Genomic DNA, 60,948 nt, shown 5'->3' with positions numbered 1-60,948 from the left:
GCGGGAAAAACACAAAATATTTCCATTGCATTTTTTTATTGTAGCACTTTTTGGCTGCAGCTCTCTAGGTGAGGCCATATATACATATATACAGTATAGGTATATATAGCACCATATATATATATATATATATATATATATATATATATATATACACAGTATAGCCATATATAGCAGGTTGTCAGGTTGATAGCGCTGTATTACGTATGGCTAGCATGTTATAGCGCAGGCGGAGCTGAGCACTTCGTTATACAGTATAGTCTTGTAGTATAATAATTACTATAACTTGTTATTTAATTACTTAAATCCCTGCTTGACCTTATGGGGCTTGGAGGACGGGCTCGCTCGCTAAGTGAATCGCAGATTACTCAGTATGGAAAGAACGCTGTCAATCATTGAGGAAAATACTCAGAGACTCGGAGTGAGCAGACTGAAGGAATGGAGACAGAAAAAAATGATGGCACGTGACACTTGTCACATCAGACTGTATCTGCTCAGCTCCTTCTGCTCTATTACACAATGCTTCACTTTACAGCCTGCTGCAAACGCTAGCCGTACACTAACCTTACTACACAATGACAAATGCAAGTCAATATTGTTATATTACATAGAATCCAAAAAGTATTCTCCAACGTTTCCAGGTTCTGATCAGTAAGAGACGTCCCGGGGTCTGGGGCTTATCCCGCTGCAGGTCACAGATAGGTCGTTGGTGAGCACTGATGGGAGTAGATCAGTTTAAAGGATTTGAGGCGTCATTCCTATGTAAATCTTAATCCGTGCCTTTGGTCAACATGCTGAACAGTGATTTGAAAGGTTTATGACACATCTCAATTATGGTAACCCAATGATATTACTTTGCTGCCAATGCCTGAGAGCCCTGGGACGTGGTGCGGAAAATGTAATGGCCATGGTAATAGCAGCTCCCTGCATAGAGTAGTACTGAGAGGTAGCATGGGGACCCGGCCTAACAGCATCTCCAAGACATACGCACATACATTGTAATGGTTGCATTACAAATTCTCAGGCTGGCAAATATTAAGCAACCGGGACACACAAAGGTAAGTGCTTCATGTTATATACATATCTGCTGTATATACATAAATGAGCACTCCGCTGCAATAATAAAGAGTAGTTTCCATGTAAGTTCCTATATATTGTGTAGGGGGATCAGAAGGTGCTTCTGTTTTAATAAACCGTAGGCCAGGCTTCCTAGAATCTCTGATTTCCATTGAGCTTGTAAGTAATATAGTCGATCAGCTGAAAGTTTGCAAGTGCTGGAATGTGAAGGGTTAGTCATACATATATATATATATATACTGTATATAATATATGAAGTATAACACGTAGCGAGAGGCCAGTGCTTGTATATATACTCACATGGTTCTGGGTACACAGAGGTTACAGACCCAACCAAATCCTTGTAAGATTTCACATACCGGTATTATTCTATCTATCTATCTATCTATCTATCTATCTATCTATCTATCTATCTATCTATCTATCTATCTATCTCCTATCTATCTATCTATCTATCTATCTATCTCTCTCCTATCTATCTATCTATCTATCTATCTATCTATCTATCTATCTCCTATCTATCTATCTATCTATCTATCTATCTATCTATCTATCTATCCATCTATTATCTATCTCCTATCTATCTATCTATCTATCTATCTATCTATCTATCTATCTATCTCCTATCTATCTATCTATCTATCTATCTATCTCCTATCTATCTATCTATCTATCTATCTCCTATCTATCTATCTATCTATCTATCTATCTATCTCCTATCTATCTATCTATCTATCTATCTATCTATCTATCTATCTCCTATCTATCTATCTATCTATCTATCTATCTATCTCCTATCTATCTATCTATCTATCTCCTATCTATCTATCTATCTATCTATCTATCTATCTATCTATCTATCTATCTATCTCCTACCTATCCCTATAGATAGATAGATAGATAGATAGATAGATAGATAGATAGGAGATAGATAAATAGATAGATAGATAGATAGATAGATAGATAGGAGATGGATAGATAGATAGATAGATAGATAGATAGATAGATAGGAGATAGATAGGAGATAGAGAGATAGATAGATAGATAGATAGATAGATAGGAGATGGATAGATAGATAGATAGATAGATAGATAGATAGGAGATAGAGAGATAGATAGATAGATAGATAGATAGATAGATAGATAGGAGATAGATAGATAGACAGATAGATGATAGATAGATAGATAGATAGATAGATAGATAGATAGATAGATAGGAGATAGATAGATAGGAGATAGATAGATAGATAGATAGATAGATAGGAGATAGATAGATAGATAGATGATAGATAGATAGATAGATAGATAGATAGATAGATAGATAGATAGATAGATATGTGTAGGTACCGGAGAGAGCACATCAGTGTATGAGCCGTCGATCAACTGTTTTGTCGATCACAAGAAAACTGATCCTCTATGTTTTTCCCCTACTGAACAAATCTTAGTTATCCGAGTGCCCAGGATGGTTTTGGATGTTTTGGCTATGATGGTGAGACAGATTTTGAGGTTCCCTCCAGCTGGATCCCAAGTCTCAAGATTCAAATACAGTTTTCCGATTAGCTTTGGACCTTTCCGTTCCGCCATGTTGTAGCCATTTGTACAATAGTGTAACTTTCCATTTCATCGTTCAAATATTCTACTTCCTATCCTCGTTGTCATGTAATATAGGGATTGTCTGTATATACTGAGACAATGGAGTCAATACCAACAAGGTCTTGTGATAATGAAGCACAAACATGGAGAGGAAGGGGATGGATTTTGGGCTAACTGCTCGATGATAGAAGTAGATGTGTCAGATTGTCCGTTCTGTTTCTTATACTCCAGTATTTAGCAGTATTACATTGCAGATCTAGAGCATGAAGCGTGGGAGGGGATAATAGATCCTATAATCTGGTTTAGAAGAATACGTCTTTAGATAAGTACCAGTATATATCATGTTGATACATCCTGATTTATAGACCTAGGAATTAGACGTATATCATTCATATATGAGCAGCCCATGTGGTGTATCCTAGAAGGAACATTACTAAATAACATGTGCAAAGTTTGATCAGGCTTTGATAGAGTTTTTCACGCCAAAATCGGAAGTGAAACCAGAATAGAGGAAGCGGAGTATCTGTCCTTCTCCATTCTCCCCAGTTCATGCCTTAAGATAACATTGGGGTCATATAGATACAGAACAGGCACATACAGTACAGTACAGGCCTGCAGATTTCTATAGGGGATGCATTTATGTCCCTGTGCGACCTATAACATGAAAGGATTCATTGTATTATGGTTCTGTGCACCAGGCCTTGAACTTTCTATAAAAGCCCTGTTCTAATAAATCCCTATAGTCTATGGTCTGTAAACTGAACAGATAAGTTTTTTGCAATCAGATGTAATAAATTTGTGTATAATAGCTTTATGAATGCCTCTGTTTCCTGAATGCAGATGGCTAAAGCTGTAGCTTGATGTACCTGCTGTACCTAACCATTCACATCTAGCATGCCATGACCCGGATGAACAATGAGCAGTTCTATGCCTCATACTCTTGTACTTTACTGACTGGCTTTATATAAAACCTGTATCTGAGTTCTAAGGGTAGAAATAGCAAAGCTTACACGAACAGCAAAGCTAGAATAAAATAAATCGGACAGTACAAGGACCCATCAAGCGTTCCCCATCCGGCGGAAATTCTGCGATTTCCAAAACCATTGCGTCAATTATGTCAATTATACCTACGGAAACGCTGTTGGGTACAATGGAAGCAGCAAGAGGAAAACTGCAGCTTAGCTTGCGGTTTTTCTTGCAGCATTTTTTTTGCATGGGACCTTACCCTTAAAGTGTGTTACGCTGAGGCCCCACGTTACAAAAACTCAGCATTTTCTGTTGCAGATTTTGCTGCAGTTTTTTCAGCCAAAGCCAGAATTAAAAAGAAGTGAAAAGTCTAAGAACTTCGTGACTTTGGCTTAAAAAACGCAACAAAAAACGCTGCATTTCTTATACTGATACCTGTGTAGCTTTCTGCATCCTATTTTGATGCCGCGTTTCCCCTTTAAATCGGAAAGCGTCTGCATTGGCTGCAATCTGATAATAGGTTTTGCTAAATGATATAAAATCTCTTGAAATTCCGGCGTCTGTAGTTTCGGTTCGGTACCGCGCCATGGGCTCTGAGAGCATTCCTCTGGCACAACATCATTGTGCTGAGTCTGGAGAACGTGACCGTGTTCTGCCTCAGAAAGTGAACCGCAGGGTCCCAGTAGTGTCTCTGCACGAACAAAGTAAGAGACAGGAATCTTCAGCAGCGTCCAGGAGATAGCGACATAACGTGAAATAATAAGAATGACTCTGTATAGCGCTCTTACAGCGGATCGGTCTGGGCGTGTTAAGATTAATGAAACATGAAGAACACAAATCATAAACTATTAGGATCAACCTGCTGGCGAGGTTACGTCTCTGTCTGTACCGCCAAACCCTTATAGAAATAAAACCTTTCCATGGTCGATCTATGACGGTGATTAGGATTTAGCGGTCGGTAACTTGGTATCCGATATCGAGCTGTCCGGAACCCTTCCTTACACTATAGACCAGTAAATAACCTCCTAAACGCCGGTTCCTTATTATTTTTTGTCGCTATTATCCAAAGTGACAGAGCACAACTAAGAAGAGAACACACAATGGGATTAGGCATGATTAGATCTGACGGTTCATGATAGCCTCAGCTTTAACAGCAAGGGGAACCAAAATAGACACTGCAAAGTATCCTGGGTAATATCTTCCCCGTCCTCCCTCCTGCACGCAAATAATTGCAAAACTTTGTCCTTGATTTTACTGTTTTTTCTCTGCTTACATCAATGTCCAATTGAATATTATTAATAGACAGCGGCGGCGGCAGCCTTGAAGTGCACTCACTCCTTCTTGTGTTGTGATGGCCTCTGACTCATATGACATCAGTGAAACAATACGTGTCATCGGAGCGCAGGAGAAAAACACGGCAGCCCAGTAACAGAAAGCGCAGGAGCTTCTATTTTTATATATTTAAAAAAAAAATACTATTTTTTATATTAGTCAATTCTGACAACAATTTTTCCTCTCGAATGTTCACCTATTAAATGATCATGGCAAATTTACCCACACATGGTCGGACTATTAAAGGGATCCTATCATTAAATATCATGTAGGAATGGCCTTAAGAAAGGCTATTCTTCTCCTACCTTTAGATGTCTTCTCCGCGCCGCCGTTCCGTAGAAATCCGGGATTTCTTCAGTATGCAAATGAGTTCTCTCGCAGCACTGGGGGCGGGTCCCAGCGCTCAAACAGCACTGGGGGCGTCCCCAATGCTGCGAGAGAACTCTCCATCTTCTTCAGGCATCTTCTTCCGGCACCGGCGGTCAAACTTCTAGGTCTCAGGCAGAGCCGACTGCACATGCCCGCGGCCATAAGAAAATGGCCGCTTATTTACTGTGCATGCGCAGTCGGCTCTGCGTAAACGCAGCGAAAAAACTCTATGGAGAAAAAATGCTACGTTTCACAGTCATTGCGGCCTACTACGCGGGGCCTGGGCCTAAACATGTGTTAAGCTCCTATTGACTGTGGTGCCTGTACACCGGATTTTGGTGACATTTTTCTGGCAGTATTTTTTGCTGGCTCCGTGTCTTCTAGGAAGTCTAATATTTTAGATCTAAATTCAATATTAGACATCACTGCCAAGGTTTATCAAAATTGTGTAAGTTCTGGAGAGCTCTAGCCCAGTTTTACTATGACTTAGACCATGTAAACTGATTCTAGGTTCACATTAGCTCTAGGATCTCCTTCATTCGGGGAGAACAGAAAACCAGTTTGTTGAAAAAGCGGTTACCCACGGACGCCATCAGATCCATTGATGACAATGGGATCCACTGCGCGTCCACTGGGAGTGGCAGAGAAAAAAATCCTCCATACAAAATTTGCTGATTTTTGTCGGTTTCTGCACCAGATTTGAACTCAGCCCTAGATAAGCAGTCTTAAAATTTGTCAGTTTTATCACAGTGGCTGATGCTGGATGAGAACTGTCTAGTTTAAGTTTCTACCACCTTTTTATTGGCTTACTCTGACTCACTTTTGGTCCATGTCCCCTTTTTCGGACTCCAAACCCGCATGTCTAGCAAGTCAAAAATTTCTTGCCCAATCTAGATGCACCACATTGCACCAAATATACTCTACATTTTCACTGTGTATATGGTCACCTGATCGTAGAGAAGGTTCTTCTAAGAATTGTTTCTCCTGATGCATTGAAACATTGACGACAGAAGTTCTGTACATAGAACAAAGGCCTAACTGAATTAGAGAGGACGCCCAGGGTAAGTAAGAGGATGGCGGGAATAGAGTATGAAGGCAGGACGTCAAGCATGTGATTGTACAATTTGCAAAGAAAGACGGCTTGTGGCGACTGATAGACAATGTACAAACCTATGAATGGACAGTACAGAGACCTCTCGAAGGCCTGTACTGGGGACACGAGGGTACCCTAAAACGGTTTTAACCTAGTCATAAGCAAGGCGTCCTTTACAATAAGAGACTATAGAACTCATTGCTACATGATGTCGTGTAAAAAGTTAAGACTGTTTCTTACCACATACCAATACTCTCCGGACCTTGGAGGATAACCATCTTGGACAAGGTAAGTAGAAGAGACGGCTTGCAACACTCTTGAGGTTCTAAAATCCAATCTTTAATTCGGTCCATTTAAAATACAGGAAAACGTGCGAAAAAAATAATTAAGTGCATGCGTTAAAAGAAAACCCTAACGCGTTTCGGGGTGGACGTCCCCCTTAGTCATAGAAGTTAGTCTTCTACTTACCTCGTCCAAGATGATGTCGTGTTATAACTTCTACAAGTTCAAGAGGGGCCGAGAGGCATATCTGAATGTAAAAATATCCAATATTTTAGGAAGGGACATTGATCCAGGGATTTGTTATGATTGCCTTATTCGGAGTTGGTGTCCACCTTTGGATCAATATGGTAGGTCTGGGGCAACACGGTAGGTCAGTGGTTAGCCTTGCAGCACTGGAGTCCTGGGTTTGAATCCCGCCAGGAACAACATCTGCAAGGAGGTTGTATGTTCTCCCTGTGTTTGCCTGGATTTCTTCCCATTATACAAAGACATACTGATAGGGAGAAAAAAAAAATATGGTCGTTCTATAGGGTGGACTCGATGGACTTATTTTTAAATCCAACCTCATCCGCTATGTTATTATGTTTACAGCTATGTTACTTATTATTTTTGGTATACGTTGTAGCAAAAAATGGAAGCAGAGTGCTACCTTGTATAAATCCCCTTCCTTAAGGCTATTCCTTACATTCTAATTCTAGAATCCCTTTAACAAATGAACAAAACCTTGATTTCTAATAAGAATTAAATCGCACGTTTACATTCTGCGCCGCTTTTTAAAGTTACTTAAAGTTCAGTTCATCCGAAAAAAAACGTATTACCCCTTAATGAGTTAATGTTTAAGATGTCTCCTTAATTTTGTTTGCCTTGGCGATTGGATGTCTGTAAGACGATCGGATGAAATAGAGCGAGCGCTTTGATTCCTGCGCCGGGTATTCAATATCATAAAGCCACAATGCACGAGAGCTCCAGTGACCCGCAGGCCTGAGGTTTCATGCTTGTGTACAATACACATTTACATTTTAATGGAATAATTCTGACTTTAATGAATAGAATTCCACTGTAGACCAAGAAGTCATTGATGGAGAGTGACAGAAATAGGTGAGACATGAAACAAGGGCCTACAGGCCTGTGCGAATTACAGCAGGTTACAGGCGCCGGGGCATCATAGGTAATATTTAATCTAGTTGCCCATATTAATAGGGCAGCAGAAACATATTGAGAGTTTGTAAATTGTATAAAAATGGAGATGTAAAAACGACTGCTCAGACAATCGCGTTAGTGAATCATTCGGGAGGAGAAATTGACGCCGTTCTGTTGGTGCTTGACGTACATTTATTTCACAGCAGACTCAGTAAATGGGATAATGGTGCCAATTTTTTTTATTTCTCAGCTGTACGACATATCCCTTAGAATATTTGTATTCACTATATTCCGGCAACTCCAATGCAATTGAATGTAACTACATTGAGGTCTTATTTTGCGGCGTGTTTACTTGTATCCCAGCTAGGCTGACGCATGCCGAGCTACTGTAACCCTTTAAAAGACACAAAATTCAATCGACTCGATGTCATTACCCCAGCAACAAATTATAATATTAATGTGTATCATGTTAAAGCAAAAAGTGCATGATATGAACTCAGACGGTAAAGTATCCTATAGACGAGACATCTTTATGGTCAGGGCTGCGCATATGCTATTCCTTGAATATAGATGGAAGATATTGTCTAGGTCAGATAGTTGCTGTGGTGAACGCAGGTGGTAATATATTTATTCATTCATTGTAAAGGATTAACAAACTTAGGTTCTGAGCCTGTGGGGGGCGCTCTTGCCATACTCTATCTGATCGCTTCTTTGCCAATAGAAAGATTCACATCCAAGGTCTACCGCTTTGATAAGAAAATGCACGTGATTAGTTAAGAAAAGTAACTTAGGCTAGGTTCATGTCTGCGTTGCAGTTTCCATTCAGGGGGTCCATAAAAAGCGATTACCTTAGGAAACCCTTGGGCCCCATAGACTATAATGGGGTCCGTGTGCTTGCTGCCAGATCTCCGCAGGGATCCTACGGATAGGAAAGTAGTTCACACTCTACTGTCCACAAGATTCGTGCAGGCAGCATGCAGCAAGCACACGGACCCCATTATAGTCTATGGGGTCCATGTGCTTTCCCTGCACGGCACTTGCAGTTGCATTCGGTATTCCGTTCGTGGGGTCCCCATGCAGACTCTCTGAATGGAATACCAATGCAGATGTGAACGAGGCCTAAAAGAAAAGTCAGATTTTGGTGGGACCAGTCTACGAGGCCTCCTGACTTTTCCACAACACGCGATATAGGGGGATGATATATATAGTTGGTTGAATTTCAGCACGTCTCATCCTTTGTTCTCATGGGCAAAGGAGATGTCTTGTAATGGTTTACGTCTCCTTTTCCAGTGATAACTGGCCAAGTCAAGTCTGCATGTGTATAGGGGTTGAGAGGAATACCTATCGCGATTGAAGGTTGTATGCTTTCTAATACTTGCTGTTCTTTGTTCACAGGCAGACACTGGATATGCAGTGATAACCATATTGTGACCCTTGTAAAGTGAAATTGGACGTATCTCTACATTGGCTAACACAGATACATGCTGTAGGGCAATGCTACAACGGCCCTGTTTTTTTCAGAGGTTTGTATTAAAATGTACCAGGTACCCAAAATGGACTAAAAGCGAATACCTTACATTTTCAACGTTTCCATCCAAAGTTCTTCTCTGTTGGACGATTTTGGTTATTGTCTGTTTCCCACAGCTGGTAAATTCTCTGCCGTACAAAGTGGGTGTTGTTGGACCTTGGACCTGTGACCCCTTGTTTTCCAAAGCCCTCCCACACGTTGCTGCCAAGTTAGCCATTGAACGCATCAATAAGGATGCTACCTTAGATTTGGGACTGTCTTTTAACTATGTGATACTTGATGAAGATTGCCAAACTTCAAAGGCTCTTTCGACTTTCCTTACGTACTCTGTGGTTGCGTCAGGGTTTATCGGCCCTTCCAATCCAGGATATTGCGACGCTGCTACTCTTCTAGGAAAAAACTGGAACAAAGCTGTGTTTTCTTGGGCCTGCATCAACTATGAGCTGGACAATGTGAAAAGTTTCCCCACCTTTGCCAGGACGCTACCTTCTCCCACCAGGGTTCTTTTTAATGTCATGAAATATTTTCAATGGGCTCATGTCGGGGTCATCTCATCCAATGAAGACATTTGGAAGGACACTGGCAGGAAAGTGGCAAATGCCCTTCGGAGTAATGGATTGCCAGTGGGAATAGTCGTGTCTATGGGAGTGGATGGTAAGAGTACTCGGGAAATTCTGGAGAAAGTCCGAAAAGTTGACAACTTACGCTGTAAGTCTGCTTTCTCTTCTAGCTTGGAAGTCATTGTATATGCAATGGATATATTTACTTAAAGGGTTTTTTCCAGAACTATCTTGCGGCCTTTCCTTTGGTCCTCAGGTCAGTGGGGTGCCAGATTCATGTGCAGGAATGAAAAAGAGCAGTGCTATTGGTGTAGGATAGGCAACAGCTGTCAATAAAGTCTACAGGGTCGAGATTCAAATTTTGAGGCTCTGACGCCCCCATTGCACCAGAACTTCATTAGCATATTTCTATAAAATGACTGTTTAAAGGGATCCTATCATTGGAAACCCAACTCGTAGGAATAGCCTTAAGAAAGGCTATTCTTCTCCTACCTTTAGATGTCTTCTCCGTGCTGCTGTTCAGTAGAAATCCTGATTTTCTTCGGTATGCAAATGAGTTCTCTCGCAGCACTGGAGGCGGTCTCTAGCGCTCAAACAGCACTGGGGGCGTCCCCAATGCTGCAAGAGAACTCTCCCGCGCCGCCTCCATCTTCGTTTGGAACGGCCTCTCCCTGCATCTTCTTCCATCCTGGGTTCCAATTTTTTAGGCCTCGGCAGAGCAGACCGCGCAGATGTGAATATATGGACATTTGTCATATTATATAAGACCTACACTGGCAAGTATTTTCTATTGACCATGTCATTCTCTTAATACACTGAAACACTAAAATATCTCGACCAGCAATCCATCCTAGATCAACGTAGTGCAGCATTTAGAGGGGCCGAGAAGTGCAGCCAGGACCCGGGCAGTGATACGACTCTCATCCCGCACGCGGCTCATGTACATCTTCTGGTCACAACAACTTTTTAAAATGGAAATGGGGCCGTTATCGGAATTAACAAAACAGGCTATTGGTGATAACATTATCCAGCGTAAATAAGGATTCATTATTCAGAGGTCTGCGTGGTGAAATCCTATTTGCCTGCGTTTCTTTTGATGAGTGGAGCGGCCTATGTGGATTATACACATTATATAATAAGGATGTGCATTGATCAAGTATACAGAGTATAAATATGTGATAACAATTATATACTTATTATATACTTGTACCCCAGCACGGTATTTACTAGACGTGATGGTACAAATTAATATACTGCTTATAACAGACACTTAAAGAGGTTTTATCGAACTTTCATACTGCTGATCTATCCACAAACATAAAAAACACTGTTACTTACCTCTCCTGGGCTCCGGCACGCTCCTCATGGATCTTCAATGATGGACCAGACATCACGTGAGCCAGGCTTACATGGTAACACATAATGATGCAGGTCCACGTGACGTCTGTGAACCCTTCTGGATTGCAGGAGAGGCAAGTAACAGTGATTTTTAATGTTCTCTCACCTCTCCTAGCCCTCCAATCATTATACTCAGGGGTCAGAAAAGACCCTCAAGTATAATAATAGCAGTGTTTCTGGGGTTCGCAGGACCGTGGCCTCACTTACCGATCCCCCTCCCCTGATCACAGCCGCTTCTGCAGAAGGGGAAGTGCCGGCGGGTGTGAGCATGAGTGAGGATCAGTAAGTAATAGGGCCCATTAATCCAACAGGTAACGGCCTATTGCAAAAAGGAACTAAACATCAAGGGCCCCCTAATGTCCCGGGCCATGTGACAACCATTACCGCTGCTACCCTGGCAGTTACACCTCTGGTCTCGAGGTACCAGAAGCTGCTAGTGGATGAGCGGTGCATGCAGTCCTATAAGTAATAGGGGGGATGCTGCAGGTCAGCAGACCACCACCACACCTTGCAGATCACCCATTTCACCAGTGCTTAGCACTCACTACTGCCCCCTATTGTGAGATAGCCACAAGAGAAAACAGTTGCTCCAGCCGACACAGAATAACTCATTTACATCTAGGTTAAAAGTGGAATAAAAAAAAGTTCTGTTCTAGTTGTCACCGACTGTGCCTATAACTTAGTAGAGATTTTAGTGATTTAAAGGGAGATTTTACTCCCTTTAAAGGGGTTGTCCATGAGCTTAATAAGTAATCCTAAGGCTGAGGCTCCACAATGCAGCTTTTTTTATTGCAATTTTTGCTGCGTTTTTTTTTTTTGCTAAATCCAAGAATGGCTACAAAAGGAATAAGAAATGTATAAGAAACTTTTATCTACTCAATCCACTCCTGACTTTGGCCCCAAACCCCCCCAGCAAAATCTGCAACAAAAAAAAGCTGCATTTCTGCATCGTAGGACCACAACCTTATCATTATCTTGTCATTTACTTTCCTGCTATATGGTATATTGCCACCTCAGCTGGCTCCTGTATAGTATATTGCCCCCCTTATGATCTTTGTGGTACAGTGCCCACTTTTACACAATGTCCATATATTGTTCAGTGTCCATATGTAGTGCATGGTGCTCCCTGGAGAGATGGGTGAGCGGATACCAGACGGAAATGCTCCAAACACTCACCTACGGATGTATACACAACCCATTCAAACTGATGGGTTTGAAAATGCACCAACTTTTGAAGATTTTGAGCCGGTTTCAAAAACTGATTTTGCCCACATGTGAACTCAGCCAATGACAGCTTTCTGGCATAGCGAGATAATATTGGGGCGTATATTTGGTGCAAGAGCCAAATGTGCACCACAAACCCAAATCCATTGCCTCTTCATCAATCTACTGGTCCCTGCACCAGTAGGACCATTTATTAAAACTGCCATGCCGCACGCCATTATTAATACATACGCCCCAATTTGTACAGATATACAGATTCTGTCCCACTAGATGTAAATCAGAACCTGCACATCAATTACAATGGGACAACTTTGCACTCTATGTTAATGAGAATAGATGTTTCTTGTGCTGTTCTCCCTGTGTAATGAGTCAACAAAATAACAGTTCCCAAAATCATTCATTCCATACTGTGGCGTTCTACATGTCATGTCAATGTAAGGGTTAATATTAGGCTATTTGTCTATGTATTGCAGTGATCATCATGTGCATGCATTCTGTACTTGTTGGAGGAAAAGCCCAACGACAACTTCTGGAGATTGCACACGACTTGAAGATGACAGATGGCACCTATGTTTTTATCCCCTATGATACTCTGTACTACAGTTTACCTTATCATAAAACACCATATGAGATACTGAAGCTAAGCTCCAAGCTCAGGGCTGCCTATGACGCCGTACTCACAATCACCGTGGAGTCCGAGCAGAGAAGCTTCTATCAAGCCTTCCAAGAAGCAATCGACAGTGGGGAGGTTATATCCAAAGCAAACCCCACAGAGGTATGTAGGATTGGGATGTATGTGGCCGAATGTAAGAACCTTTATTAATATCAGTATTGTTAAAGCGCTATCTTATACATTTATGGGCACCCTGTAAACAGCAGCGCTCTTAGTTTGCAACGGGCCCTTCTTATTTTGTAAACCGACTCCAACTGGACTGACAATCTGTCCAAAGAGTATGTATGAATCGGGAAGTCAGAATGTCAGGAAGATGGCAGCAAAGGAAGTGTCTGGTGAGCAAGGTAACAGCACTGCCGGCTGCAAGATGCCCATTGCTAACGGACGTACCACCAAAATAAGCTGTGGCAGTGTTTTCTCATCCACAACCCCCGTGCTGACTGGGCCACTTTTCTTTTTCCAGGCCATAACCTATTGTATGATTTGTATGTTAACAATTTTTTGTATAATTCTTAGCACCAATATGCAATTCACTTTTCTTGTATGTTTGTGGAATTACCGATAACTATATTTTTGGTGTCTTATTTAGGTGTCTCCCTTATTTGGCACCATATACAATGCAATCTATTTTACTGCCCATGCCATGAACAACAGCAGGCAGCACGACAGCTGGGTGTCCGGGTCCAGCCTAGTCAAGCACTCAAAGAACATGCAGTTTTATGGCTTTAACCAGTGGATTAGGACAGATCTGAATGGCAATGGATTTACAGACTATGTTATCCTGGACACGGACATAAAGACCTGCGAACTGTACCGCACCTATGTCGTGGATATGGAAACAGATATGGTGAGATACATGGGAAGGCCTATTCACTTTCCAAATGGCGTCTCTCCAAAGTCAGACTCTTATTGCTGGTTTGCTAATGGAAAAATCTGCACTGGAGGTGAGTACAAAGTTTAATGCGTATCTATACAGTGTTTGGTATAAAAAGCAGCCTCTGTGTCAGATCCAAGATAGAAGGTTCTGTTATAGAGGCTCGGCACAACCTGTGCTTACTTACAATCTGTGTGAATAGGAAGAACTAGACGTAGAAACATTCAGACACAATGTTTTAGACCATATATAACAAATCTGCAGGAATAGATTTTGTATGGCTTTATGGAACTGCATTATAATATTGTGGCCAAAAGTGCTGTCAACTAACAGTTTTGCAAAGTTTCATGATGCATAACCAAGGAGAGGACGTTGGAGATGTTCCAGTGTCTCCAAGCTCAGTCCGATCCTGCCGCTCCAGTGGTTTCTTCCGGCAGATGCTCCTGCACCCTTGAATGCTGAGGTCCTGTGTCCTATTCTTTGGCTGCGGAGGCTGATGATGATGCTTAGTGTTCATAGGGACACAGGACAAAAACATGATGAAAATATGAATATGTTTTATTTTTATTTTTTCCACCTTCCCCTGCCTAGTATATATTAAAACGGATACTCTAGACCAGTGGTCCCCAACCTTTTTTCCACCAGGGACCAGTTTCAGCAAGACAATTTTTCTATGGTCCGGTGGTGACGGGAAGGGGTGTGGATGGGGACGGGAAGGGGTGTAGTTGGGGTGGGAGGGGTGTGGTTGGGGTGGGGTTAAGCATGGGGGTGTAGATTACTGATGACGGACACTGCAGGTTATGAAGATGACTACTGATGACAGACACTGTTATGAAGATTAGAGATGAGCGAGTACTGTTTGGATCAGTCGATCCGAACAGCACGCTCACATAGAAATGAATGGACGTAGCCGGCATGCGGGGGGGTTAAGCGGCCGGCTGCCGTCAAAGCAGAAGTACCAGGTGCATCCATTCATTTCTATGGAGCGTGCTGTTCGGATCGACTGATCCTAACAGTACTCGCTCATCTCTAATGAAGATGGCTACTGATGACGGCTATCACTCCTAATGCTGCTATTAACCTCACTACAGCTACATTACACGCCACAGGGACAAGTGACGTGTAATGTAGTTGCCCAAAGTTTGGTAGGCGAGTGCGGGGTGGAGCCAAGACCCGCTGCATGTCCTGCATAGTACTAGAATCCCGGACACACAGCGGGTCCTGGCTCAACTCCGCACTTTGCTCACCTTATCCTGATGAGCAACAACCAAGCGGGTCCTGGCTCAACCTTGGGCACTCGCCGGCTCCACAGCAGCTGCTGACTCCTCGCCGCGGGTACGCGGACCGGTGCCACATGCCCCGCGTCCCAGTACTGGTCTGCAGACTGGCGGTTGGAGACCCCTGCCCTAGACAACCCCTTTAATTCCAACACTCATGTTCCTTATTTTGCCCAGCCTTAGGGGACAATCAGGCAGCTCCTGTACATAAAAATAAGTCAACTCAACTCACCTATATAGAAAACCATCTCCAATCGTTCCCACAAACACTCCTGCGCACAGATCCTAACCCCCTCGGCTTGGGGCAACGTTGTAAGGAAAGAAGCAAAAACCGGGTCCAACAATCAAGGAGGAATCCAATAAAAAATTAAAACTTAACTTTTAATATTGATACATGAAAAAACAAGGTTATGTGCAAACAACCAGGATCAGAAAGCAGTCTATGGGTTAGACTGACGCGTTTCGGGACCTTTCTGTTCCTTACTTATAGTCACTCGAGTCTTCCTTTGCCCGATCATAACCTAAGCTCATAGTCACTTCAATTTTTTTCTGGTGATTTTAAGTATTTTTGTAACAGACTTTATTAGAGAATGTTTATTTGTTAGTTGCTAATTGTTAGATATTGGATTACATTCTATCTTATCGTTTGTGCTTTGTATCCAATATAAGTAAATGAGTTCTTTCTAGTGATCTCTTTGTATCAGGGTATTAGGCAGTTAATATTTCGCACATCCTATTATTTTACCCTATTCTCACCTGAATCATGCAATCATTCTAGACTACGAGAGTGATGGATCAGGCAGAAGAATGCTATCATTGAACTGATTTCCTAAGAAGTGGATTGATTGAATGTGTATTCACTTACTAAGGTGCATTGTGTGCTTGTAAGTGGATGAGGTTAGCATGTAATGCTCAGTCATTTTCCCGTCAATCTTCTCAAAAAAAAATTCTGGTTTGTAATAGAACTGCATTGTAGCTGAAGAAAGTATCATGTTGTATACAGTGTATCCGGTCCCTGTAGAAGATCTACCAAGCTACATCTATGAAATACGATGCAATGTTTCTAGAATGGATTTTTTTCCCTATAGTAGGATAACTCAGTCTTTGTATTATTTATGATGTTGCTTTTTAAAATAACGGAAGTCTATCCGGTCCATAACGCCTGCCACATCAATAAGTGTACCATGTAAGAGCAGAAACATATTGTTGTGGCTACAAACCGTTGCAGCAATGCAAAGATAAGCATCTGGTTTATAGATGAGCTGATCAGCCTTCATGTTATGGATGGAATTGCTGTCTAAGCAATTCCCTGGTAAGCTGCAGGTAACAAAAGACTGCAAAAAATAAAAAATAAAATACCTATAATCCAACATCACCGCGGTTTGCAGGGTGTAAGGATTCCTCTAAGTTATTCAACAGAGCCCGCCACAATGAAGGATGGGCTTGAACTTTTGGAACCAAAGTTGCAACCCCAGAACAAGATGTCATAAAATACTTGCATTATGGGGCCACACGGTGGCTCAGTGGTTAGCACTGCAGCCTTGCAGCGCTGGAGTCCTGGTGTTCAAATCCCGCCAAGGGCAAAAAAACATCTGCAAGGAGTTTGTATGTTCTCCCCGTGTTTGCGTGGATTTCCATCCCATATTTCAAAAAGACATACTGATAGGAAAAAATGTACATTGTGAGCTCTAAGTGGGGCTCACAATCTACATTTAAATAAAAAATAAAAAATAAAAAAAATAAATAAAAATAAAATACTTGCATTTGCAGGCCAAGGAGCAAACAAGAAACCGTATAGCGGGCAGAAGGTAATACACAAATTGGGTTACAGGAATGGTCAATACCAGAAGACCAAGCCACGATTGAAGTGCAGAAGGTCACAATAAAAAGCCAAGTCGTATAGAGAGGGTTGATGCAGGGGAGCAAGCCAAAATCAGTAAACCAGAAGATCAGCAGCTAAATAGGGTAAGGTACTGGGAGTCAGTTCAGAGAACACAGGAGCCTTGGTCTGGACCCAATCACTGGCATCTGGGCAAGAAAAGTGTCAGGTTAATATACCTTGCCTCAGCCCTTGATCAGACTCTGAAGTTCAGCCCTGATTGCTTCTGCATCGCAAATCTCTGACTGGCTAAACAGAACTAGCTAAAGCTTGGCTGGTGGAATAGCAACCTTAAAACATCAGCCATGTGGCATATGCAGATGCCATGCACCATCTCCCCCAGCAGTGCTGCACCGAAGAGGATGATGACATAAGTGGACATGAAGGAGCGTGGATATTTAGAGTTCGGACACTACAAGTAGTCAGGGGCAGGCCAGCTTTGTCTATGGACAGCAATACCACAGGCAGTTTGGAAATTCCAATCATGGCTAAAGGGGCAGCCTTGGGAGATATAACCAGCGACTCAGTGGTCATATATGTCTCTCTAGTGCACTGCATGTGATTTTCCAAGGTGGAAAAGAGTTGCCCAAGAACTTTTTAAAATTTACTAAAAACAGGGAATGAATTAAAGGTAAAACACTTGCTAGCCTTTGTGTCCTTATGTGTAGCCCTTACACCAATGGCTTATTCGTCATCTAGAGTCGAGAATCAAAAACTATTCATCTTGTAGCGATGCTAAACTAAAATTCATGGGGGTCGCGTTCACCCCCAATTCAATACACATGGAAATATCTTTGGATATATTAATTTTCAAGTGGGCACCAAGTACAAAACAATAAAAAGCCTCTTTGTAAGGGGTTGTCCAGGATAACCATTTTTGTTATTAGGCCGGGGAAGGTTAAACAAATTTACAAAATATACTCACCGCTCCTCGAATATTCGAGTGTCTCCCAAACAATATATTGCAAAGCGCTATCCTTTAAAATAATTACAAGAACACTGGCATATTCTACAAGATTCCCCCCCCCCCCTAAGCCATCTGTAATTTTTTGTAGGGCGCCATCATTCTGGAATATTCTGACCCCTGGTAGAATACGACTACCTCAAAAAAAGAGAACATCGAGATCGGTGCATTAGAGTTTGTAGCCATTAGTGTTTAAACCAATGATTCCTTTGATGTAAATCAATTAATGAAAATGAAGAAACATTTAATTGAAGTCCTACTGGCGTAGAGATCAATATAACAAACAGACTGAAATCCTCATCTAGTTCTACCATCTATTCGATTGACTTGTAACAAACAAGAACTACGTCCTGTTACATAAGCTTTGCTCAAGCGTTGCAAACACATGGTCTACACTTAGGAGAATTTGTCAAGACTTGCAATTCCTACTGGGTTTTCCAGGGTCAGTCTGCAGAAAGCACCCCAAGAACTTTGGGATTTTATAGTTGGTCTCTTGGGCTTTACAAGATATGGAGATATATATAGGAGGTCAGTGAGGGTGGCCATCGACCAGTGCCAATGTGGTAGCCAGGGGAGTATTTCCAGGCGTAAAGGGGCTACACCGTCCCCCAAGTGGACCCAGAGTTTAGAGCACTTGCTATGGACACCAGTGTAAGATTCTGAATGTGACTGGGGACAGCCAGACCTCTCCAAGCTTTAGATCTGGAAATTATACTGTGTATACTAGGGGACATTATACTGTGTATACTAGAGGACATTATACTGTGTATACTAGGGGACATTATACTGTGTATACTAGAGGACATTATACTGTGTATACTAGGGGACATTATACTGTGTATACTAGGGGACATTATACTGTGTATACTAGGGGACATTATACTGTGTATACTAGAGGACATTATACTGTGTATACTAGGGGACATTATACTGTGTATACTAGAGGACATTATACTGTGTATACTAGGGGACATTATACTGTGTATACTAGAGGACATTATACTGTGTATACTAGGGGACATTATACTGTGTATACTAGGGGACATTATACTGTGTATACTAGGGGACATTATACTGTGTATACTAGGGGACATTATACTGTGTATACTAGGGGACAATATACTGTGTATACTAGGGGACATTATACTGTGTATACTAGGGGACATTATACTGTGTATACTAGGGGACATTATACTGTGTATACTAGGGGACATTATACTGTGTATACTAGGGGACATTATACTGTGTATACTAGGGGACATTATACTGTGTATACTAGGGGACATTATACTGTGTATACTAGGGGACATTATGCTGTGTATACTATGGGACATTATACTGTGTATACTATGGGACATTATACTGTATATACTAGAGGACATTATACTGTGTATACTATGGGACATTATACTGTGTATACTAGAGGACATTATACTGTGTATACTAGGGGACATTATACTGTGTATACTAGGGGACAATATACTGTGTATACTAGGGGACATTATACTGTGTATACTAGGGGACATTATACTGTGTATACTAGAGGACATTATACTGTGTATACTAGGGGACATTATACTGTGTATACTAGAGGACATTATACTGTGTATACTAGGGGACATTATACTGTGTATACTAGGGGACATTATGCTGTGTATACTATGGGACATTATACTGTGTATACTATGGGACATTATACTGTGTATACTAGGGGACATTATACTGTGTATACTAGGGGACATTATACTGTGTATACTAGGGGACATTATACTGTGTATACTAGGGGACATTATACTGTGTATACTAGGGGACATTATACTGTGTATACTAGGGGACATTATACTGTGTATACTAGAGGACATTATACTGTGTATACTAGGGGACATTATACTGTGTATACTAGAGGACATTATACTGTGTATACTAGGGGACATTATACTGTGTATACTAGGGGACATTATGCTGTGTATACTATGGGACATTATACTGTGTATACTATGGGACATTATACTGTGTATACTAGGGGACATTATACTGTGTATACTAGGGGACATTATACTGTGTATACTAGGGGACATTATACTGTGTATACTAGGGGACATTATACTGTGTATACTAGGGGACATTATGCTGTGTATACTAGGGGACATTATACTGTGTATACTAGGGGACATTATACTGTGTATACTAGGGGACATTATACTGTGTATACTAGGGGACATTATACTGTGTATACTAGAGGACATTATACTGTGTATACTAGGGGACATTATACTGTGTATACTATGGGACATTATACTGTGTATACTAGGGGACATTATACTGTGTATACTAGGGGACATTATACTGTGTATAATAGGGGACATTATACTGTGTATACTATGGGACATTATACTGTGTATACTAGGGGACATTATGCTGTGTATACTATGGGACATTATACTGTGTATACTATGGGACATTATACTGTATATACTAGAGGACATTATACTGTGTATACTATGGGACATTATACTGTGTATACTAGAGGACATTATACTGTGTATACTAGGGGACATTATACTGTGTATACTAGGGGACAATATACTGTGTATACTAGGGGACATTATACTGTGTATACTAGGGGACATTATACTGTGTATACTAGAGGACATTATACTGTGTATACTAGGGGACATTATACTGTGTATACTAGAGGACATTATACTGTGTATACTAGGGGACATTATACTGTGTATACTAGGGGACATTATACTGTGTATACTAGGGGACATTATACTAAGAAGAAGATGAGACTCCATGGACTGTTATACCCCAAATCACCCCCCCATCCCCCATACCCACCCAAATCCAACCCCCCCACCCCCCCTTCCCACTTTACTAGCTTTAGCAATGCCAAATATCTATTCGGGCGTGCCAATAAAGATTGTTTGATTTGATACTGTGTGTCCCCTAGTATACTGTGTATACTATGGGACATTATACTGTGTATACTAGGGGACATTATACTGTGTATACTAGGGGACATTATACTGTGTATACTAGGGGACATTATACTGTGTATACTATGGGACATTATACTGTGTATACTAGGGGACATTATACTGTGTATACTAGGGGACATTATACTGTGTATACTAGGGGACATTATACTGTGTATACTGTGGGACATTATAATGTGTATACTATGGGACATTATACTGTGTATACTAGGGGACAATATACTGTGTATACTATGGGACATTATACTGTGTATACTAGGGGACATTATACTGTGTATACTAGGGGACATTATACTGTGTATACTATGGGACATTATACTGTGTATACTAGGGGACATTATACTGTATATACTAGGGGACATTATACTGTGTATACTAGGGGACATTATACTGTGTATACTAGGGGACATTATACTGTGTATACTAGGGGACATTATACTGTGTATACTATGGGACATTATACTGTGTATACTAGGGGACATTATACTGTGTATACTAGGGGACATTATACTGTGTATACTAGGGGACATTATACTGTGTATACTATGGGACATTATACTGTGTATACTAGGGGACATTATACTGTGTATACTAGGGGACATTATACTGTGTATACTAGGGGACATTATACTGTGTATACTAGGGGACATTATACTGTGTATACTAGGGGACATTATACTGTGTATACTAGGGGACATTATACTGTGTATACTATGGGACATTATACTGTGTATACTGTGGGACATTATACTGTGTATACTAGGGGACATTATACTGTGTATACTAGGGGACATTATACTGTGTATACTAGGGGACATTATACTGTGTATACTAGGGGACATTATACTGTGTATACTATGGGACATTATACTGTGTATACTAGGGGACATTATACTGTGTATACTATGGGACATTATACTGTGTATACGATGGGACATTATACTGTGTATACTAGGGGACATTATACTGTGTATACTAGGGGACAATATACTGTGTATACTGTGGGACATTATACTGTGTATACTAGGGGACATTATACTGTGCATACTAGGGGACATTATACTGTGTATACTGTGGGACATTATACTGTGTATACTGTGGGACATTATACTGTGTATACTAGGGGACATTATACTGTGTATACGATGGGACATTATACTGTGTATACGATGGGACATTATACTGTGTATACTAGGGGACATTATACTGTGTATACTAGGGGACATTATACTGTGTATACTATGGGACATTATACTGTGTATACTAGGGGACATTATACTGTGTATACTAGGGGACATTATACTGTGTATACTAGGGGACAATATACTGTGTATACTGTGGGACATTATACTGTATATACTAGGGGACATTATACTGTGTATACTAGGGGACATTATACTGTGTATACTAGGGGACATTATACTGTGTATACTAGGGGACATTATACTGTGTATACTAGGGGACATTATACTGTGTATACTAGGGGACATTATACTGTGTATACGATGGGACATTATACTGTATATACGATGGGACATTATACTGTGTATACTAGGGGACATTATACTGTATATACTATGGGACATTATACTGTATATACTATGGGACATTATACTGTGTATACGATGGGACATTATACTGTGTATACTAGGGGACAATATACTGTGTATACTATGGGACATTATACTGTGTATACTAGGGGACATTATACTGTGTATACTATGGGACATTATACTGTGTATACTAGGGGACATTATACTGTGTATACTAGGGGACATTATACTGTGTATACTAGGGGACATTATACTGTGTATACTAGGGGACATTATAATGTATATACTAGGGGACATTATACTGTGTATACTAGGGGACATTATACTGTGTATACTAGGGGACATTATATTGTGTATACTAGGGGACATTATACTGTGTATACTAGGGGACATTATACTGTGTATACTATGGGACATTATACTGTGTATACTAGGGGACATTATACTGTGTATACTAGGGGACATTATACTGTGTATACTAGGGGACATTATACTGTGTATACTAGGGGACATTATACTGTGTATACTAAGGGACATTATACTGTGTATATGATGGGACATTATACTGTGTATACTAGGGGACATTATACTGTGTATACTATGGGACATTATACTGTATATACTAGGGGACATTATACTGTGTATACTAGGGGACATTATACTGTGTATACTAGGGGACATTATACTGTGTATACGATGGGACATTATACTGTGTATACTAGGGGACAATATACTGTGTATACTGTGGGACATTATACTGTGTATACTAGGGGACATTATACTGTGTATACTAGGGGACATTATACTGTGTATACGATGGGACATTATACTGTGTATACGATGGGACATTATACTGTGTATACTAGGGGACATTATACTGTATATACTATGGGACATTATACTGTGTATACTATGGGACATTATACTGTGTATACGATGGGACATTATACTGTGTATACTAGGGGACATTATACTGTGTATACTAGGGGACAATATACTGTGTATACTGTGGGACATTATACTGTATATACTAGGGGACATTATACTGTGTATACTAGGGGACATTATACTGTGTATACGATGGGACATTATACTGTGTATACTAGGGGACATTATACTGTGCATACTAGGGGACATTATACTGTATATACTATGGGACATTATACTGTGTATACTATGGGACATTATACTGTGTATACGATGGGACATTATACTGTGTATACTAGGGGACATTATACTGTGTATACGATGGGACATTATACTGTGTATACTAGGGGACATTATACTGTGTATACTATGGGACATTATACTGTGTATACTAGGGGACATTATACTGTGTATACTATGGGACATTATACTGTGTATACTAGGGGACATTATACTGTGTATACTAGGGGACATTATACTGTGTATACCATGGGACATTATACTGTGTATACTAGGGGACATTATACTGTGTATACTAGGGGACATTATAATGTGTATACTAGGGGACATTATACTGTGTATACTAGGGGACATTATATTGTGTATACTAGGGGACATTATACTGTGTATACTAGGGGACATTATATTGTGTATACTAGGGGACATTATACTGTGTATACTAGGGGACATTATACTGTGTATACTATGGGACATTATACTGTGTATACTAGGGGACATTATACTGTGTATACTAGGGGACATTATACTGTGTATACTAGGGGACATTATACTGTGTATACTAGGGGACATTATACTGTGTATATGATGGGACATTATACTGTGTATACTAGGGGACATTATACTGTGTATACTAGGGGACATTATACTGTGTATACTAGGGGACATTATACTGTGTATACTAGGGGACATTATACTGTGTATATGATGGGACATTATACTGTGTATACTAGGGGACATTATACTGTGTATACTATGGGACATTATACTGTATATACTAGGGGACATTATACTGTGTATACTAGGGGACATTATACTGTGTATACTAGGGGACATTATACTGTGTATACTAGAGGACATTATACTGTGTATACTAGGGGACATTATACTGTGTATACTAGGGGACATTATACTGTGTATACTAGGGGACATTATACTGTGTATACTAGGGGACATTATACTGTGTATACTAGGGGACAATATACTGTGTATACTAGGGGACATTATACTGTGTATACTAGGGGACATTATACTGTGTATACTAGGGGACATTATACTGTGTATACTAGGGGACATTATACTGTGTATACTAGGGGACATTATACTGTGTATACTAGGGGACATTATACTGTGTATACTAGGGGACATTATACTGTGTATACTAGGGGACATTATGCTGTGTATACTATGGGACATTATACTGTGTATACTATGGGACATTATACTGTATATACTAGAGGACATTATACTGTGTATACTATGGGACATTATACTGTGTATACTAGAGGACATTATACTGTGTATACTAGGGGACATTATACTGTGTATACTAGGGGACAATATACTGTGTATACTAGGGGACATTATACTGTGTATACTAGGGGACATTATACTGTGTATACTAGAGGACATTATACTGTGTATACTAGGGGACATTATACTGTGTATACTAGAGGACATTATACTGTGTATACTAGGGGACATTATACTGTGTATACTAGGGGACATTATGCTGTGTATACTATGGGACATTATACTGTGTATACTATGGGACATTATACTGTGTATACTAGGGGACATTATACTGTGTATACTAGGGGACATTATACTGTGTATACTAGGGGACATTATACTGTGTATACTAGGGGACATTATACTGTGTATACTAGGGGACATTATACTGTGTATACTAGGGGACATTATACTGTGTATACTAGAGGACATTATACTGTGTATACTAGGGGACATTATACTGTGTATACTAGAGGACATTATACTGTGTATACTAGGGGACATTATACTGTGTATACTAGGGGACATTATGCTGTGTATACTATGGGACATTATACTGTGTATACTATGGGACATTATACTGTGTATACTAGGGGACATTATACTGTGTATACTAGGGGACATTATACTGTGTATACTAGGGGACTTTATACTGTGTATACTAGGGGACATTATACTGTGTATACTAGGGGACATTATGCTGTGTATACTAGGGGACATTATACTGTGTATACTAGGGGACATTATACTGTGTATACTAGGGGACATTATACTGTGTATACTAGGGGACATTATACTGTGTATACTAGAGGACATTATACTGTGTATACTAGGGGACATTATACTGTGTATACTATGGGACATTATACTGTGTATACTAGGGGACATTATACTGTGTATACTAGGGGACATTATACTGTGTATAATAGGGGACATTATACTGTGTATACTATGGGACATTATACTGTGTATACTAGGGGACATTATGCTGTGTATACTATGGGACATTATACTGTGTATACTATGGGACATTATACTGTATATACTAGAGGACATTATACTGTGTATACTATGGGACATTATACTGTGTATACTAGAGGACATTATACTGTGTATACTAGGGGACATTATACTGTGTATACTAGGGGACAATATACTGTGTATACTAGGGGACATTATACTGTGTATACTAGGGGACATTATACTGTGTATACTAGAGGACATTATACTGTGTATACTAGGGGACATTATACTGTGTATACTAGAGGACATTATACTGTGTATACTAGGGGACATTATACTGTGTATACTAGGGGACATTATACTGTGTATACTAGGGGACATTATACTAAGAAGAAGATGAGACTCCATGGACTGTTATACCCCAAATCACCCCCCCATCCCCCATACCCACCCAAATCCAACCCCCCCACCCCCCCTTCCCACTTTACTAGCTTTAGCAATGCCAAATATCTATTCGGGCGTGCCAATAAAGATTGTTTGATTTGATACTGTGTGTCCCCTAGTATACTGTGTATACTATGGGACATTATACTGTGTATACTAGGGGACATTATACTGTGTATACTAGGGGACATTATACTGTGTATACTAGGGGACATTATACTGTGTATACTATGGGACATTATACTGTGTATACTAGGGGACATTATACTGTGTATACTAGGGGACATTATACTGTGTATACTAGGGGACATTATACTGTGTATACTGTGGGACATTATAATGTGTATACTATGGGACATTATACTGTGTATACTAGGGGACAATATACTGTGTATACTATGGGACATTATACTGTGTATACTAGGGGACATTATACTGTGTATACTAGGGGACATTATACTGTGTATACTATGGGACATTATACTGTGTATACTAGGGGACATTATACTGTATATACTAGGGGACATTATACTGTGTATACTAGGGGACATTATACTGTGTATACTAGGGGACATTATACTGTGTATACTAGGGGACATTATACTGTGTATACTATGGGACATTATACTGTGTATACTAGGGGACATTATACTGTGTATACTAGGGGACATTATACTGTGTATACTAGGGGACATTATACTGTGTATACTATGGGACATTATACTGTGTATACTAGGGGACATTATACTGTGTATACTAGGGGACATTATACTGTGTATACTAGGGGACATTATACTGTGTATACTAGGGGACATTATACTGTGTATACTAGGGGACATTATACTGTGTATACTAGGGGACATTATACTGTGTATACTATGGGACATTATACTGTGTATACTGTGGGACATTATACTGTGTATACTAGGGGACATTATACTGTGTATACTAGGGGACATTATACTGTGTATACTAGGGGACATTATACTGTGTATACTAGGGGACATTATACTGTGTATACTATGGGACATTATACTGTGTATACTAGGGGACATTATACTGTGTATACTATGGGACATTATACTGTGTATACGATGGGACATTATACTGTGTATACTAGGGGACATTATACTGTGTATACTAGGGGACAATATACTGTGTATACTGTGGGACATTATACTGTGTATACTAGGGGACATTATACTGTGCATACTAGGGGACATTATACTGTGTATACTGTGGGACATTATACTGTGTATACTGTGGGACATTATACTGTGTATACTAGGGGACATTATACTGTGTATACGATGGGACATTATACTGTGTATACGATGGGACATTATACTGTGTATACTAGGGGACATTATACTGTGTATACTAGGGGACATTATACTGTGTATACTATGGGACATTATACTGTGTATACTAGGGGACATTATACTGTGTATACTAGGGGACATTATACTGTGTATACTAGGGGACAATATACTGTGTATACTGTGGGACATTATACTGTATATACTAGGGGACATTATACTGTGTATACTAGGGGACATTATACTGTGTATACTAGGGGACATTATACTGTGTATACTAGGGGACATTATACTGTGTATACTAGGGGACATTATACTGTGTATACTAGGGGACATTATACTGTGTATACGATGGGACATTATACTGTATATACGATGGGACATTATACTGTGTATACTAGGGGACATTATACTGTATATACTATGGGACATTATACTGTATATACTATGGGACATTATACTGTGTATACGATGGGACATTATACTGTGTATACTAGGGGACAATATACTGTGTATACTATGGGACATTATACTGTGTATACTAGGGGACATTATACTGTGTATACTATGGGACATTATACTGTGTATACTAGGGGACATTATACTGTGTATACTAGGGGACATTATACTGTGTATACTAGGGGACATTATACTGTGTATACTAGGGGACATTATAATGTATATACTAGGGGACATTATACTGTGTATACTAGGGGACATTATACTGTGTATACTAGGGGACATTATATTGTGTATACTAGGGGACATTATACTGTGTATACTAGGGGACATTATACTGTGTATACTATGGGACATTATACTGTGTATACTAGGGGACATTATACTGTGTATACTAGGGGACATTATACTGTGTATACTAGGGGACATTATACTGTGTATACTAGGGGACATTATACTGTGTATACTAAGGGACATTATACTGTGTATATGATGGGACATTATACTGTGTATACTAGGGGACATTATACTGTGTATACTATGGGACATTATACTGTATATACTAGGGGACATTATACTGTGTATACTAGGGGACATTATACTGTGTATACTAGGGGACATTATACTGTGTATACGATGGGACATTATACTGTGTATACTAGGGGACAATATACTGTGTATACTGTGGGACATTATACTGTGTATACTAGGGGACATTATACTGTGTATACTAGGGGACATTATACTGTGTATACGATGGGACATTATACTGTGTATACGATGGGACATTATACTGTGTATACTAGGGGACATTATACTGTATATACTATGGGACATTATACTGTGTATACTATGGGACATTATACTGTGTATACGATGGGACATTATACTGTGTATACTAGGGGACATTATACTGTGTATACTAGGGGACAATATACTGTGTATACTGTGGGACATTATACTGTATATACTAGGGGACATTATACTGTGTATACTAGGGGACATTATACTGTGTATACGATGGGACATTATACTGTGTATACTAGGGGACATTATACTGTGCATACTAGGGGACATTATACTGTATATACTATGGGACATTATACTGTGTATACTATGGGACATTATACTGTGTATACGATGGGACATTATACTGTGTATACTAGGGGACATTATACTGTGTATACGATGGGACATTATACTGTGTATACTAGGGGACATTATACTGTGTATACTATGGGACATTATACTGTGTATACTAGGGGACATTATACTGTGTATACTATGGGACATTATACTGTGTATACTAGGGGACATTATACTGTGTATACTAGGGGACATTATACTGTGTATACCATGGGACATTATACTGTGTATACTAGGGGACATTATACTGTGTATACTAGGGGACATTATAATGTGTATACTAGGGGACATTATACTGTGTATACTAGGGGACATTATATTGTGTATACTAGGGGACATTATACTGTGTATACTAGGGGACATTATATTGTGTATACTAGGGGACATTATACTGTGTATACTAGGGGACATTATACTGTGTATACTATGGGACATTATACTGTGTATACTAGGGGACATTATACTGTGTATACTAGGGGACATTATACTGTGTATACTAGGGGACATTATACTGTGTATACTAGGGGACATTATACTGTGTATATGATGGGACATTATACTGTGTATACTAGGGGACATTATACTGTGTATACTAGGGGACATTATACTGTGTATACTAGGGGACATTATACTGTGTATACTAGGGGACATTATACTGTGTATATGATGGGACATTATACTGTGTATACTAGGGGACATTATACTGTGTATACTATGGGACATTATACTGTATATACTAGGGGACATTATACTGTGTATACTAGGGGACATTATACTGTGTATACTAGGGGACATTATACTGTGTATACTAGGGGACATTATACTGTGTATACGATGGGACATTATACTGTGTATACTATGGGACATTATACTGTATATACTAGGGGACATTATACTGTGTATACTAGGGGACATTATACTGTGTATACTAGGGGAAATTATACTGTGTATACTAGGGGACATTATACTGTGTATACTAGGGGACATTATACTGTGTATATGATGGGACATTATACTGTGTATACTAGGGGACATTATACTGTGTATACTATGGGACATTATACTGTATATACTAGGGGACATTATACTGTGTATACTAGGGGACATTATACTGTGTATACTAGGGGACATTATACTGTGTATACTAGGGGACATTATACTGTGTATACTATGGGACATTATACTGTATATACTAGGGGACATTATACTGTGTATACTAGGGGACATTATACTGTGTATACTAGGGGACAATATACTGTGTATACTATGGGACATTATACTGTATATACTAGGGGACATTATACTGTGTATACTAGGGGACATTATACTGTGTATACTAGGGGAAATTATACTGTGTATACTAGGGGACATTATACTGTGTATATGATGGGACATTATACTGTGTATACTAGGGGACATTATACTGTGTATACTATGGGACATTATACTGTATATACTAGGGGACATTATACTGTGTATACTAGGGGACATTATACTGTGTATACTAGGGGACATTATACTGTGTATACGATGGGACATTATACTGTGTATACTAGGGGACATTATACTGTGTATACTAGGGGACATTATACTGTGTATACTAGGGGACATTATACTGTGTATACTGTGGGACATTATACTGTGTATACTGTGGGACATTATACTGTGTATACTATGGGACATTATACTGTGTATACTAGGGGACATTATACTGTGTATATGATGGGACATTATACTGTGTATACTAGGGGACATTATACTGTGTATACTAGGGGACAATATACTGTGTATACTATGGGACATTATACTGTATATACTAGGGGACATTATACTGTGTATACTGTGGGACATTATACTGTGTATACTATGGGACATTATACTGTATATACTAGGGGACATTATACTGTGTATACTAGGGGACATTATACTGTGTATATGATGGGACATTATACTGTGTATACTAGGGGACATTATACTGTGTATACGATGGGACATTATACTGTGTATACTAGGGGACATTATACTGTATATACTAGGGGACATTATACTGTGTATACTATGGGACATTATACTGTATATACTAGGGGACATTATACTGTGTATACTAGGGGACATTATACTGTGTATACTAGGGGACATTATACTGTGTATACTAGGGGACATTATACTGTATATACTAGGGGACATTATACTGTGTATACTAGGGGACATTATACTGTGTATACTAGGGGACATTATACTGTGTATACTAGGGGACAATATACTGTGTATACTGTGGGACATTATACTGTATATACTAGGGGACATTATACTGTGTATACTATGGGACATTATACTGTATATACTAGGGGACATTATGCTGTGTATACTAGGGGACATTATACTGTGTATACTAGGGGACATTATACTGTATATACTAGGGGACATTATACTGTGTATACTATAGGACATTATACTGTGTATACTATGGGACATTATACTGTATATACTAGGGGACAATATACTGTGTATACTAGGAGACATTATACTGTGTATACTAGGGGACATTATACTGTGTATACTAGGGGACATTATACTGTGTATACTAGGGGACATTATACTGTATATACTAGGGGACATTATACTGTGTATACTAGGGGACATTATACTGTGTATACTAGGGGACATTATACTGTATATACTAGGGGACATTATACTGTGTATACTAGGGGACATTATACTGTGTATACTAGGGGACATTATACTGTATATACTAGGGGACATTATACTGTGTATACTAGGGGACATTATACTGTGTATACTAGGGGACATTATACTGTATATACTAGGGGACATTATACTGTGTATACTAGGGGACATTATACTGTGTATACTAGGGGACATTATACTGTGTATACTAGGGGACATTATACTGTGTATACTAGGGGACATTATACTGTGTATACTAGGGGACATTATACTGTGTATACTATGGGACATTATACTGTGTATACTATGGGACATTATACTGTATATACTAGGGGACAATATACTGTGTATATGATGGGACATTATTCTTAAAGAGGAGTAACATGAAAAAAAAAAAAAAAACACTCTTGCCTGTCCCCAGGCTTCCAGTATCTGACACTGAGCCCGTTGGGTCACACACCGTGCCCCATTCCCCCTGCACCCCACGCAGTGATGTCATATGTCACCTGCCCCTCTCCAGTGACTGCTCATTGGCCTCAGCTGTCCCCTGGGGTGCATGGGTAACAAGGAACTGAAGCACTGTTACACTTGCCTCGGGTCCCGAGTTTGTCTAAATCCCGAGAGCCTCTATATTATGGAGTCAGCAGACTATTGGTGCCATGACTGCTGCTGCTGTACCTACATTGTCATTGCCATCCTGGCACCACTGCCTTTAACTTTACTTACATAGGACTGCTGCCACTTTCAGGTCCCAATCCTGAATCTCACCAAGGGCAACATCTGCAAGGAGTTTGTGTGGGTTTCCTCACCCACTCCAAAGACATACCAATGTAGAATTAAGATTGTAAGCCCTATATGGGAATACAATTAATAGTCAATTTTTTAATGAATACGAGGACTTGTTATAATATTGTAAACAATAGAATTGACTAATCTGCTGGATTCAGCTCCCCAAAATGAGGATGACCTTTTTTAATGTCAGATTCAGATGTCTTTGTCATTTGTTCAGTAGTGTCCTTGTTAATACTATTCTGCTATGAGTATTTTAATGTAATATATAATAATACTTTGAACCTACGTTTTGTTTTCAGGTATTGATCCTGCCTTTGCTTTAATGGTGTCTATTTGCATACTTGTTGCCATCATCTCCATCAATGGACTTGCTTATATGATAAGGTAATCTATCCATATAAATATGCCAGTTATCTGTTTGCAGTAATACCCCTGGTATAGGACGGCTCATGTCATTTTAGTGGGGCGTGGTTAGTCTTGCAGGTCCAGTAGAGTACAGTACAGCTTCTGCTGTATACTCAATGAAAAATCAGATATCATTTGGGCCGGACATAGACTCTCCTCTGCTTATCTGATTGCTTTCCCCTGGCTCTATCGGGATTTATACCCCTGCTGGGTTTCCTCTCTGAGCAGCAGGGGATAGTCCTATTCGGCTAATAGATCCTCACTAGGATACCATGCACAGATCTATACATTTGGAACATCCTGGGGTGCTATTACATGCCCATAGTTGTGATGGTTCTTTTTTCTATAATTTTTTTTTTGTTTATGTAAAAAGAAAACAGGAACCCATAAGGAAACTTTTCTTTCCATAACAATAAAAGTTTCTCTAAGCCCTTAAAATACATTGTACATACAATATTATAGCAAATGGCTGATAAAAAACCTGATTATTAGAATTACACCATTGTACAGTCATGGATGTGTTCTAATAAAAGCCTAAAAGGAATACATTTATTTCTAGGAACTTCACAATGTACAAGCTTGAAAGCTGACATTACATGACATTACATTAGGAAATTGCAATTTATGCACTTTGCTTGTTATAAAGTGGTTCTATAAGTCTGTGCTTCCTATAAAAGGAGGAGCGCATGGATACTTATAGGCTCGAATGTTCTAAAGTTATTGCCAAGGCAGGTAGACTCGTGGTACTTAGTAAAGTATGGTAAAATTCCAATAACGTGGCATCTTTCGCTTGGGAATCTTTGATTTTCTCCCTATGGCCAAGTTTTTTTTTTCGTGAACTCAGATCTCCTTTCAAGAAATGGCGCAAGAAAAAAAAAAAATCTGATAGAAGACGCTGTAATGTCGTGTTATAGAAATGATTATCTCATCTACGTTTCTGTGTTTTCCAGACGCCGAATTAATAAAATAAAATTAGTAAGAGGGCCAAACAAAATTCTGTTGACTCTGGATGACGTCACCTTCATTAATCCACAAATCAGCATGAAGGTAGGTAAAACGTATGAGTAATAAAACTTCCTCACCTCTATGCGTAGGAGAGACCACCGCCGCTATGATGAGTGGTGGTCCTGCTATCACAGAAGAGTCACTGCTGCTACCATCTATCCCTATTCTATAATCACAGCACAGGGATAGATTATAGCGGCAGTGACTCTTCTGTGATAGTAGGACCACCACTCATAATAGCGGCGGTGGTCCTGCTATCACAGAAGAGTCACTGCTGCTACCATCTATCCCTATTCTATAATCACAGCACAGGGATAGATTATAGCGGCAGTGACTCTTCTGTGATAGTAGGACCACCGCTCATAATAGCGGTGGTGGTCCTGCTCTCACAGAGGAGTCACTGCCGCTACAATCTATCCCTATTCTATAATCACAGCACAGGGATAGATTATAGCGGCAGTGACTCTTCTGTGATAGTAGGACCACCACTCATAATAGCGGCGGTGGTCCTGCTCTCACAGAGGAGTCACTGCCGCTACAATCTATCCCTATTCTATAATCACAGCACAGGGATAGATTATAGCGGCAGTGACTCTTCTGTGATAGTAGGACCACCGCTCATAATAGCGGTGGTGGTCCCGCTCTCACAGAGGAGACACTGCCGCAATTGAATTCAATAGCACCAGCGACTTGCCTGGATTTGCCCGCAGGAGTGCCAGGTTTGTAGTAGCCTTAAGAATGTTCTACACTATGTTTTAAGCTAATTTAAGGTGTGGTTCGTATTTGTTGGACCATAAACGAATTAGGGACCCAAATTGGCTGAACCCAAAACTAAAAAAAATCCTGACGGTTCACCCATCTCTATTTGACACGCACCGTTATGCAGCGTAATCCTCAATCTAGGTTAAAACAAAACAATCTTATTTGGTCCAAGCGTCTGAAGGGTGGAACCCCAAGATTTTGCTCTTTATCACAAGGTGAATGTGTCGCTGTGGGTTCTATTACTGGGACACATTGTTGCGATATTGGCCTGTTATGTATTTTCGATTACTTGTGCGGTGGTGGACTCAAGATACAAATTGAGAGATACTTTGGACCTCTGTTCATGGCTCAGGTTTCCATCATTTTGACAGTACATATTCCAAGGTGTGAGAACTCTGTGTACTCCGCTGTGGAAGGAAATTTATTATTAGTGTCCAACCAATTTAACATTTAGCCAAGAACATTATGTAATATGTAATTGTCTAATGGTGATAGGAGTCATGTGCTGCTTTCTCTACAGAAAATGAGCAATGATGGAAGTCGCACCAGTGACAGTGGACAAGGTATATCAGATACCAAAAGTATGAAGTCGCCCATGAGGTCCGGCTCCACTAAGAGTCTCACACCAGCTACTTATGAGAACTCCAACGTTGCGGTGTATGAGGTAAGTTCTATTTTCTATCTTCTACTTTCTATCTCATTGACATGATGTATGTTTTCCTTGAATGCACAAGTCTTTTAGTCTGGACATGTTGTGAAGCTGTTGAGAGTCGTCTTCTCAGGGATAGAGGCTTCTTGTGAAGACATGAATACTATCATAGGAATTCCTATGGCAAACATGCCAAGGGAAGCTGTAAAGGCGCAATCATTGTCTTCGAGTAACCAGTAATACTGATGTCATAGACAACCACTGATCCGTATATAGAAGCCATGGTCTAAGGAAACACTTCCGGATGGAAACACGACACATCTGATCATTAAAGAATCTAAATATAATATACATCAACCAAGAAAAACAGAAAAACAGTCTGACAGTATAACCCATCTTAGACATTTATTGGGCAAACACTGAAACAACTTCCCAAAACACTGCAATAAATCAATCTTTTATGTAGCGTCTCATATTATACCAGTCTATATGTTTTTATGTCTTCTAAGGGTGATTGGGTTTGGATGAAAAAATTCCCTTATGGAGATTTTGGAGAACTAAAGCCTGGAACAAGTGATGTCTTTGAAATGGTATGATACATCTTTGCGGCATCATTGTTTGTGCGTGTTACTTTGTTACATGCTTCTTTTACTATTTGCTTTATCCTTATGGACAGATGAAGGATATGCGTCATGAAAATGTCAACCCCTTCCTAGGTTTCTTCCATGATTGTGGGGTTTTCGCTATTGTCACAGAGTTTTGTTCCAGGGGCAGTTTGCAGGATCTTCTCCGAAATGAGGATGTTAAGCTGGACTGGATGTTTAAGTCTTCTCTTCTACTGGATCTTATCAAGGTGAGCAGCACCAAGAGAAAGGTGTAGGAGACTTTGTAGCATTGCAAAAGAGACATTATTGATAAGCTATCCTTCACGTCTCCGCTGCCCGGGTCCCCACGTTCGTAAAGTCGTAAACGCTGCAGTTTGGCCACAGAAAAAAATGCACTACTTTGCAGTCACTAGCAAATCCCATCCACACACTGCGTAAAATTACACTGCGATGTCCAAAAGCGTCACAGTACAGAAACGGAAGCAGAAAGTCTCTAGAGAAAACCTTTGATTTTCCATAAAAGCGCTGCAGGAAAAACCGTGGCGGCTACGCGATGCTTCTTCTTACTATGTGGCGCCTTGGCCTAACACAGCTAATCCTTTGTGATATCCTTTACAAGATGGAAACCTACAATAGTTTTGGAGCGAGGTCTTATAGTGGTTTATAGTGTATATATTGCTAGGCATGTACTGCTGTGTGTTATATTTTGGTAAAAATAAATCTATTCATTTGTATGTTTGCCCATTTTTTTTACTTAGGGTATGAAATATTTGCATCACAGAAAATTTGTTCACGGCCGACTCAAATCTCGCAACTGTGTCGTAGACGGACGTTTCGTTTTAAAAGTGACTGATTATGGTTACAACGAAGTTTTACAGACTCAAAGGATTCCTCATGAAGAACCTTCTGCACTTGGTAAATAGAACAGGCTAAGTACATAGTGCTAGAATTCAAGTCCATTAAAACTATGATGGATCAGATCAACAGACTGAAAAGTGGCTAGATAATCTAATGCATGTGGTAGCTTGACCAGACTCCCCACAGCCTATTCTTGGCATTAAAGGGGTTGGACCAAGTTTCTAAATGATTACCTATCCACAGGCTCTTGGGGCTCTCGCTGCTAGGACCTCCACTGATAAGGTGAAGGGGGGCCCATGTTCCTCATATAAATGAAACTGCAGTGCTATATACAACAATGTAACACCTGTGCAACCTCCATTCATGGTGATATCCCTGCTTCTTTCACTAAGGAACCAGCAGAAGCTGTACTGTATTCTACTGAGTATGCATAACCAGGCACATGACTGTGTATGACAGGGATCAATGTGAGGGCCGACAGTCCGAGCCACAAAACTCAGGACAGGTCCTATTCCTCCTGCTTCCACGGCCCTTATTCATTGCGGGTTCAATCATGTCCCATAGTCATCTGCAAGGTGCCTAACATTGATGTTTGCTGAAATATCGATTCTTCATCCTCCAGTCATGTCACTTTATGTTGTGCACTTCTGATGATATTCCTCCTGAACATGGAGGAACATATTGACAACTGGGTGTTACCAAAGAGGTTTGTCCCTGCACAGTCTGACACTGGGAGCACCAAATGGACATATCAAACTGATTAGGAACGTAGAGAAAAAAATGCTACAAAATTGCAATTTCATAAAGTATTCATTACTAAAAAGATGATAAAACTGCAGCGGCTGCATGATGTCGCTCCGTATGGCCTCACCCAAATGACTACAGGAGGTAATACACAATATTAAAAAGGTAGGCAATAGGGTTGAGCCGATCTCCAGATTTCAGGATCCATTTTAAAATCCGATTTTCAATCATTTTCTAGCCGATCCCGATCATGAAATTTGCTCGATCGCTGATCGGGATCCGATCTTTCCTGATCCTGATCGCTCAACCCTAATTGTATATTATATATACAGCGGGGTTGAGCCGATCCTGAGATTTCAAAATCCAATTTCCGATCATTTTCCAGCCGATCCCGATCATGAAATTTGCTCGATCGCCAATCTGATCTTTCCCGATCCCGATCGCTCATCCCCAGTAGGCAAACCTTTCCACAGGAGCCCTTTATCATTTCCTTTCTTGCAGTTCTGTGCTGCACGATGTCCGATCCCATAGGACACTGGACTATACAACCCTCTGAGCACAGTTGGACGTCCCATATAACATACTGTATATTACCATTCTCTTACAGAGTTACTATGGACGGCCCCGGAGCTATTGAGGGATCCACATGCAGCTTTGCACGGCTCTTTCACTGGAGACGTCTATAGCTTTTCCATTATTATGCAAGAGGTAGTGGTGCGTGGGCCCCCATTTTGTACTTTGGAACAAACCCCTGAAGGTAAATACATGTTGTTAGGATTAATGTTTATCGGTGTTTCAAGGTTTTATATTGTTAGTTGCTGGTTAACTTTTTATATTGTACGTCCAATGTTCTCTCTTGACCTCTCGTGGACTCGGATTTTCTAATGATTATTAAGCAAGTTGCAACCAATAAATGTAGCGTCGTATACGTAACGGCTCCGCAACATGCACAAAGGGTATATGGACATAAAATACCTCCGGCCTTGTAGGTAGCAGAAATTAGGATAGAAATATTCAGGTATAGTAGAAATGACAGGGGAGAGGAGACATTATTTTATCTATTTGTATAGCACCAACATATTCTGTAGCGCTGTACTGTCAATGAACAAAATTATTTTTCCATAGCTACCTAAAACTTTTGCACCGCACTGTATATGTTGAAAATAATTCCTAGATGTAGCGTTAAAGGGGTTTCTCAATTCTAATATTGATGGTCTATCCTTAGCATAAGCCATCAATATTAGATGTGCAGGGATCCAACCATAGACTGTCCTGCAGTACCTACACTCACCACTAGAGTTTGTACAAGGAGTGAGCTGCAACGTCTCGGTACACGTGATCTGTGTGGTGTGAGTATGGGCGGGGCCAGTAGGACTCTTACTGCCCCTTCTAGGAGTCCTGGCTGGATTTACCCAGAAATCCTCTTCCAAATCCTATAAACCTATAGATCACAGAGCTTGGCTTCTCTCACTCAGATAGGCGGCGGAAATCTCCTGACATGTTTGCTTTTAATGGAAGACTAATATATCTAAACTCCAAATATGATCTGTATTACAGAAATCATCCCAAAGATTAAAAAGCCCCCTCCGCTGTGCCGCCCGGTGGTATCTCCTGACCATGCTCCTATGGAGTGCATTGTGCTCATGAAACAGTGCTGGAATGAAGTGCCGGACAGACGTCCTACTTTCGATGAAATATTTGATCAAGTGAGAAGTTTATTTCTTAATAGCAAATTGTACAGGTGACGTACGTCGTATAACTCGTATTGTACAAAACGTCACAGCTGCGGTCAATGACCTGAGAGAAGAGACGGCTAAATGGGACATTTTATTTGCTCATTTTTGGGGTCCTGGTGATCAGACGGAATTCATTTGTGAGCCCTAAACATTGTGTTCTTATCTCTTTAATGTGCAGTTTAAGAACATCAATAAAGGGAAGAAAACAAACATCATCGATTCCATGCTGCGCATGTTGGAACAATACTCAAGCAACCTTGAGGACTTAATACGAGAAAGGACAGAGGAGCTAGAGATAGAAAAACAGAAAACAGAAAAGCTCTTAACACAAATGTTACCTCCGTAAGTCATGATATCGGGTTTATCAATAATCACCACGAGAAAGGTCATTTATAATACATAAGGCATGTATGTTAATAAACCTGTGTGCAGATAGATAGGCTGATAGGAAGATAGATAGGTTATATGTCAAGATGACAATCATTGCTGGATTCACATGAAGAATGTGACTATTATACAGGCCCTGCAATGCTCTTAAAGGGAATGTGTCATTGTATAAATGGAGTTTTTATGTTAAACATATTATTATTAAAGGGAAAGAACCTGTTACTAGGAATTCACAACCCACACAGCGGCCCGGAATATCAGGTGGACGACCTGGAAATAGAAAGACAGGGATCGTCCACCTGACAACATAATTCTGCTGAAAAGAACGGCACCGATTACTCACAAATGGCGGGGACCAGGGAAACAATTCCAACTGTGCCAGAATCAGTAAAGCAGCAACCATTGAAGGATTTATTATTTATTTATATTGCTTACTTGCATATAGGGTTGAGCGATCAGAATTGGAAAAGATCGGATCCCGATCAGCGATTGAGCAAATTTAATGATCGGGATCAGCTGGAAAATGATCGGAAAACGGATTTTAAAATCAATCCTGAAATCTCAAGATCGGCTCAACCCTACTTGTATAGCAAATTTGCAAACAGGCCCTTAAACCAGGGGGGCCCACGGGGTTTTTCCGTTAGGTAACCTATATTCATGCTTGCCCCCTTTCCTAGAAAGTCTGCGGTGACCTCCCAAACTACCAGACAAGCAGACAAATGAAACCACTTTTGGGTTTGCAACATCTTTGCCACAGCTTTTCTGCAATATGTCCTGAAACGTGTTCTTGTATGCAGATTGTATACTCTCGTATCTGCTTGATTTTTAGATCTGTTGCAGAAGCACTAAAGACAGGGTGCACGGTGGAACCAGAGGGGTTTGATGAGGTGACGTTATACTTCAGTGACATAGTGGGTTTTACCACTATATCAGCAATGAGTGAGCCTATTGAAGTGGTTGACCTTCTTAATGACCTCTACACATTATTCGATGCAGTAATAGGAAATCATGATGTATATAAGGTGGGTGGTAACTTGTTCGTAAACTCATACGTTTGCCTGTTTCAAAATGATTTCCATTGCAAGTTTAAGTGTTTAGAATGGCTTTATAGGGATGAGCAAATGTATTTCATTTACTATATTATAACACAACGCCATTGATCAGCTCATTCGTGTTACAGAATAAGACTGACTGATACTTTAGCAACAAACATGTTAACAAATGAAAATATTTCTTGTATTTCATGACTCATTTAAGAGAAATCCTATAAAATGGAAGGATCCTTGCCTGTGTTCTTCTTTTTATATACAGGTAGAAACTATAGGAGATGCCTACATGGTTGCATCAGGCCTTCCTAAGAGGAATGGAAATAGGCATGCTGCAGAAATTGCAAATATGTCTCTGGATATCCTCAGTTCTGTAGGATCCTTCAAAATGAGGCACATGCCTGATGTCCCTGTTAGGATACGTATAGGCCTACATTCAGGTAAGATTCTCCTTCGTATATGGATAGATTTGATCAGAATCGTACAAGATACAATGTAAGAGATAATGTTATGCAGCTTATTTAACACAGATGCAATGCAGAGATAATCAGCATATTATGGGAATGCAATTGCATATGGGGTAGGCCAGATTTGCCGACAGACAGCGACATCTTTTCTATGGAGTTGTTGCAAATCTGGCAAATCAGGTCGGTCCCGGACGCACTTGTGGGATAAATTGCATAGCCATAAAAAGATGTTTGTCTCTATGTTTTTATGGCAGTGCTTAGGACTTGGCAGACAATCACGAAAGATCATGGTGATTTTTTTATTTATTTTTCAATCCAATTATTTATTAAGATTTTTGGGCAGGATTTGTCTCGTCTACAGATTTGTATTACAAAAGAGATAATTTGCTGTCTCTTGTAGGGCCTGTGGTTGCGGGCGTCGTGGGCCTAACAATGCCAAGGTATTGCCTCTTTGGAGACACAGTAAATACGGCCTCCCGCATGGAATCAACAGGGTTACGTGAGTAAAGAAGCAATGCTGAATATTACCCGAGCCGCTATGTCGTCCATCATGTGACTGTAACACTGAGTTCTGTAGATCATAAAGTGACTAGATCTCAATATGTGGCTTTATAGATCTCTAGGAGAACAATTCCTGGTTTACATTGACAGGTAACACAAAGAAATGTTACTTTTGCAATGGGTTAATATCTATATTCCTTTACAGCCTATCGGATCCATGTCAACCAGAGTACGGTCAAAACCCTCAGATCTTTAAATGAGGGATATATTCTGGAACTGAGAGGAAGGACAGAGCTGAAGGTAAGTGACATGTTTATCTGTATCATACACAATGTTCCCTGTTAGACGTCACACAAGTTATTTGTTCCAATTACAAGCTGAGGTCAGTTCTTGAGAAATTTCTAGGAAATAACAAGCTTAAATTCTTGACATATCTGTGCAGACTGGACACCCACATCACCGAGCTTCACCTATCATATCATGTGATCATACAATGAAATCTGCAAGTGAACGCTGAATGATCCACTTTGTGTAATCCGTTGTAAACACTTCAGACATGTTGGAGGCTAAATGTCCTCTCCATCAGCCGACAAACAAGTTAATGGCCACTGTGTTGGGTGACTTCATCGCAGTATTATGGATTACTGGCAGTACATTGCCCCGTGCAAACAGGAATGTGCTGTGGACCAACAATGGCCAGTGTGGGGCAGAAAGTAAGAAGACAATGCGTACAATAATGCCGGCTTCACATGGGGTTTTTTGGTCCGGAACCTGAGGCGGAGGCTGCCTTAGGTTCCGTTCCAAAATATGGGTAGCTGCGACTGGATGCCGCTGCAGTCGCTCATTCCGCTCCAGATTATGCCCAAATGAATGGGACTAGTAGGGAGGAGGGAGCGTCTTCAGGAGGATTCGCAAGGCAACTCTGCCTGAAGACTGAGCATGTCGCTTCTTTTTTCTGGGAACCAGAACAAACGGCTCCCAGATAAAATAACTGACTGGCTCCCATTGATTTCATACCCCATGTGAACTCAGCCTTACTGATCTGAACATTGGGCTGTGTAAAGCCACCCTAAGGCTAAAGCTCCACATTGCCGAAAAACTGCTTTTTTGTTGTTGCAGATTTTGCTGCAGTTTTTTGAGTCAAAGCCACGAGTGGAATGAGAAAAAGGTAGAAGTATAAGAACTTCCTATATATTTCCCATTCCTTTTGTAGACATTCTTGGCTTTGGCTAAAAAAAAAACGCAACAAAATCTGCAACAAAAATAAGCTGCGTTTCTTCAACGTGGGGTTATACGTAAAAAAAAATAAGCTGCGTTTCTTCAACGTGGGGTTATACGTAAAATCTGTCCGAGATGCCATGTGTTGGTCCTCCATAGATCTCATATTGATCCCAAGGACAATCCATCAATATGAAGTCTTGGACAACCCCATTCATACATTGATATTATTCTTAGTTTATATTTATAGCCGCTGTGTTACATTGTATACAGCTTGTCTCATGTCTCAGAAGGATACACTGGCCTCTTCATAAGTGTCACACAATGCTCAGCATATGAAGCGGAGGACAGCTGCGACCATGGTGGCACAGACAACATACAGCCACAGAATAGTCAGTTTACAATCTCTTAGGTTTCCTATGACGGGTGTTCCATTATCAGTTAAGCAGTTTCTGTCCACACTGTTCATTCCCTATACTGATTTTACCTTTTGTGCAGGTTTAGTTAATAAGTGGTTAAATATTTGTTTATTATTAACCATCTAAACCCCAAATGCCGTATTCACACATGATTTCTGTCACTTTTGTTTGTTTGCATTTCAAAACACTTATCAAGAATTGTGAAGTATTCAGTAGCTTGTACATGAGATGTTTGGTGTGATCTATCAGTTACATTACTTATATGTGTAATGGGTCTGGATTTGGTTCAGAAGAACTACAAGAGGACTGGGTATCGGGGAATATACTGCAGAAGCTGTAATGCAACGGAATAATGTTCATGTGGAAATGGCTTTAAGGCTGAAGCCCCTCATGGCAAAATCCTGAACATTTTAAATTCCCTGCAAAGTGGATGAAATTCTAACAAATCCCAGCCGTATATTGCAGAAAAATACCTGCTTAGCAAATGCAGGGAGAAAAGATCTGCAAGCGGGACTTTTCTCTCTACATTTTTTGCCCTTTTCAGGTGAACACCGGGTGCAAACCTGACGAACCCAATTATAGTCTATGGGGTCCATGGGTTTCCACAGGTAAGCGCTTTTTTAAGCAGATTAGGTTTCCATTCAGGGGCAGACCCCTGAACAGAGGTGTGAACCTAGCCTCACACAATGGCGTACAAAAATGACCATGAAAAATGGATTAAGCAGTCTGTCTTCTCACGACCTCCATAATGTTTTATTTTCATTGATTCCTCATAGAATTGAGTCTAATTCAAGGATCTGTGAAAATGGATTAAAAAATGAAATTTCCCATTTTTTGATGATCCATTAAAACAGACTTGTTCTTATTTGGGTCCATTCACATGGAGGAATTTGGCGCTGATTCTGACGCAGAAAAAAAAAAAGGCTCCCACTGACTTCAATGAGTTCTGTTTTCCATGCGGAACCCATTGAAATCAATGGGGAAAAAAAGCCTCCCATTGATGGGTTCCGTATGGAAAACGGAATCCATTGAAGTCAATTGACGTCTGACTCTGACGCGGATTCCGCACCAGAATCTGTGTCAAATTCCTCCGTGTGAACGGACACTTTGTGTTATTTTATTGTATTGTTCTCATAGGGAAGAAGGATATGAAAGGTCTAACATCAATCTGACAACTAGGTCATCACAAAAGCTAAGAAAACTTATTACAATGGTCAAGATTTATTGCAATTTAATTCATTAAGAGTTAACACTTATGACATCTGTTCCATAAACTGAGTGCGAATAAAGTCTTAAAGGTGCAAAGTGTTTTTCGATTTTTGTATACAACTAAACTATGAATGGACAAAGGCAGGACGGCATTCACTACACAGATCATGAAAGTCATAGGGATTTGGAAACTTGGTGTAAATGAGAAAGTGACCTATTTCCTTGGTGACACGATAACTAAAGTTTATTTAGATACAAATAGATACAATTTGACACTATTGATGCTCGGGGTGAATGATGAGCAGCACTTATATCCTTTTATGTACAACATCCCTTTCCTGAGATACAGTGGACTCCCATTGACTGGATAAGACCAGGTCGTTGTATTCTTTAGCCCATCTTTGGTGGAACAGTGGGGGTCCTCCAAAGCCACCTGGTAATTGTGTCCTTTGTCTCTTTTGGATAAGGGTAAAGGTATTGAAGAGACATACTGGCTGGTTGGAAAAGAAGGTTTTACAAAACCGTTACCTGTCCCACCAGTGATCAAGTCAGGGTAAGCGGAGACACCATGCGGTCCAGGCGCAGGATATCCTCTTGCTGTCCACCTAACTGTTTTTATATATTTTTTTTTCCGTCACTATTTTGATATCGTTCACAGGCAAGTGGGTCATGGTTTTCTGCAGGATGAGATAACCGCTTTCAAAAGAAGAAAAGCAGAAAAGCAACTTGCAAGGAAGAATATCTGAGGTAATGTTATGCATGAAAATGTATAACATTACATGCTATATGTGTCACCACTTCTCCTGCAGTCTAATGGCGGCTCCTCTATAATGGGCCTGGCGAGAATCAGGAGGTCTCCATGCACCGCTCTCTATGTGACCGTCCCTTAAAGCTGGCCATACATTAGTGATATGTAAAGGTTGTCATGTTGTTAAAATGACAAGTCAGCAAACAGTCTCGGCCTTGGTCTGGGCTTCTGTTGATGGAGATGGATGGAGATCAGTCAACAGGATTCAAAAATGATACAATGTGGCAAATCACGTTACTCTAGATATTTGCCAAGATCTTCCATGTCCCAAAAAGGGGGCAGAAAATGGTCCAAAATCTCTAGTGTATGTCCAGCTTAAGGTTAATTGTCTTCTTGTTGGCCAAAAGACGCTACCGGTAGTAAAGGTAGGGAAACATGGGGAGAAAGTTCACTTTGCTTAAAGCACCAGTCTCTTAAATAAGATGCACAAAACAAGACAAAATGGCTGTTATTACCTACAAACACAATCCTTGTGCTCTAATTTGCTTATTAAACATTAATGATTCTCAATTAAAAGAAGACGGGAGTAACAAATATTTTTAGCTTCCCTTGGATGGATCTACTGGTGATCAGAAGACGGGGAAAAAAAGCGTATGATGGTATGTTTCATATCCGTTGTGTTTGTCTGAGACGTTACCCGCGGAGCTGGTGCTTTAAACTGACTGTCCACCGTATCTCTTGTTGTTTGCTCAGCTTTTGCAGATCCGGCTAGCTGAGAAAAGAACAGAGGAGCAGATTCTGGTGCCGGTCTAAAGATAGGCGACAACCATCTGCAGCATTCAGACTTTTGGCCAATCAAGTTTGTTCCGTCCCATTCGCTCCTTCCCTTTTTCTTCCATATAAACCTCTTTATCTTTCATATTATACCAGTGCCTGCTTACTATACTGCACTCTCTATATGTTCCGTTATTGTTTCCTCTGTCATCCAATTTAACCAGATGAGATTTCTATCCATTTGACCAGAGATAAGAAACATATTGAAGAATGTGTAAGACATTGCAGGCCCATCCTGCAGTAAACAGACTACTTTGGGGCAGGTTCTGTAAGCTTTACGGTGGCTGCCCGGTCAATGTATCCACATCAAAGTCTACAGAATCTGACCCTCATCTAGCTAATGTTTGCCAAGCGTCCTGCTTACAATTCAGAAATTTACTATTGCAACTCAAAATAAGGGAAGGAAATATATTGTAATAACCCTCGATGAAATATTCCAGATTTCTCTTAGTGCACTACTAGCAAGTGTCAGCCATTGTTATTGGATATTGTTATGTTTAGTCTTCTGGCCACATAGAAGTCTTGTATTAAATAGTGAAGGCGTAATAACATATTTATTATAGATTAGGTTGTTTCAGTTCATTATTTGTAGAAATTGCAATAGGAGAGCCCAATGTGTAGAAGGACAGAACTCCCAGCAATGGAAACTTTCTGCTTGGGTTCTGGAAGGAGTCGTCTTCATACGGACCTGTAGCCTTGTTCTTAGGCTTACCATTGCTCGGATCACATTTAAAGGATCCGATGTATCCCCTATTGCAGGGGTAGGGAACGTACGGCTCTCCAGCTGTTGCAAAACTACAACTCCCAGCATGCATACTTGTTCTGCTGTTCTTGGAACTCCCATGGAAGTGAATGGAGCATGCTGGGAGTTGTAGTTTCACAGCAGCTGGAGAGCCGAGGTTCCCTACCCCTGGCCTATTGGGATAATAGATAAGGTTATAGAGCTGACCACTATGTAAGTGGATGGAAAGACACCCATAATGCAACATCCTGCATTCTCTTAAAGGGAGTCTGTCTCCAGAATCTAGCATGTTATCCCAGCCCTAAAGATAGATAGGTTAGGGCCACTTGAATCAAATCTTCTCCTCTTGTAAATCGGTGCGTCTGTTGCTAGATATCGCTCTTTGGAGTAATAAGGGTCCATTCACACTGAGTTTTTTTGGCGAAGAAAAAATCCGCTTCCTTCTGGAATTAGAAAATTTGCCAATTCTACGTAGATTTTCACCTCCTATTGACTGCGGATTCCGCCTGCAAAAACCGGTGCAGAACTCTATAGGGAGGCGTTTTATCCACGTGGATTGTGACACAGGTTCAGCGCCAAAATCCTCACCAAAAATGAACCTTAAAGGTGTGAATGGACCCTAAAGGTAAGCAGCAATGTCCATATTGGGTTTTGGTGACACATTCCCTTTAAGAAAATGCCAGTCTAAGCATCTTGGGTATCTTTATATCCACTTATATACCGGTCTGTTCTATAACAATGACTTGTGGCCATGGCTGGCAAAATCGTCAGAAATCTAATTGGTTTTTTAACCCTTAGTGGCCTAGAACAGAGACGGGAATACTCAGCGATTGTAAACATTGCCAATGGCAGATCTAGTCGCAAGCTTTTTATTTCAGATTCAATAATCCCTTAAATGAAATGTTAAGTTATTGCCGCAGCTTCGTAGCAAGTCCCATTCTAGCGCATTGTAATTTGGGCTAAACAGCGGAACCTTCCCGGCTATTTATCTAAGACCTTGGGAGCTAAAATAGGGCATTTAATTAGGAATTGGCATCACATTGCTTGTTAATATATACAGTTGTGTGAAATATTAATGCAGCTGTCCAGGGGCACAGAGATCTATCTGGTTTAGTTCATAGTAGGGAAGCTACGGCAGTGAGAACGCTATAGTATCTGTTTTCTTATTAAATGACACGTTATTTCTTCTGTAATGTGCTCGGAAATCCCTTACTGAAGAAAGAAACAAAACAGGAAACTACAAAACTAAAACTTCATTTACATTTCTCAGTGAAAGCTTTGGTGCTAATGGCTCTTGTAGTGCACTAAAAGAAATATCTTATACAATGTATCACTAAAGAAGAGGATAAAATGCTGACTCAACCTCATTCAGATTGTATGTCAGCCCCGAATCACCAAGGGGAACAGGAGATTTAGGTGTTATATCTGGGATACAGATGGTTAAACACAGGTACAATACACAGTCTGAATGATGCTTAAAGGGATCCTATCACTGGATTCCCTTTTTTTTTGTGATGAACACGTAGGAATAGCCTTAAGAAAGTCTATTCGTCTCCTACCTTTAGATGTCTTCTCCGTGCCGCTGTTCGGTAGAAATCTGGGTTTTCTTCAGTATGCAAATGAGTTCTCTTGCAGCACTGGGGGCGGGCCCCAGCGATCAAACACCACTGGGGGCATCTCCAATGCTGTGAGCGAACTCTCCAGCGCCGCTTACATCTTCATCTGGAACGCCCTCTCCTTGTGTCTTCTTCCGTCCTGGGTTTCAATCTTGTAGGCCTCAGGCAGAGCCGACTGTGCATGCCCCGACCACAAGAAAATGGCCGCTTACAGCAGCTTACTGCATAAGTGGCCACAAGAAAATGTCTTCTTACACCAGCTTACTGTGTAAGCGGCCATTTTCTTGTGGCCCAGGCATGCGCAGTTGGCTCTGCCCGAGGCCTAGAAGATTGAAACCCAGGATGGAAGAAGATACAGGGAGAGGGCGTTCCAGAAGAAAATGGAGGCAGCGCTGGAAAATTCTGTCACAGCATTGGGGACGCCCCCAGTGCTGTTTGAGTGCTGGGGCCCGCCCCCAGTGCTGCGAGAGAACTCATTTGCATACCGAAGAAAACTGGGATTTCTACCAAACAGCGGCGCGGAGAAGACATCTAAAGGCAGGTGAAGAACAGTCTTTCTTAAGGCTATTCCTACGTGCTAGGGAGAAAAAAACGTATCCAATGATAGGATCCCTTTAAGGCAGTGTCTGTCTTTCCGGATTAAGTCGAAACCAGCAGTTGACTCCAAATAGAAGTTTACATTTATGGATCTACTTCTGGTTATGACTTATAGGAAAAACAGACAAAATAAATAACCGATGACAAGTAATGGGTGCAAGTTTAAGTATCTTTATTCCTAACTAACGTGTTTCATTTTTAGTAATGTAATATAAGATATAAGAATGAAATGATTTCTATTTGGGGAAGTCATAAAAGGTTCCATTGTTTACGTCGGTCGCTACATTGTGTCGTATTAAATCCATCCTCAATTGTAGCTTTATATGGTCCTGAGTCCACATGTTCTCCAATGGTTACATAGTGACATAGCAGATGAGGTTGGATGAAGACATCAGTCCATCAAGTCACACACATATGGATGACTGAGGAGCTGGTAGCCCAATGAGGTCAGATGACCATGTTAACCCCTGAATGACCCATCTCTTTAGGCCCTTATTGACCACGTTTTTTGTTTTGCTCACTTTTGGCGTTTTTATGGGACAGGTTGTAAGGCTTAATCTGATCACTTTGAGATGAATATATCTAACTGAGTAATATTGATTAACTCTTTCTGGGAAGGAATCGAAAATTGTCTTTTAATGCTTTAAATGTTCTGCTATTCACTAAAACACGACGTTGTTAAACTCCAACATGCTTGATCCAACATCATCTATTGGAAGACAGTCAGGACACCCTTGGCATATACGATAGTCAGCTATTCCTGTTGGGGTGACATGGGGGCCATGATGCTTCCAATACAAAGAAGAAAAAGGCCAAAAAATGGTGATTTGATCCATCACATTCATTATGTTAGAAAACAAGCAATGTATGAGTTATACAGTATAATAGTAAGTAATGACATAATACATGACAATGAGCCTTACCTTATGACTTCCCCATATATATATATATACGTCTATTTTCAATATAACATTTTTTTTTTTCTGAATATTTTGCAAAACTTTTAGCTATGTCAATGTCTCATATAGAAGCCACGGGCATAGAAAGTGTCGCTGATATTGGATATTTCTTGGCAGTCTCTGCTACTCATTGTTATGCTCTAGGTGTAAAGGCACCTTTATAGAGATACAGTAAACGTGTTCTTACAATAGGAGATAGGACCTGATTTCTAGGATTTCCACCAGTCCTTTATGTGTATACATTGTGTACTATGACAGAACACTTAGGAAAGTTTACAGGGGTTCTATGTGTAGAAACAAGCTGTTCTTGTTTAGCAAAGCACTAAACATTTGCAACGTATGCCAAGCAGCCGCCCACCCAAAGCGATCTATGCCAACACACCAATACAAACTACAAAACCATACAAACCAAAACAAATGCAGAAAACATGTTATTTGGCTGGTAGATGCCGATTGCTTTTATAACATATCACACAAACAAAGTATAACAATCAGAGTTGGCGCGTGCTACATGACTATCTGTTAGGTTCCACAGATGCCACGAGATCCTTCAGCTGTCTGATCTTTGGGATCAAACAAGAGGCAATTTCCTATTTCAGGCACAGCCAAGACCAGGCCACAAGCACAATACCAACCAATAAGAGGATCATGTCCATCTTGCTTGCCAACCCAACCACCATATTGTCCCCCAAGCACAAGTAGTCTACCATAACTTGCTTGCACAACCTGAATCCTCATACACATGGAGTCGTAATGACTGATGCAGGGTCAGGCCCAGGGACCAGCATAAATAAAAACCTAGATCTGGTCATAGACCAAATTTGACTGGACCAACTATAAAATGTAATATCTATAGAGGTTTCATGGGTTGGATTTTAACCTGTCTGGTACTAGATATTGGAGAGTCACGGCAGAGTTTGGCCAATTTAAAGCAGTTTTAGGATAGAGCCACATATTACTTTTGGGTTAACCATTGGCGGAATCACCCGTTTCGGGTTAAAGTGAAATGAATCCGATTTCAACAAATCCCATCCACATACTGCAGAAAAAAAAACAATGCAATGTGGTTTTCCCGCAGCGCATTTCACAGAAGGTCGGCAGAGTTTTCCTCAGCTGACTGTCCGCTTCTATATACTTATAGACTGTCCGCTATTATACTTATAGGGAATCCGCCATAGATATAATCGACGATTGTAACGTAACAATTTTGTAAATCATAGTGTGTCTGCTGCGCATATGTTTATGCAATGTATGGATGGGATTTGCTAGAATCCCATTCACTTTGCCGGGACTGTAAAATGCAGCAGATTACACCAAGCAGGGCCCCGGCCTAAGAATGCAACTGCAATATTCAGAGCCAGGCAAGGCCATAGACTTAGTCTGTGTTCACATCTACATTTGAGGTTTAGTTAGAAATCCATAAATAATGTTGGACAAACTAATGTATCAGCAGTGTCATAAAATGACACAGGAGAAAATCCAATGGCCCCCATTAAAGTCCGTGGGTTCTATCAGGACCCTTGGGCTGTAGTGTTTCAGGATAGTGTCTGGTATTTTAAGAGCCAAAAATATACTGCATGCTGCACCGTTCTGGCCGGCCCAAAATGGCTCTAAACTGTCCCTAGACATGGACTAACTTACAACTAGTCGTTGTTTCTGTTATCTGCATCTTGTCAAAAAAGTACAGGCTAAAATCCAACCTGTTGTATCGCCATCATGTAACCGATCCAGCATTAATGTTACTGAAGAAAACAACATGGCAGATGCGAAAAGAACCTGCGGCCAGATAAATAAGACTTGCTGGCTTCGACACATAAGACCCCTTTAAGAGTGTCCCTGGCTCAGACAGATGCAACAGCATTGATATCTTTCTGCATTGTGCAATAACGTGTAGGATATAATATTGTATCCATTTCCTGACTATAATCATCTTGTTAATGTTCTATGGCGGGGATGGCAATACTATAAAGGGTACAATATGGCGCCAGTCCATCCCCTTTATCATCGGGATCCTTGGATTCTATAGTGTGTTGTTTCCACCCTATTAAGAGAATCTGTCAAAGCAGAAAGAAATCTTTGCACATTAGAGGGATGAGATATTGTTTCATTGCCCAGAGCGTCTTTACAGCCTAAGGTCATTTTCTTGACTTCGGTGGAACCCAAAATGCAGATTCTGCTGATGTAATTGACTTTGTGATGTGTTTATAGGGACGAGGCAGCCTTCCGAGATCTAAAGCGACTCCTGAAGACAGCCGTGAAAAAAATATCCCAGGTCCGGCACATTACAGCTCTCATGACACCTGAAACAGAAAGTGGATAAATGAAGCTGCAGATGGTGACCTTAATCTGATGGATTAAATCAAGTCTGAATCAGTTAAGAAGGACACCTTTTGGGAGGTCATACTTAACAGGATTTACATATTACACCGGCTAAACCACCTACAGATGGATCATTGCTATGCAAAAGACAAAAGCCCTGCATTTTCCCAATCATCAGTCTCTGATCTATGCAAAGTTGTGCTGCATTCAGGGTGTTTTGTTGTATAAAGTACGCCCCCATAAGCCGCAGGGGATCGCTATACTGTGAAATACACGCCTTTCTGTCAGGGAATGGGCTCAAGGTATAAAGCAAGGTCTCTCTAACATGGACAGTACAAGGTTTTCATATTCGATGTGATTATTTTTATGCATATTTATTTTTGTCTTTATTACATCCTAGAATGAATACAACTGTAGGGATCGTAACCTCTAGGCAATAAAAGATCGTACGTTAAGATTTTGTGGGCTCGTTTTATTCTCTGAGCTCGTGTCTGTATAGTCACAATCTGAATCTCATTTACGTATTGTAACCACTGGCATTATACATCAATGTCAGTTCATGCATGGTATTGGCCTATCTGTAATGGCCGCATGGACCACTGTAAGGGTGCATGGAGATTGGTAGGTAAGCCACCAGGTGATACTGGTAGAATCATAGTTTATGAAGGGTGGTGGGTGCCAGGGGTATTGCTAGAGGGGTCTACAAAGATAGATGACTCTGGATATATGACTCAATGAAGTGAAGGGGACAGACGGTCACTACTCAATACAGCAGATCTTCAACAAGGAAAAGAGAAGTTCAGAAGAATGGACGTAATCCCAACGACACAGGGGAAGAAGGAAACCAGGGAGAGGGAGGGGAGAAAAGAGTTGGGTTGGGAGGGAGACAGCAGAGGAGAGTGGAGTGCAAAGGTAAAACTCAGAGTTATAGCAGGAGAGATTGGGGGGATTCTTCAATAGGAATAGGTCAGAAGACATGAATGGAAGGTTGTCCTACAACGGCCCCACAGTCATGTAGGGTCTAGGCCTGTGTATACTCAGGAACCCTTAAGTTCCCAGTATTCCTGTAAGCTCTGACACATTATCCAGCGGGAAACAGAAGAATCGCGTGTTCTGAAGAGGTGCCATGACATCAACCATCCGTTGGGTATCTTCCACCCTATGAATCGAGTGGATCAGCGTGGTACACAGTTGATATCCATAGGGCAAGAATGGAAGATCTGGCCACAAAGTATTTAAGCACTGACTTATGGTCTAGTCTTAGAGGGATGGAGTAAAAGGCTGGAGATTGAGGACTAGAAATCTAAAAGATTCTCACAAGTACATGATGGACTCTCACTTCGGGACAGGTCCAATGAACATCTAGGAGATTTCCTTCTGCTGCATTCCCAACAAAAGCAGGGGGGGAAGTTTGGGAACATCTTACGTAATTTGGAGGGGACATGGGTAGATAACTTTATATATATAATGGGTACACTACATAACATTATGATGGCAAATTGGATCTCATGATGTTGCCTTCAGGTTACGGCCTGCACTCAGAACAGAAGAAGCGGAGGCTTCAGTGTGAGGATGGAACGTGCATAGTATGTATAGACACGTCCTGGACTACAGAAGTGTATGAAGCATACATAGGGATTCGGTGGTGCTCACTGATGTCAGGCTGCATAATGCAGATCTTCCACTATCTAGTGGGCCAGACAAGAAGACTGGCAGCGTCCGGTACCCAGTGGAAGCCAGTGGCAGCGTTCAGTACCCAGTGGATGCCAGTGGCAGCGTCCGGTTCCCAGTGGATGCCAGTGGCAGCGTCCGGTTCCCAGTGGATGCCAGTGGCAGCGTCCGGTTCCCAGTGGATGCCAGTGGCAGCGTCCGGTTCCCAGTGGATGCCAGTGGCAGCGTCCGGTTCCCAGTGGATGCCAGTGGCAGCGTCCGGTTCCCAGTGGATGCCAGTGGCAGCGTCCGGTTCCCAGTGGATGCCAGTGGCAGCGTCCGGTTCCCAGTGGATGCCAGTGGCAGCGTCCGGTTCCCAGTGGATGCCAGTGGCAGCGTCCGGTTCCCAGTGGATGCCAGTGGCAGCGTCCGGTTCCCAGTGGATGCCAGTGGCAGCGTCCGGTTCCCAGTGGATGCCAGTGGCAGAGTCCGGTTCCCAGTGGATGCCAGTGGCAGCGTCCGGTTCCCAGTGGATGCCAGTGGCAGCGTCCGGTTCCCAGTGGATGCCAGTGGCAGCGTCCGGTTCCCAGTGGATGCCAGTGGCAGCGTCCGGTTCCCAGTGGATGCCAGTGGCAGCGTCCGGTTCCCAGTGGATGCCAGTGGCAGCGTCCGGTTCCCAGTGGATGCCAGTGGCAGCGTCCGGTTCCCAGTGGATGCCAGTGGCAGCGTCCGGTTCCCAGTGGATGCCAGTGGCAGCGTCCGGTTCCCAGTGGATGCCAGTGGCAGCGTCCGGTTCCCAGTGGATGCCAGTGGCAGCGTCCGGTTCCCAGTGGATGCCAGTGACAGCGTCCGGTTCCCAGTGGATGCCAGTGGCAGCGTCCGGTTGCCAGTGGATGCCAGTGGCAGCGTCCGGTTCCCAGTGGATGCCAGTGGCAGCGTCCGGTTCCCAGTGGATGCCAGTGGCAGCGTCGGGTTCCCAGTGGATGCCAGTGGCAGTGTCCGGTTCCCAGTGGATGCCAGTGGCAGCGTCGGGTTCCCAGTGGATGCCAGTGGCAGCGTCCGGTTCCCAGTGGATGCCAGTGGCAGCGTCCGGTACCCAGAGGCTGCTAGAGCTAGATCTGCTGTCAGACCCCACCATATCACATCCTGATGACCTGTCCTGTTGATGGGTTATCAGTTTGCGTTTAGACTTAGACCCCTTGAATGGATGCGCCATCTTCCTGCCTCTCTTAGTTTGATGACAATTCTCTCCCTGATTATGTATAAGCAAAGATCAGAAAGGAACCCACATAGAACACATGAAATCCATGGGCAGCATGAACCCACTGACGGGCTCCTTAAGACGCTTGGCACTCCTGCGATGTTCACGTCTGGCACAAGCTTACTTAAACGGATAAAATCCCCCTGCGCTTGAACAATTGCCTCACTGTTACAGTATGTTTCGCCTCTGTGATGGAGACAGGAATTCAGTTTCCCCGTTGATCGCAATGTTTAGTTGTCAATTTTTAGTCCTTGAAGAAATGGTAATGTTGGAATTTCCCTCCCACCCCATTCTAGAAGAAGTCATCTCTCCACAAATATTCTTCATTCATGCCATGAAGATTATTCTCCCTCCCACCTCATCCTGTGTGAAAGAATGTGTCCACAAGTAGGATTGCATTCTTATAGAGGAAATTCAGAATCTTTCCATTGTGCCCGCCATGATCCTGGGCGCAGGTTGGTATAATACATGATTGAGCAATATCCTACATGATGGCAAATATACTTGAAACAGGTTTGTGCAAATCCAAGATGTTTCTGATATTGCTTTGTATTGCAGCAGTTACAATGTAGCAGATTAGTATTGCTCTTTGCATATTTTTCCTGCTTTGTATGCTGTCCTGCTCTTTCCACCTACGACATTTACATGTAGACATGCCTGGGTTTAACGGGGTACTCCGGTCACTACATGTTATCCCTATCCCCAGCATACTGACTACAAGAACCGGAGTGTTACTGCCTGTAAAAACAGCTGATCTACAAGGGTCCCAACCATGCCAATGCCGATCTAATAGTGATGGTTTATGTTAGGGATATGCCATTATGTTTATGAGAGCGGATCACCCCTTTAATCTATCATGTAGTCACATGCAGTAACCAAAAACCGGTGAAACAAACAATTTAGATGTCACATCCCTGCAGAAAATCTAGCATTAGACACAACCGGACTAAAGACTCACGTAAAAACTTAGACTGTGCCGCGAGATCAACACAACAAGGTTATCGAGCTCGATTTATTGATAGAAAAACATCATTTATATGAATGAATCAATTGAGATAATAGTAATGAAGCCAGAGCCGGCGATACATGGACCAAACAAGTATCTGCCGAATGAAACATGTCACACTGTCTATTCTAGGTAACAAGTGGTGGGCGTCTGTCTGTACAGCCTTGGCGCACAATACGAGATGTATATACGAGATGTATATACCTGCAGCCTCCATGCGCTGTCATTTATCTGTTGCTAGTTTAGCACAATCGTATTTGCCCAGGTTTTTCTTTCCGTAGAATCCTTCTTAAGCTGAAGAGAGTTGACGCAGTTTAACCAGTTGATGACCAGTGACATGGATGTTTATTATGGCAGATAGTAATCCTATCATGAGCGGCATACTGGTGATTGTGGTCGGTGAATATTGTCATCGTGCCACGTTCTTGTAGTTATAGTGAAGAGAATTCTCTGATCTCCGCTGTTTAACCCCTTATATGTTGTGATATACAATGTTAGATATGCGGGGACTCTCATTATGGCTTGATCATTGGCCCTATTACAAGTGAAGGATCCTAGGCAGTGTTGACCCCTGAGTATAATAATAGCGGTAGTGGGATCGCGGCTGGAGCTCGAGCCTACTCACCGCCGGCCTCCGCGGCCTATAGTATAAGGTGACGCGGGGGTCGGCAGTGAGCAGGCCCGGGGAGGTTGGTAAATAGGCAGATACCTGTTGGGAATACTTCAGCAGGTAGCGGCCTATTATAAAACAAACATTAAGTTCTCATACTTACTGACCTTGCACTGCTGCTCCCGCTACCGCCGCTGCTTGTCTTCTGCTGTGGCTGCTCCTCTTCGCCCGCAGCTGCTCCTGCATCTCAGAGTAGGGGGCGTGATGACGCCGCCTGTGCTGAGACACAGTAAGACATCCTCGACACACGCCAGGTGCGGGCCTGAGCTAACGTCGCCACGTCACCCGGCCTGTGATGTAGCCGGGGGAGGGGGCCGGGACTGGAGCGGAGGCCCGCGGCAGCCGAGTCAATACGGTCAATTACTGTGTTGACTCAAGTGGTCATTTCACTGGTCCGCAGTTAAAGACATCTGTGGGCGGCCGCTGGAGCAGCGCTGCTGCCGATAGGTGGTCGGTGAGGCAGTGCTGTCCCCAGGGCCGCCTTAAGATGTTTCCAAGGCAGAGAAGATGCTCTGGACACATCTTGGCGTGGTCCTGGAGGCAGCGCTGCCTCACCACTCACCTATCACTGCTCCAGCGCCCTGCCACAGATGTCTTTCACTGCCGACCAGTCATGTGGCATTTTCAATTACCGTATTGACGCGAGTATTAGCCGAGGCGCACTGTGCTGAAAAATTCGGCTTATACTTGAGTATATACGGTAAGTTATGGCTCTGAGGATATTTTGACACTAAAACTAATTATTCTTGTAAAGGAGTGAAAGACGTATGACGGTGGAATCACTATTATTATTATTATTATTATTATTATTATTATATAGCACCATTCATTCCATGGTATCACTATAATCACACTGACTCGCAGAATAAAGATTGTCCAACACACTCAATTTAGAACATAAAAAAAATGACAAAATTTAATTTTTTTTGCCAAAGAAAATAACAAAATAGGAGTGCGCTTCCATTTTGTAGGATTATGACATTCACAATTCTTACACTCACACAATTGGTAGATCAGTGCTGCAATAGGGTTTTGCTTCATAAATTGTTCTTTATTCCTATGCATTACTTCATGTAGAGGAAACTTAGCTCCATATCGGGGCCTCAGTAGTCACATCACGACATATACATTTATGTGTCATGACGCCGCTGTGATCCGTGTGACTGCTGAGGCCTTAGGGGTCTCTGACATCACTCAGGAGGTCAGAACTGGACAAGGACCAGAGCCCAGGGGAGGTGAGTAACACTGTTTGTCATATTCACCTCCTCTGTGAAATATACTCTGAGGCCTGAAGACACTCTAGACTATAAGAAAAGCAGTTCCACTTTGGATATATTTGATCTGAGCAAAACCACTGTCAGAACCTCACTAATTCTTGCAAGGTTTGTCCCAGAAATACTCACCCCCAGCGGACTCTTGTGCCCTGCCAGAGTAATCTACTGTATCAGCGGTGCAGCAATTTTCTACCACTGTTACTTACATTTCAGTTGAACCTTGTGAATGGCATCCTGCAGCTTGCTATGTATTGTAAAGATTGCAAGTTGTAGAAGCCAAGCAAGTCTTAATAAAGCCTATTACAGATGTGATTTTATTCCAAAAAAACGCACAATTTAAAGGTGTTCATAGTCAATAAGGCCTAACTTACAAAGGATTAAGTAACAGTCCACCAAATAAGTTGTAGTGGAGAGCGATACTCCGAGGATCCAGTTATGGACACGGCATCTCGCTTACCGATGTCGTTGTTAGCCGTGCTGAATGAGATGTTTTATAGCGTAAGATTACTCCGTGTATTTGCTTTTAAGGCTCAGAATTCGCGTTGAGTCTTAGAAAGACCTCAGAACTTAATAATAATATTCCGGAGACCATAAGAGGTGAAATGTGTCGTCGTGATCCAGAAGATGTTTCCAAAGAAGGAGAGGGCTCACCACTTACAACACAAAAGCGAAGCCTTTCCCACTAGATAATACGGATCGCGCGTTGACTTGGAAACCGTTGATCTCACTATCAAAACATTCTGCTTGTGAAATATCTGTTATGGAAACTCTACGATGTTCCTTCCTCCTCCACGACAAGCGCGGCTCTGTAGTAAATAGAGATGAGAGGACGGAGTGGGAGACGTTGGCTGCGACTTAGATTCCGACCTCCAGCAAAGCACATCTGTGTTCATTTCTCATTACCACCTGCACATGGCGGATCCTCGGGGCACCAGAATGTGTTATTAATGTAACATAAACCATTATCTCCCTTTTGTAGAGCGATACTATTAGCAGAGACTAAGTAGACGGCGGGACGGCTTCAGGGATTGTTATTAGGAAACGCTACTATAGACCCAACGAGTCTGAGAAAAAGCTCATTAATCGCTAATTGTAGCGGCACAGTTTGCACTTACCCCTCATTCACATCTGCGTTGGTAATCCGTTTTGGGGGAGTCTGCATGGGGACCCCATGAACGGAATACCAAACGCATTTGCAAGCGGTGTGCAGTGAAAGCACACGGACCCCATAGACAATAATGGGGTCCATGTGCTTGGCATGAGATCTCCGCAGAGAACATGCGGACAGGAAAGTGGTTCACAATCTACTTTCCTCTCTGCATGACTCAGCAAGCACATGGACCCCGTTATAGTCTATGGCAGGGGTAGGGAACCTTTGGCTCTCCAGCAGCTGTGAAACTGAAACTCCCAACATGCTCCATTCACTTCCATGGGAGTTCCAAGAACAGCAGAGTGAGTATGCATGCTGGGAGTTGTAGTCTTACAACAGCTGGAGAGCCGTACGTTCCCTACCCCTGGTCTATGGGGTCCGTGTGCTTTCACTGCACATCGTTTGACAATGCGTTGCGGATTCCCTGAACGGATTACTGACGCAGATGTGAACGAGGCCTGAGACTGATATTCTGTACATCAGTCTTTACTTGTTCCACGACTATCGCGAACTGCACTTGAATGACTAAGACGCACCAGAATTGCATCTACGTCTGATGTATATTTCGGGTATAACTCAGCTTTCTCATACACGTTATAGGACATTTGTTGGGTCGAGGTGTTCCAGCCCCAGCCCACCTTGGTCTTTGCACCAGTTTATAAGGATTCTATCATTACAATCCCTTTTTCTACAAAGACCACATTGGAAAAATAACCTTTAGAAAGACTATTCTTCTCCTGCCTTTCTTTATATGATCTGTGCCACCGTTCCTGAGAATTTTATTTTTTATTCCTTGTACCAATGAGTCTTCAGAAATCACAGGGGGCGTCCTATGTGTTCACCAAAGACGCTCCAGCGACACCTCTGTCTTCTTCTGCCGCGCCATCAGAGCTGACTGTGCATGTCCGTTCGGCCATGTTCCTGTGGCCTCTTACACAAGCGTCCGATCAACCACAGGAGAATGACCGAACTGACAGAGGTGTCACTGGATCATCTTTGCGAGCACAGGGGATGCCCCTAAAGACGACGTGGTCTTTGTAGGAAAAAGGGATTCTAATGA

The 60,948-nt window shown here is 41.3% G+C and overlaps 1 protein-coding gene across 2 annotated transcripts; it reads left to right on the top strand.

Annotated features, from left to right (window-relative positions):
- Positions 1-768: 768 nt before the first annotated feature.
- On the top strand, positions 769-53,339 carry GUCY2F (guanylate cyclase 2F, retinal). 2 transcript variants are annotated; one of them, XM_075259423.1, is made up of 20 exons: positions 770-1,058; positions 9,247-10,087; positions 13,035-13,336; positions 13,824-14,178; positions 33,351-33,435; positions 34,407-34,503; positions 35,744-35,887; positions 36,382-36,462; positions 36,549-36,725; positions 37,236-37,392; positions 38,687-38,836; positions 39,637-39,785; positions 39,994-40,157; positions 41,032-41,224; positions 41,514-41,688; positions 42,116-42,214; positions 42,422-42,516; positions 45,530-45,615; positions 45,721-45,809; positions 52,767-53,339. In XM_075259423.1, exons 2-19 carry the CDS (start codon positions 9,346-9,348, stop codon positions 45,806-45,808), a joined length of 3,339 nt encoding a protein of 1,112 aa, XP_075115524.1. In that variant the 5' UTR covers positions 770-1,058; positions 9,247-9,345; the 3' UTR covers position 45,809; positions 52,767-53,339. The 2 variants fall into 2 exon arrangements, with proteins under 2 accessions (XP_075115523.1, XP_075115524.1); XM_075259422.1 differs by lacking the exon at positions 45,721-45,809 and having other exon boundaries at positions 769-1,058.
- The last annotated feature ends 7,609 nt before the right edge of the window (positions 53,340-60,948 follow it).

Source organism: Leptodactylus fuscus, chromosome 11 (genome assembly GCF_031893055.1).
Source record: "Leptodactylus fuscus isolate aLepFus1 chromosome 11, aLepFus1.hap2, whole genome shotgun sequence".
NCBI lineage: Eukaryota > Metazoa > Chordata > Amphibia > Anura > Leptodactylidae > Leptodactylus > Leptodactylus fuscus.
This window is presented reverse-complemented; position numbering and strand designations above follow the sequence as displayed.

Excerpts from the sequence above, each read along its gene's own strand:
- GUCY2F (XM_075259422.1), top strand. The coding sequence starts at position 9,346 with ATGCTACAACGGCCCTGTTTTTTTCAGAGGTTTGTATTAAAATGTACC. Across the intron at positions 14,179-33,350 it reads TGGAAAAATCTGCACTGGAG|GTATTGATCCTGCCTTTGCT; the intron begins GTGAGTACAAAG and ends TTTTGTTTTCAG. Across the intron at positions 36,463-36,548 it reads CAAGTGATGTCTTTGAAATG|ATGAAGGATATGCGTCATGA; the intron begins GTATGATACATC and ends CCTTATGGACAG.